At 36.8% G+C, this 72089-nt stretch overlaps 2 protein-coding genes across 2 annotated transcripts; one reads left to right on the top strand and one right to left on the bottom strand.

Moving 5' to 3' along the window:
• Positions 1-3670: 3670 nt before the first annotated feature.
• On the top strand, positions 3671-6312 carry LOC115923239. The gene is made up of 4 exons (XM_030983637.1): positions 3671-3935; positions 5043-5192; positions 5547-5711; positions 6056-6312. The coding sequence occupies exons 1-4, from the start codon at positions 3671-3673 to the stop codon at positions 6310-6312; spliced, it is 837 nt and encodes a 278-aa protein (XP_030839497.1).
• Positions 6313-19806: 13494 nt separating this feature from the next.
• On the bottom strand, positions 19807-40611 carry LOC105443006 (NXPE family member 3). Its single transcript, XM_030983636.1, has 7 exons — positions 40555-40611; positions 39791-39871; positions 38573-38803; positions 38071-38271; positions 24540-24715; positions 23351-23412; positions 19807-21435 (listed from the first exon to the last, which is right to left on the bottom strand). Exons 1-7 carry the CDS (start codon positions 40609-40611, stop codon positions 20624-20626), a joined length of 1620 nt encoding a protein of 539 aa, XP_030839496.1. The 3' UTR covers positions 19807-20623.
• Positions 40612-72089: the final 31478 nt, after the last annotated feature.

The raw sequence follows: 72089 nt of genomic DNA, 5'->3' as shown, positions 1-72089 counted from the left end.
TGCGGGTGCACCATGAGAGATAGGGAGGATTGAGGAGTCCTGAAAAGGAGGAATGATAGTAATGATAATGATAATAAAAACAGTTATGTTAAAAATACATGTAGTATTAATTTATTTAGGGTAGCGACATCAATTAACTATACTGTTCTCCCTGCATGAAGACCAAAGTTGCTTCAATTACTACTCTGACTTCAATAACAGGATATTGTAAAAATGAATTCATTGTTTATACTTTATTGGCTTTCAGCAACAGCAAACTCAACCAATAACTGAACATTAATTCTGAAGTTGTATATTTTCCTGAGCCAATTTTGTCATAAAAAGATCTCCCAATATTGCCCACATATTTTAGGTGCACCCTTAGGTGCATTGCCGACTTACAGACCTATGTTTATCAAAGTGATTTGATTTCGAAGTACCTAAATAGATTAAAGGATATCATACAAAATAATCAGTTTGAATATACTATATGATATCTAGAGTTATCGAACTACTCATGTTATAGAAATACATTCAAATATTTGACCTGCATACATGTTCTTTTTAAGATTCATGCATTGCGCTGCACCAGACAAACTTACTAAACTTTTTGCTGCGCGCGCATCCTTACCATTGTTGACGTAGAGAGGCAAGCGCGCACCATGATTAACAATGCGCATGCGTGTATCTCTGGTAACCACTAGTACTGCCCCTACAATTTTATGACAATCGAGATTAATTTCTCTTGTGCACATAGCTTTCAGAGAGTTATTGAGAGATTTTCGCAAATTATTTCGAAACTTTTGGCAATTTTCAAAATGGGCTCTGCTAAATCCAGACCCCGATCTTTGTCTTTCGAGGAGGAAGATGAAGATCATTCTGAGACCCCTAAAACCTGCTGTTGGGCAGGAATCAGAAAATTGTTCTCCGAGAGCAAGAGGGTAAGGGAAGATAATCTGGAATTCTCTTCCAGCCTCCATTCGTTGCATCTCTGATATTACTTTGTTTAGATCAAAATTAAAAACCTACCTAATGGAAAATGCATATTTAACCTAGTTCTTAAATCGTTACCTTACCTTGTTATCTTATGTTTCATAATTTCACTTTAAATATGTTCTCTTATCATTACTCTGTTTAGTTTTAATTGTATCAATATTGTAAAGCGCTTTGATATAAATGTCTTATGAAAAGCGCCATATAAGTAAAAGTTATTATTATTATAATCTTTTCAGAGTCCCAGTTGTTAGTTTCATACACAATCTGCAGTGGCATATCCAACATAAGATGGGGCCGGTGGGCTTATGAAGGTCCAGAAAAATGTAAAGCCCGTTCGCCATTCCCCCTTCATTTCTTGGCAGCATTTGCCCCAAGTGAATCGAAGATTTTATTGATCTATAGATACACCACTTTTAATTGATATGCCATGTCCTTCAACAAAGGTGTATTTAATTCATGGATGAATTCAATCTGTAACTAGGTGACAGTCGAAGAAAACACATATTTAACAGAAAAATAATGCGACTGGCGATACATAATATATAATTATTCAAAAATTGTTGGAAGTTTAGAGGATGAAGTTTCAATTATATACAAAGTCTTTTAATTATACATGTTACCTATTTCAGCCATGTAGTGTGAAACTGTTTATTATAGTCTTATGGACATAATAGTCTGTCGTAAATAACATTATTTAGGGGATTTAGACCAGATTAATTCGAGAGGTAGCTATTACTTAAATTGAGCTTTATTATGGCAGGCTTTTAGGCTTTTACAAGATTCTTAGGATCAGAATTGACCAAGTGATAATGTCAGATCAATTTTATGAAATTTAAAAGGATGGTTCCAACAATTTAAAAATAATCAAAGTACTTTCAATCTATAATTTGTTTAACTAATGTATTATAATTGTACGTAGTGGGTATGAACAGTGATGGCAAGTGTTCTTTACATGTACAGGATAGACCCATTTCTACAGCACAAAATAATCCGTAAGCTAATTCCGCATAGCAAGCTTTAATTTGAATTGAATTGAATTGAATAGATAAGGCTATTATTGATAAAAATCCAAAGCCACAGCTATAAGCCGACACATCTTGAACTTACAAATCAAACTGCAACATTTAACATACATGTACATCAAAATAGTACAATTTAGAATACCCAAATTAAGACATGCAGTAATTAAATTGATATGATAAAAGGAATAAAAAGAAAAGAAGAAGAAGAAGAGAAAGGAGAACATTAAGGAAGAGAAAACAAAACATAAAGAAAGAGAGAGAAAAAAAAACAACGAAAATATGGTTGACAGTAAATTACGAGTAAACAATAAACGTTTATAAAACCAGTAATAAAATTGAGATTGCAATTAGAAATTCAGTATTGAAACTGTTTCTGACCAGTTTTGTTAATAACTTGTTTATTAATGCAATAGCCTTGCATTGCCAATAACAAAATTAAAAGGTATTCCTATTTACGTAGTATAAAGAGACAGGCTGCTATATTACAATTATAAATAAACAATATTGTTAAGAATATGTTATTGTTCGATTGCAAATATATTAGATTGATATGATAATAAAAACTTGGTTGACTGTAAGAAAGAAGTTAAGAAGTGCGTACAGTATAACAGTTTATACTTAGAAGGTTCAGTAAAAAATAACAAATAAAAAATCTTGGCAAGGTAATAGATATTCATTTTAAGCTCTCAAAATATTTTAAATCATGGTTTGACCAAGCAAACAGAGACCAAAAGTTAATACAATCTGTAAAGCTGATTCCATCAATTAAAAGGAATCGAACTAGCTCTAATCTCAAAATCAATATACATGTACAGATATATCATGCTGCAATATGCCATATCATATAATATATTTGTTTATGGTAAAGCTACAGTCCCATATACGTCCCGGACCATCCCGGACCATCCCGGACCCCATCCGGGGTGATCCGGGATTCGGTCCGTGTTGACACCGTGTTGGCACCGGGGTGGTCCTGGATGGTCCTGGATGGTCCTGGATATTTCTGGATGGTCCTGGGCGGTCCGGGAGTCGACCCCGGATGTTTTTGACGGTCAAAAACTGCCGGGGTGGTCCGGGACGGTCCGGGACAATAGTTTGATCCGGGGTGATCCGTGTAGCCACCGTGCTGGGTCCGGGGTCATCCGTAGTGGCGCCGGGGCGGTCCGTGTTGATCCGTGGCAGTCCGGGAGTGAGTTATTGACCCCGGATCACCCCGGCGCCCCTACGGATGATCCCGGACCCAGCACGGTGGCGACACGGATCACCCTGGATGATCCGGGGCTCTGCCGGGGCGATCCGTGTTGGCACCGGGGCGTTCCGGGATGATCCGTGTTGGCACCGGGATGGTCCGGTGTCATCCGTGTTGGCACCGTGTTGGCACCGGGGTGGTCCGGGACGGTCCGTGGCGGCTCCGTGCTGGGTCTGGAATGATCTGTACTGCTGCCGGGGCTATGCCCGGACGGTCCGGGGCGGTCCGTAGTGGTACCGTGTTGGGTCCGGGGAGACGGTCGGCGGTTGCGATTTTTTGAACAAAACATCCCGGACCATCCCGGATCACCCCAGACCATGGTCCGGGAAGGTCCGGAGTGGTCCGTGCTCGTCCGTGCTGGTCCGGCTTTATATGGGACTGGGGCTTTAAGCCAAAACAGCCAAATTCGATTGCATTGCAAGTGATGGAGGGCGATATGGACAGTGATGACGACAGCGATGACGTTATCCTTGTCAACGACTCCAGCAAGTCATCTGCTACTTCGATCCACTCAGCCACTGGTGTCGAGCCATGGGCACTTCAGACATCCTGGTCTGCCCCTGCTGTACTTGGCCAAGATCACCACCAGGCCATGATGCCAGCAGCACCGAGCAAGGTCGAGGACGAGCTGCCCTCTACGTCCTATCCGAAGGACGTGAGGGTTTCCTCTCAGTACTGCCTGTCCTACCGTAAGTTGCGCGGTCGTTTCTTTGCAAGTGTCAAAAATTGCTCGTGATGGCTTTGAAGGTTTTTTTTTTTTTTTTTTTTTTTTTTTTTTATTTTTTTTAAACAACACTCTATTGGTTGTCATACAAGACTAGTCTTAGATGCTGCTGGTAAGTATCGGCTTGCATGGTGATGTAGATATACAGTAGGCTTGCGGGTGCACCATGTGAGAGAGAGAGGGACGATTGAGGAGTCCTGAAAAGCTCACGCACGCCAGCTATTCTCCACTCCTAAAGATAACCAACAGTCTTTTTCAAGACTACACCAACAGTCCTTTTCATAACTACACACCCTCAAGTAAGATTCCCGAGAGTCCTTTTCAGGACTCCTCAATCTTCCCTATCTCTCATGGTGCACACGCAAGCCTACTGTATTGGGGGGAAAACCCATGGTATTGACAATGTGTGAATGAAGACAAACTCTTTTTTCGTGAGGAATATTATGGATTTTCATTATGCATGCATTTTACTGTTTTTGCATAATAAAATATGAGACAAAACTTACATTCTGAACAATTAAGTTTAGTATATATTTCAGACATACTTTATGATATTACGTTTCGGAAAATGTTAAATGAATGAGAAGCAGAAAAAAGGAGGTAGAAGAAATGATAAAGAAGGGATGAGAACTTCTTAAAGGGAAAGACCAGTATCGGAAACGCCCCAATTAAAAAAAAAATGAAATGGAAGCTCTTTATTACCAATCATGTGAAAGAATATGTTTTGACTAATACATGATGATAACAATTTTGTCGGGAAACCGCCTACTGATTGATATATTTGGTATATTAGTTTATCTATTGGACTGTGAGAGATAAACGCACGTGTCGCGCACGTGTGCGTATAGTCCCATATACATCTTCTTATCATCTTGATGATTCCAGAACCTTGCAGTACACACCACTACCAATATGCTAGATGATCAACCTTTTCTGATCGATTTCACAACGTTTCTTTCACAATGCAATCGCATGACCATAACTGGTCTTAATCTTTAACCTTTGAGAGGAGAAAACAGATCCACGAATTAGAAATAGATATGTTCAGTTTTGCTCACGTCCGTCATGATAGATCGGTTCATCAACGATGAGGAGAACGATGACGAGTCGGTGACATCCGATGTCGAGTACGGGAACGAAGATGCTGACAATGCCGATGCCGAATCCAACGCTGATGACGACACAACACCAGTCCGTGGACTTGTGTATTCTGAGGATGAATGTAAGCAAACGAGAATAATCAGCTTATGTTGAGTTAGAAAATAAAATAAAGGAGAAATTGTTTTCGTGAGGTATTCGGAATTAGGACATGCACGGAATAAATAGCCCAAAGAAAGAGAGGATCAGAAATACATTCTGATACATAATATATATTTTTAGATGGAGATTTACAAAGAAAGAGAGAGAGAGAGAGTGAGGGGGGGGGGGGGGGGTTGAGGTTGGAGAAATACTAATTTGTTGCCTGGGAGTCTTATTATAAATCCTCTTTCTTGATGAGCTATAACAATATCTTTAAAACAACTTTACAGGGCTCGTTGTCAAATTCATGGTTTTCTTAATTATTTTCCATCTCAAGACACCGACGACGATTGTAGTGTTGATCAGGAGGTCGAGCGTGCCATCAAGGATGCAATCGAAGAGTCCAGTGAGGATGAGACCAGCTCACAGACTGACCAGACTTTGATGGTCAAGAAGTGTGACATTGTCCACATCACCAAGGTCAAGAGCTTGGACCAGACAGGTATAAGCTTTTTTTCTTGTTTTGTCTTTATATTTCAATTTTACAAATACGTGTATAATTCCTAAATTATTTTTAGTATAAATCATAACATAATATTACTTTGAGGTTCATCCGATGACTCACCTGTCAATGTGATGATTTGTATGCTCCTAATTTCTCCCCTCCCCCCCCCCCTCTCTCTCTCTCTCTCTCTCTCTCTCTCTTTTCTCTCTCTCTCTCCCTACCCCTCTTCCTCTCTATCTCTCTCTCACACACAACATCATTTTGATTATTGTTACAAGTTTTGAGATTTTCACCGTGCAAGTTCCGCCCTTTAATAAATATTATATCACTTACTAAAACAGAGGAGGACAGCAGCAGCTACCTGTCTAGCGGCCCCTCAGGTAATGACGTCACTAGTGACGATGAGACAACGTCACAGGTTGGTGAAGTTTGTGTTGATGAGATCGAGACCATGTTTTTGATCTCCCTGATCTGGACCTTGATCCGCAACCCCTTATATGGCGTCTTCCAGGCCGGGCTCCAGTTCGTTCAAGATATCGTGAAAGGGAAGGAGGATGAAATGGACGTCGACGAGAAGAAAGCCGTGGTCGTCCATTGAGAGACAAGATATCGTATCCCCAAGGTTTGTCAATGATAAATTAGATAATGATAATGATAATAATAAAAAAAATAATGAAAATAATAAGTAGAATAATGATAATAATAATGATAATAGTATTAATAATAATACCATTAATAATAACAATAATAATAAAAATTACAATATCAACGATTATCAATAAAAGTATACTCCTTTCCTAAAGCTACCATTTCATTCATTCAATGATTTCAAATTTACTTTCTCAATCAGGCAACCCAGAAAGATATCCTGACTTCACATTTAATATTTTCACTGATGCATTTCCATATGCATTCAATTTTATATTTTCTGTTTTGTTTTTGCCCGATATATTATATATATATATATATATATATATAGATATACATATATTAATTTGGACTACTCAATAGACCTGTTTAATTTTGTAGTTTACGTAGTTTTTGTATGAATATTTTGTTCCCGTATTTTGCATGTCTATGAATTTGTGTTCTGTCTTTCCATTCTTTTCTGTCAACAATGATGAATACCTTAACTGTGTTGCACAAGTAAACAAAATACGTATAACTTACGATGATTTAAATGACATGAGTGAAGATGTAAGATTAAACGATTCTATTCCAATTCTTGATTCTGACTTTGATCAACAATATGTAAATGATTGCAAATATTATTTGGAAGATGAATTCAAAGAGTCTATAGATCCAAATTTAGTACAATTTAGTGCTATACACTTTAACTCGAGGAGTATGGCCAAAAACTTCGATCAAATTTCTGCCTACCTTAGCAACCTTTCTTTAAATTTTACGGCTATTGGTATTACAGAGACGTGGCTGAATTCAGAAAACGAAAATTGTTACATGTTGGATGGATATAACTTTATTAATAATAACAGAAAAGTTGGTAGAGGAGGAGGCGTGGGAATATTTTTAGATGAAAAGTTGTGTTATCGATTACGGGATGACTTGAATCCCACGTGTTCTTCATGTGAAACTGTATTTGTTGAAATTAATATACCTCGATTAAAAAGTATAGTAATTGGTGTAATCTACAGACCCCCGAAGTCCAATTTATATAAATATATGACATATTTTGATAAACTATTGCAAGAACTCTCCAAGGAAAATAAACAAATCTATCTCCTTGGAGACTATAATATTGATTTATTGAAAATTACTTCAAATAGTATTATTACTCTAATGAACATAATTGCGTCACACGGCTTTTACATTCAAATTAACCTTCCAACCCGTGTAACCAACTCATCCCTTTCTATTATTGATAACATATTAACGAATGACAATGATGTTACTCCAGGTATTTTTTATTCCTCAATTACTGATCATATGCCAATTTCTGCTATAAGAGAGGTGTTTATAAAAATGTTTCAGAACAGTCCTATACTTACAGGAAAATCAATGATTTAACGATTAATACTTTTTTTGTTGAATTAAGTAACATTGATTGGGGTGACGTACTAAGGTGTATGGATGCTGATAAAGCTTATACTTTATTTATGAATATATTCCTCAAATTGTATGATAAACATTTTCCTCTTACATCAACAAAAAAGAGAAGAAAAAATAGGAAACCGTGGGTTACCAATAAAATATTGAAATTGATTAAGAAAAAAAATAAAAGTTTTAAAACATTTTGTCAAACAAGACGTACAAGTGATGAGAGAAAATTTAAAAAAATTAGAAATAAAGTTATTAATGCCCTTCGTAGAGCTCGTCAAGAATATTATAAGAACTTGTTACAATTGAATCGAAATAGTATTAAAAAGACCTGGAAAACAATTAATGAATTATTGGGCAAAAAGAAAAGTCAAATTCCAAAAACATTTCAATGTAACGGAAAATTATTTACTGAGCCTATTGAAATAACAAATCAATTCAATAATTATTTTATTAACATTGGAAAAACTGTTAGTGACGCGGTACCACAATCTATTCATTCTTCTCATTTTTATTGTCGAACAAGTGTTGTTGATTCAATCTTTTTATCACCTGTACATACGAGTGAATTAATTGATGTCAGTAAATACCTTAGAAGTAATGCAAGTTGTGGAATCGATAATGTAAGCTGTAAAGTTGTTAAGCGGGTTATCCATGCCATTGTATTGCCGTTAGTTCATGTATTTAATCTTTCCATTGTATCTGGTAAAGTACCCTTAAAACTTAAAGAATCTAAAGTAATCCCTGTTTTTAAGAAAGACGATCCCGGCAAATTTGTAAACTATAGACCCATATCCCTCTTACCATGTTTTTCTAAATTACTTGAACGACTAATCTATAATCGGTTATATAAATTTTTAAATATCAACGATATTTTAAGTGACACTCAATATGGATTTAGACCCAGCTATTCCTGTGAACATGTTCTTTTAAAAGTGCAACAAAAAATATTAGATTCGTTTCAAGCTAACGAACATATAATAGGGATTTTCTTAGACTTATCTAAGGCATTCGATTCTATGGATCACTCGATACTTTTATTTAAACTACAACAATGTGGAATACGAGGGATTGCATTAGACTGGTTTAGGGACTATCTTTTAAACAGAGTTCAACATACTTTTGTCCACGGTGTTTTGTCTTCTTCGTTAAATGTCTTTATTGGGGTACCTCAGGGATCAATACTGGGTCCCCTGCTATTTCTTTTATACATAAATGATCTTTGTAAATCATCTAACTTATTAACCTTCTATCAATTTGCTGATGACACTAGTATATTTTTTTCATCTAAAGATTTGAATAATACTGTCCGCGTTCTAAATAATGAGCTTAAGAATATATCTGACTGGTTAAAAGCAAATAAATTGTCCCTGAATGTTGACAAAACTAAATGTGTTTATTTTCGAAAAACTAAATATAATATAGGATCTAAAATTTCCAAAATTTCCGATATAGCTAGCAATAACGGTCCTTTAATTAATAACGATAATATTCCCATTTACATTAATAATAAACTTATTCAATTAAGTAATTCCGTTAACTTCTTGGGTGTCGTATTAGATAATTGCTTGGGATTTAAGGACCATATCACAAATGTTTTACATAAGATCAGCAGAAATGCTGGCTTGATAAATAAGCTAAAATATAGTTTGTTACCCGAAAATTTGATAACTTTATATCATTCCATTATTTTCCCTTACTTGAAATATTGTAATATTGTATGGGCCACTAATGCAACACAAACTGAATTAGACTCACTATTTAAAGTTCAAAAGAAATGTTTAAGAATAGCTACCAATTCTCATTATCTAGCACCATCAGCACCTTTGTTTAAGAAGCTTTCGTTATTAAATATATATGATATAAATAAGCAAGAAATCGCAACGTTCATGTACAAATATAAAAACAAGTTGTTACCTGCCCCCTTTTCAGACCTCTTTCAATATAATAGTCAAATTTATAATTATAATACACGGCTTTCCAACAAATTTCATTTATGGTCTGTTAAGTCTAGTTATGAAGCTAAATCAATGAGTTATCTAGGTCCTAAACAGTGGAATATGATTCCCCAAGTAATAACGAAATCACAATTCATATCTTCCTTTAGAAAACAATATAAAATCTTACTACTAAATAATTACTAATCAGCTCAGTTGTTGATTTTTTTTAATTCTAAATTGTATATCTGAACCCTCTTTCATTGTTATCTTGTTTTCCTTTCCTTTCTTTTCCCCCTTTATATAATGTTTTTCTTCTCTCTATTTTAATTTCTCTTGTCTTATAGATAGTTGAAGTGTTTGTACTTTGCTTATTTTACTTAATTTATTGTTGTGTGCTTATAATATGTTATATTTCTTTTTGTATTTGTTTTTCATTCTTTAATGGGCGATCCAACTTCACAGGTTTTCGCAACCTTCATGGAAAGCCCCGCATATAACCTTTGTAAACATAGTTAAAATTTACTGTTACTTTGTATATTTTGATTTTTATATTGCGAAATAAAATTGAATTGAATTGAATTGAATTGAATATCTGGGCTTATATTCACAACGCTTGCGACAGCGTCTTCAAGACCGAGCCTCAGTTCGTCCAGAATATCGGGATTGGGGAGGATGAGGGTGAGATGGACGCCGCCCATGAGGAGTGCACCATCGTCGGTAGTGAGGAAACAGGAGATCGCACTTCCCTTAGGTTGGTAGAAAGCAGTGGCGTAATGATAAAAAAAAATTGTTGGGGGCAGAAAGAAAAGCAATGTGTTATAATTTACAAAAAAGTAAAGAAAAACCCGGAAAATCGTGTCATTTCAATAACATTTGTTAATCTTTATTTATTTATTTATTTATTTTTATTTTATTTTATTTATTTTTTTTTTTTGGGGGGGGGCAACTCATTCCCACCCCCCCCCCCCCCCATCAGTACACCAGTGCTAGTATGAATCAGAAGCAGAAATAAATAAAATTGAAGGGTGTATTTATCAGTGGTCGAATAAAGAAAGATGCGTTATGTATTACAAAATAAAGCGAACAGTCAAAGGAACGAATAAAAAACATCAATCAAAGAACGAACAATAACAACAACAAATCAAAAAATAACCCCCCCAAAAAAATTCCTATAAATTTAGGGCAGAAAAAAAAATGATATGACTTTTGTTATACAAATAATCAGATATGACACATGTATGTAAATAATAGATTCATCGAGCCGATGAAAATTTCAAAGATTTATTTTATCATACCTTCAGGTAGTCAATGATTTCATTTTTTTTAAATCGGGTTGCCCTGAGAGACAGTCAGAATCTACATCTTATTTCTGGGCCGTCATCAACAACATCTGCTCAAACGTTTCTCTGTTCATCTACGACACCATGAAGGAGGAGAAAGAGAAGGGAGAGGAGAATGAGGAGAAGAAAGAGGAGGTGGACGAATAGGAGGAGGAGGAAGAAGAGGAAGAGGAGGGGGAGGAAGAGGAGGAAGAGGAAGAGGGGGAGGAGGAGGAAGAGGTGGAGGAGGAGGAAGAGGAGGAGGAGGAGGAGGAAGAGGAGGAGGATGAGAGGAGGAGGAGGAAGCGGAGGAGGAGGAAGCGGAGGAGGAGGAAGAGGAGGAGGAGGAGGAGGAGGAGGAGGAAGAGGAGGAGGAGGAGGAAGAGGAGGAAGAGGAAGAGGAGGAGGAAGAGGAGGAAGAGGAGGAGGAGGAGAGGAGAAAGAGGAGGAGGAGGAAGAGGAGGAAGAGGAGGAGTAGGAGGAGGAGGAGGAGTATATTGTGGAAGAGATAGGCTTCGACGAGCATGGAGCAGTTACTGGGAAAACAGGAACGAGGATGAATGAGATGGAGATACATCTATTATCAAGGAGCTGATTTGTTGCTCTGGTAAAAAACAAAGATGTAAGCCAATCATCGTTTAGCATTACCCCTCCCCCCTCCCAAATTGATTGGTCATCATGATGGGTTTAAATAATTTCAGATGTTAATAGTTAATAAAGTGGTTGGCAACATCGACATTATCATAGACTTTGTTTTAACATGTTTTAAGTTAAGAACTTCCTTAGGCTGGTCTTTGCAGATTGTTCTTTTAGTTGTCAACACATTATTGTTCTAAATATTCTATAATCATTCCAATAAAGAAATAAAATGAAATATAACCAAAGTTAATCTCAATAATAATACTCTACATATTAGGCCTATATATAATTGTCAGCCTCACTGCTGCAACATTATGTGCATGGAGCACCGTCTTTTTTAGCATGCCAGGCCACACCTTAGAAAAACTACAAACATGATCACTGAAAACAAGTAGTGAACCCTACTCTGCATTTTCATGTCATTTAAACAGCAGCATATAAAGCGAGCCATCATCGCCAGCCGAGCATCCTGCAAATCGGCTACATGACAGCACTATGTAACATCCAAGCCTGGACAAATTGCATGAAAGAAATTGGATGCATCTCAAGTGTATTCCTTGGTAATAAACGCGGTTATTGGGATCATAATGATGGTGGTCTGTTGTATTGGCAGAATCTAGGTGAGGAAACCCTTTTTTTCATAGTAAGTATTTTCTAGCTCCTTCCTTAAAAAGTCCGAGAATAATGTAAACTATTCTTTAATGACTAACCTACTAATTATAACACACATGTGACATTTTAACCTTCGTATTATGATTATAAATTAAACAACACGATTTAACTTTGTGTATACATGTATATAAAGTAGTCATTTTTTTCTTTCTCAATTGTTTTACCATTACAGGAAACTAAAGCAACATCTGCAACATCCAGAATAAATTATCACCGCGTGCTTCTTATCAGTCTACCGTATTATCATGAGTACATCCAACAGTTAAAATAATTGTGCCATTACAGATTTAACCGAAAAGGTTTAGCACAGAGTTTGGATAAATGCAGTTGGCAAGAAAGTGAGGGAAACAGAAAACCTGCAAAACCTACAACAGATCGTGTCCAATGAACATGATGAGAGCCATCTTTCATTTCAGCCTCTCACGCAGGAGTTGATGGAGTCTTCTTATCAGCGGTCCGCTCAAATGTCGTGGACGGGTGGATACGTCGCCGGGCTGTCGATCACAAGGTCTGCGGTTCGAATCCCGCCGCGGCACTAATGTCCTTTGGCAAGACATCGATCTACATTTGCCACACTCCACCCAGGTGAAGTAAATGGGGACCGGTAGGAATGAATTCCTTGAATGCTGTGTGCACCTAAATAGGTAGCCTAGCAGAGCCGGGGTAATATTGGAGCGCTTTGAGCACCCTGCAGGGTGGATATGTGCGCTATATAAATATCCAATATTATTATTATTATTATTATCAGTTTAAAAAAATGAAGCCTAAACTCGAGATGACATCAGACAAACCTTGGTGTACCTCTAACATTTTACTCAGAAAGATAAACAATAAGGAAACAAATCGCGAAGGAAATGAAGCCGAGGTGATGGAGGAGATGCAAGGACCCTAACTTGAAATCAGGAAATAGTTTCCAGTGACAGAAATGAATCACAAGGCAATCTGCAGAGTACTTATATCAAGTATGAATCGCCCAAACTTTTGGTCATGTCTCATGGAAGAACGAATTTTCTTTTTATATAAAACGATCAAAACAGAATGACTAACAGTATGAATAAAGGAAAAGAAAACTTGTCATCAATATTACGATGAACCAAAACTGCATTATGAGACTGAGCCGATGGACAACATAACCGAATCCGTACTAAAATCAAAGAAAAGTCAGAAAAATATCTAGCGCCAAATCATTGAAAAATTATTGTGATTATAAACTTAAGACAAAAGCAATAAATTATGAAATACTTCAAAACATTATGTTTGATGTCGTTGTGTTTTGTGTTTGTCTATTTTCGAGTGATGAAAATTGTAATTGTAATCACTATCCGATTGAAGTTTAATACTCATGGTAAATGGATAGCTACATAGAATGATAAATCGATAGACAGAAATTCAGGTCACAGAGTCAGGGTCAAAGGTCATTTCAGGTTTACAAACTTAGACTCTGTTGTGGCATTATCATCAAAAACTTAACATGAGGTTAAGTTTTGGAAATTTTAATATCGTTTTAAAAATATAAGTTCTTATTCAATGAAACTTAGACTAAAGAGTTATCAAGTGTCCCCAATTATGTGAGTAGAATTTCAGTTTACTAAGTAAATGTCAAAGGTCATTTCAGGTCAACAAATTTAGACTATTTTGTGGCATAAGCCTGAGTCATTACGATTTTTGTGCTAAACGTTTAACAGTTAAATGTATACGGGCGGTTTCGTTTAACCGTTTTGAAAATACACATATTTTTTACATATGTGTAAATTCTCAAGCATTCAGTCATTTCGATGAAAACATAATTGTTTTTAGATCACCGTTTAGGGACAACAAAGTCTTGCCGATAATCATTGTTTTTAGATCTCCGTCGGGGCAACAAAGTCTTGCCGATAATTATTGTTTTTAGATCTCCGTCGGGGCAACAAAGTCTTGCCGATAATTATTGTTTTTAGATCTCCGTCGGGGCAACAAAGTCTTGCCGATAATTATTGTTTTTAGATCTCCGTAGGGGCAACAAAGTCTTGCCGATAATTATTGTTTTTAGATCTCCTTAGGGGCAACGAATTCTTGTCGATAATTATTTTGTTTAGATCACCGTAGGGGCAACAAATTCTTGCCGATAATTATTGTTTTTAATTCTCCGTCGGGGCAACAAAACCCTGCCGACTATTATTGTTTTTAGATCTCCGTCGGGGCAACAAAGCCTTGCCGATAATTATTGTTTTTAAATCTCCTTAGGGGCAACGAATTCTTGCCGATAATTATTGTTTTTAGATCTCCGTAGGGGCAACAAAGTCTTGCCGATAATTATTTTGTTTAGATATCCGTAGGGGCAACAAAGTCTTGCCGATAATTATAGTTTTTAGATCTCCGTCGGGGCAACAAAGTCTTGCCGATAATTATTGTTTTTAGATCTCCGTAGGGGCAACAAAGTCTTGCCGATAATTATTGTTTTTAGATCTCCGTAGGGGCAACAAAGTCTTGCCGATAATTATAGTTTTTAGATCTCCGTCGGGGCAACAAAGTCTTGCCGATAATTATAGTTTTTAGATCTCCGTCGGGGCAACGAAGTCTTGCCGATAATTATTGTTTTTAGATCTCCGTAGGGGCAACAAAGTCTTGCCGATAATTATTGTTTTTAGATCTCCTTAGGGACAACGAAGTCTTGCCGACAATGTGGCATCAACAATAATCAACATCAAAACTTAATCGAAGATTAAGATTTTGAATTTTTGTCATAATTTTGAAAGTATACATTCCTATTCTATGAAATTTAAACATAAGGGTTATCAAGTATCACCAATCATGTGCTTAGTCTTTTAGTTGACAAAGTCAAGGACGAATGTAATTTTAGGTCTGCAAGCTGAGACTTGGTTCTGGCATCAACTTAAATCTTTTTAATGTTTAGCATAATTTCAAAAGTATTTGTTCAAATTCCATGAAGGGTTATCAAGTATCACACATCACGTGACACAAATTCCTGGTCACATAGTCAAGGCCAGAGGTCATTTCAGGTCAATAGGCTTGGATTATATTTTCACAACTCAATATGAGAATAACTAAATTAATTTTGGTTATTTTTTCATATATTATTAAAGTTATCAATCTTGGTACAAATAATGGTAGGCCTGCTTGAACCAACCGGCCTATAAATAATGTCCCAACGTCAATTTTTCATCATATCAAATTGCGTGATGCAGGCGAGACCACAGAGAGCGTTTCCCTTGTTTTTGTATAGGCCTGCATTATAACATGCCATCTCAAATATTATGATCTTTTCATCTCTACACTGTGGCATATCTTACCTTTACTTAACATATATTTTATACATTGTGAGTTGCATTTCTATTAAAAAAAGACGTATTCTTACATATACGTATCAATATTGTTATTTATTTGATTAAAATGGAATATTGTGTTCTAATCAGTGAAGATGCCCATATAACTTTTCCAAGATACATGAATTCCATAAGATATACATAATTATACAGTGTACTGTCTAAGATTGTTATCAATTATTTAAATGCATAACTCTGTAACCCACCAGGGTAAACAATATTTTAAAAACCTTTTAAAAAGCCCATGGAAGCCATACAAATCCTATCTTTTCATCACAACATCTTAAAACCCTTTCCTCCTTTCGTTCTTTTATATTATTAACAATTTCTCTCTCTATCTATCTCTTTATCTCTCTTTCTCTGATTTTCCCACTTTCTCTATCATTCATTTTCCCACTGTCTCGCTCTCTCTCTCTCTCTCTCATTTTCCCAATGTCTTTGTTTCTGTCTCTCATTTTCCCACTGTCTTTGTCTCCCTCTCATTTTCCCTCTCTCCCTCTCATTCATTTCCCTCTGTCTGTCTGTCTCTTTCTCGCATTCCTTTTCCCCACTATCCGTCTCTCTCTCTCTCTCTTTCTCTCTCTCATTCATTTTCCCATTGTCTATCTCTCATTTTCCTCACTGTATGTCTCGCTCATTTTCCCCACAGTGTTTCTCTCTCTCTCTCTCTCTCTCACTCTCATTTACCCCCCCCCCCTTTAGTCGCTCTCCTTCTCTCATTAGAGGGTTTTCGTTTTGCATGACGAGAACGTGGACCGCCACGTGTGACATTCTTTTAAGGTAATGTGACGTCCTTTTAAGGCACTGCCGGGCACGGCCCAGTGCCTTAACACAATGTCACACGCGGCAGTCCACACTCTCGTCGTGTAAAACGAAAACCCCCTATTCTCGCTTCTTTTTCGACACCCCGCTTTACTTATAATGATTGAGCAACCTTTAATGGAAGAAGTACGAACAACTGCAGTCTAATGTACATTGTAAGGTACATGTACAATGTACTTACATATTTATTTCTGACCCAGTACAAGTAATGTTAACTTTTCTATATCACAATAATTGCCTCTTGACTGCTTACTGAATACATTCTATAGTTAGATTTGGATTTCACTATGGTTATCGAAGTTCTTCCTCCAGTTCAACCCAAGATGCTTAACTTGATTGAACCTCCTATCTATATTGAAGAAGAAGTCTGCTATGAATCAATAAAATTGTTTAGATATGTTTCATCAATTTATTACTTGGCTTCAAGTATGTATTGACATTCTATCTGTGTTTTTAAAGACGCTACACTATCACAAATAACATCAACTAATACAACACTGAACTAAAAGTATCAAGATTAATCTAAAATCACTAAAAATCACAATAAGTGGCAAACATTCTACTTTCTGGGTGAAATCTGTGGATCACTTTTTTACGGCCACGAAAAGGCGCTATAACAAATCATATTCTACAGATTCCATGCAAAAGTTACCATGACTGTCCTCTTAAAGGTATTACAAAGTTTTGGTATGGGGTCATGAATTTGGTTCAAATTAACATATTGGAAGCATATGCGTTCCTACAATATTCATTGATCGTTGTCCCGGTTGAAATCGAGTCTAAAGTTATGAAATTATAACTAATAAACTCTTTATGTTGTATAGCTCCCTCTCAAGGTCAAGATATCAATTTAGCTATGAAACAATGTTTCTTGACTAAAATCGACCGATTAGCTATTCCCGTTTGGAAATTATATATCACAACTACATATTCTGAGATTTTCATGGTCGCAGCTACCATTGTACGGCCGTAGGCGCTATTTAAAATTTATAGAAATTTACCGGGAGCACCGGTAAATTTTTATATTCAATTTTTATCGAAAACAGAAGTGTTTTAGGGGTTAATTTGTTTAGTGCTTATAATACATCCACTGAGGCATCCAAATATATCAAAATTGTAAAGATTCACTATCCACCCAATTTTCAAAATTTCCCAAAACTTTGTATTACCTTTAAAGGCTAAGTCCACTCCAAAAATATTTTGCAGAAAAAAGAGAAACAAGGCAAAACAAATTTTAGTAAAATCAGATAACTAATAAGGAAGTAATGTTGTGAATTTTTGAAAAAGTGTGAAAAACTATGGAACAGCGGAAATCACTACTGATTTGGTTATTAGTTTGTGACGTCATTTCCTCACTAATTATCAATTACTTTATATTGTTTTATCCCATTAATTTCCCTTTTTATCCCTTTATAAAAAAATTATATTTGTATTATTATTTTTAGGCCTATTATTATCAATATTATTATTACTATTACTCTCCTCTTCCTCTTCCGTCTTCTTCATGTGCTTCAACACATTATTGAAAAGGCTCATGCAAATTTCAAGAAAGTAGTGTGTTCATGAATAACCACCGTAGAGATAAAACGATAGTCTTACGCGTGTGTCGAAAAGATATAATAAACGATAACCCCTAAATGACACTATACGACACCATTGTGATCCAAATTTTCGAAGATATTGCAATAAAATCGAAAGTTACACGGGAAATTATCTTCCTAACTGCAGTTCAGAATACTAACTGAATATTAATCTATCTACACACTTGTGTGTATATAATACACAACACGATCGGTATTGAAGTCTTTCGAAAAATAAATAAAGGCTATCGAAATTGCCTTCATAGATTGATCTTCAAAATTGTATATATCTTATCAAGGTGAAAAAAAGGGAATGTATGTAATCGACGTAGACACATGCATTTTACATTTCTTTTGATTCCCTGAAACATTATCACTAATGTTTTTTGGACATTCATATTAATGCAATTTAAAAAAACCTCGCCCGTCACTTATTGACATAAGTGCACTCTAAACAATGAAAAATGGTTTCTATACCATATAATTATGATAGAATATTGAAATTGTCCTTGCTTTGCATATAGCTCCGTTTAGTCTCGTTTGAGAACGCCCCTATCGGCAGAGCCCAGCAGCCTAACATGTACGTTAGCCTATGGACTTTTACCCAAAACAAAAATCGTTAAAAATTCATTTTTTGTTTATACGAAAAGCACATCTACTCCGACGACGCAATCACTACTTCTTTCATTGGAACCCTCTCATATCCCATTGACTTTTGAAAGGTCACCCACCGTAATTTGATCAAAATAGGTCGCAAGCTCGTCATTGCCTATATAACACATGTACAACAAGTCGAACTTTGGACTCAATTTACCAAGCGATTGTAAGGTTATAAGTCAAGCACACGAAGGATAAGAAGCATGAATTATCATAGATCAGTTCTGATTTGTTTATTATGTCCATTTCATCCAACCCCCCACCGTAACTTTTCCATTTAGTATAGGCAAGCATTTTGCCGAGGTAAGCAAAACATGCATGCACACTATGGACTATTCGATTATTAACAGAGGGGTCCAATTGTGCACCACATCAAACTCCCCTACTTTCAGTCAAGTATTTCATTGTATTATGTAGTTTGGTAGTTTGGTAGGTTTATTTTACCAACTGTTTAATTATCAGATATCAATGATAGTTTAAAGATATGGAAAAAATTCTTGTATTTTATATTTAGCAAAGCAATCTCACATACAGAATTACTATCAAGTGTCGTCTGATCCGCCGATTGCCGTCTGCTATATACGCGAACAAGCTACGTTTGTGCTACAACCGGAGCAATATGATGTGTTGAAAGTCTTCAATAGCGCGCAATTTTCACATTCATTTTAATTTCATGATCATTCATCGCCGTTGACGGCCATCGAATTAATGTTGTTCCAAGTTTGTTTGTTTGTTTTTCTTTAAAAAGAGTGAAATAAATAACAGCAGTTTCATCCACAGTAATTGACTTTCCTCCTTCCCTTAAACCTTTACCTTCTGCCAGTCAGGACCGATATAGAATTTCCACCATCGCAACAACAACAACAAAAAAAGATATATATTTGTATAGCATTTTAAAAATTATAATTATAATCGAACTATCTACACGTGTCTCCACGCGTAAACCACGTAAAAAAAATTGTTGCTGTTGCGTGTAAATGAAATGAAACTGCATGCAACAAAGGATTTGCGCCTATTCAATGAGCTCTGTGTATATATGATACAGATATGTGAAGCGTACGTTTACGTCCTCATAATACATTTAAAAAAACGCCGCCATTTTGCCGCACCTCTGAACGAGCCTTGATGGGAATGATTTTTCCCTATTGCGACAAGACATGGTGGCATAATTATGCTGAGTAGGCGCCCCTTTGGCTGGGCCAATAGAGTCAATCTTTAGTTTGCTTTTGTGGTGAAGCGGAAAGTTGATTTTGATTCTGTTTGGATGCGCGTTAGACAAACGGAATATCATCAGTCATCAGAATTTAGATATGTACAATTATCTACATCTAGTGGCATTTCTAATGAAATAACTTCGGAACCGCCCTTTCACTTAGTTGTATGAAATATATTTGAAAGACAATATCTGTAATATTGCGTTTGAAACACTGTAAAAACTTCTTTTATTAACAAATACATCCATACCCATTATTAACCAACTTTTACAAGAATAGAAAAGTAAGATTAAAGAAACTAGGAAAAAGAGATAAAATAAAAAATTCAGGAGTAAAAAGTGACAGAAAGAGTTTGTTTTTTTTAATAAAAAAAAAACGTTGTATTTTATTACCTATAGATGGCTAGTTGTGAAATGCGCACGCGTGTGCGTTCAAAGTAATTTTTTAAAAAGATTCAAGTAGTTCCCTCCCACATAAAATATGGTACGGAAATAAATAAATCAAATCAAATCAAATCAAATTTAATATTCAGACGATAAGATTTTGACCTTTGAACAGAGCGGTGTGCTCGTGACACAACTTTATCCTCTACTAGCTATGATTGTTTCAAGTCAAATATTTCAAGTCAAATAAAGTACAAAATGGTACAACACTCTTATTATACCTCAATATACACAAAATGACAATGTTATTCTTTAGGGCACATGTAAGACAGTAATGTACGCATTCCAGTAGATATAATCCCCTGGCCTGGATGAATGGCATCCACATTCGAAAATCCTACCACCATCGACCACTGGTCTATGAATCCAATTTTCTTATCGTAGCTCTTGAATATTTCCCGAAGCTTCATGTCCAGTTCTCGCGCGTACCAATCGCTTACCGTTACAGACGATCCCGCGCTCCCGTGCGAACGGGTATTCGCGCTTTTGATGACGACAAGCGTCTCGGGACTTCGGCGATGCAATCTTTCCACCGCGGCCTTTATCCTCCTCACTCGATGCTCATAGAAACTCATGTTTAAGGTGGTTAGATGCGCCCATATTGTAAACACGTAGACTGTATCCGGTGTCGCTTGTAGCTCATCAAGAGCTTCCTCAATGTACTTCACTTCGGATGCATCCGTCCAGTTATTCCGGATCGGGTATCCGTGATGGCGATAGTGAACCGTAAAGTTGTTTACTTTGTCTTCGGCGATAGAAGGGCCAACTTTCCAATTAGATTGTAAAGTAGGCGGATTCGGTTTAAGGGAACTCTTAAGACTCATCACGAGGTATTCGTAATACTGTCTCGTGGTGGAGTCACCGTGGAAATACAGGGTTTTATTGGTAAGGCATTCTAAGGAACTGCTAGGGATTACAAAGCTACGAAGACGGCAGTAATTGGAATACCAGTGTCCTTTTAAGAAGTAGCCCGCTGCCATGGGGTTAGAAAGACTTTGGGAACCTACGGTGCAAGGGGGTAACCTCTCGTTAGAGCAATGAGCTGGACTCGATATATCTGAAAGACAAAACAAAAATTATCACTATCTAATTTAAACATGATGGATTTCAATTAAACGAATGAAGGAAAAGAACGTACAGTACTTTCTAATACCTATGTGATATATAAGGCCATTAAAAAAATATACATGTTTAGCGTCCCCGCCCACTTCCTTTTGGGGGGGCCGCCTCCCATTTGTTGTTGTTTTTTTTTTTTTTGGGTTGATTTTTCTGAAAATGTTTATTAAAAAGAAAAAAAAACATGAAAACACTTCTAAAATGGATCTATTTCTGATTTAAAAAAAAAAATTGTCGGCGGCCATCTTGAATGGCCGACTGTCAGGGAAATGTACCGAGCGGCCATTTTGAGCGGCCATTTTGAAAGGGGAAAAAAAAAGGGCCTCCTCCTTCCTATTTTACCAAAAAAAACGGACGCTAAACATGTTTTTTTTTTCTTCATTGGTCTAAATATCATTGAAATGAATTCGTTGTCGAATGGTTTAATAAGCACTTGACTTGAAATGCAAAACTCGTTGGTTCGTTGATTAATCTACACTTGCCACTCCATACCCAGGAGATAAATGGGGACCTGATGGTAGGATGACGTAAGCCTTTGTGTTATTGCGAAATGTACTCGCGGTGACCATCATATGAATTTGCTACATGTGTTCTCCTGTTACCGCCCTGTTAACGTGTTTTCCAGATAACGAACGAAGCGAAAAGGGCAGTTTTTTCTTCTTTTTTTTTTCTTTTCGCGTGGGTTTCTTCGCAGTGAGTATGGGCTGCATAAATTCTGAACCAACTATTCATTGATTCAAATGTTTCTGTTTTCCTATGTTTATCTGTATTAATATTCAGATTCATTCAGATTAAGTTTATGAATGCTAATTTATGTATGTTAGTTACGAATGAACGTCCTTCTGGTTACATTACGCGTTAATTCTTACCCTTTTCTGTGAATTGAACATGCATCCCAGTCCTTTAATGGTCGAGTGTACAGCAATATAATAATAATAATAATAATAATAAACTTTTTATATAGCCCTTATTACGATCACTAAGCGTTTCCAAGTTTGGAAATTATTACCCCGGCTTTAGCTGTGCTGCCATATACGGCGCTCTAGCATTTCAAAGAATTAATTCCTGCCAGGTACCCATTAACATCACCTGGGTTGAGAGTGGCAAATGTAGATCAATGTCTTGGGGTCAAATTTGCCGAAGTTACAGAGACGACATTACATGTGGACCTTATCGGTTCACCTATATAGCTGAGACGATGAGCCGTGCTTAATTAATGCAAAGTCATTGTGAATAAGCGTACTTCACATAAGATGATGTCATCAAGTCGATAGCAAGTTTTTAGGTCGTCAACTTCTGATTGTCAAAGCTTTAGATTTTGAGTTTTCAGAGAGCTGATACTCTTCTAACAGATACTAAAATATGGCATATAATTGAAATTAGTGTAATCTATGGCTTATAAGCTCTCTGTTGATATATAATTCATCCATTTTTTTCTTTCTTTTTTTTTCAATTCGGATATGGTCTTTACGGATAAATATGATCACATAGGCGATGAAAGGTTGATGACGGATTAACTCTGTTTCATGAACTAGTTGTGTTAAATACATCTGTAATAATCAAACTTAGGGTGTATACTGCAGTATAAATATTTTCTTTAGAGAGAATGACATTTTAAGAACTTTTCTCCTTTAGGGCAATCGGGAAAATCCCTTGAAAAGTACGACATGGAGTTGCCAATTAGCGTTTTATCTATGATGACTTTAATTATTTAGTTTCTAGAATCGTATCTGATTCTCCTCAAACCTTTATAATTGATCTGCTTCTTTGTTTTCTTTCTTTCTTTGTTTACAGTAAACGAAATTTCAAGGTGAACTTCCCTTCAAACAATGATCTGACTTATTGTTTACACTCACTTTTTTCTGGCTCAGTCACTGTTACAAAGTTGACTCCTCGCACTGGTATCGGTTGCTTTTGCCTGTGGAAATATAGAAATATATAACGTGGAAATACACTTAAATTGGCACCAATAAGTACAAATTACCTGAGTGCTGAATCAAACATGTTAAAGGGGCACGTTCCCGCCAGTGTAGTTATCGCTGCTCTAGTCATCGCCATCTTGGTTCAAAAGATCGAAGTACGCGCGTCCTGGCCTGCCTTCGCCAAGCCAGCTGATCGCTGCCGATTGTGACGTCATGAAAGTGGGCGGAAACAGCAGCCGAATCTTAGAGCCGAACTGCGATTGGTATTACTCCGGCACATGTATACGGTAATCGGCATTGTGCGGGCATTCGGAACATGCCTTCTTCGTAAGAGCCGTATTCTGTTGGTGTCAATAGGCAGCTAGCACCGTCCGCCAGCGGGTACGTATTTTGAACGCCCTCTGGAATACGGGGAACATGCCCCTTTAACATATTCTTGCCTCGAGAGTACAGTGGCTGGTAAATAATTAATCATATTAAATGACAACACCACAATTCTTTAAAACTACCCAGGACAAAAAAGTGAGTTATTGAGTAATCCAATGTAATGGATTGCGCGATGACATTTAAAGCCCCACTGTTCTACTTGTAGCTACTTGCTCCCTCTATATAGTGAACTTCCCAATCGGTGCCTGTTGGTCCCCCATTATCCTCTTTTTCTTATGTTAGTTGAGAGCTGAGTTAATGAGATTGTCACCTGTCAGTGACCTCGCTGTGTGGTCTAATCCCTTCTGGCCCAGTAGTATTGACGGTCTTTAAAAACTCTATATCCCTCCACTGCCGTCAGTCAAATATGAATTCTCTTAGCTTTTGTCCTAGCCCAGTGATCGCTCTAAATGACCGCTTTTTTATATGTGATAGTTTGATTATTGTGGGTATTACCCATGGCAAGCAAATGAATTTAAACAAAAAATCGTCAAGGGCATCCGGAGGTAAAAAATCTCCAAAACTGTTCAGGGAGGTGGATGGTCTATACAAATACACCCCCACCCAAACTTTTACCTTGAAAAGAGGGGTATATTTGTAACAGCCATTCTCTCTCCCTTCCCCCCCCCCCACCCCCCCCCCCCGAAAAAAAAAAGCAGGGAACTTCCCCTATCCTCCTGGATACGCCCACGCTTACCTTTGAAATAAACTCTCTTCATCCTTTGTCAGCATGGCAGATCGGTAAAGAGCCGCTGAGTATATCCTGTTGACACAAGTCCAAGCAAAGTCTGAACAAGTCAAATTGGTCTTGGTTGGCGCTGTGCAGAACCACGGCTCTGCTATCGCGTGTCTCGTTAAATCACATATGGTTGCCTGTTTGAGGGGAAGGAGGGGAGAGGAAAGAAGAGAGAAGGAGAGAATGGGAGAGAGTATGTGTGTGTGCGTGTGTGTGTGTGTGTGTGAGAGAGAGAGAGAGAAAGAGAGAGAGAGAGAGAGAGAGAGAGAGAGATGTTATGCTTACTGTTTTACCCGGAGATGGATTCCGTTTTGATCTAGTTAATGAAGAACAAGTTTTAAATGTTATTAAGAATTTAAAAGATAAGAAGGCCTGTAGTCCAGATAATGTACTAGCTGAATTTTGGGAAATTATAATGACTTATGTCCTCAAGCCTTTAACATATATCATAAATTTGTCTTTTGAGCAAGGTGTTGTCCTTCTACAATGGAAAATGTCTCGTGTTACTCCAGTTTTTAAATCGGGAAAAAAGTCTGATATGAACAATTATAGACCAATATCAATTCTTCCGGCGATAGCTAAAATTGTTGAAAAATTTGTATTTGATCAACTTTACGGTTATATGGATCGGAACGGAATTATAAGTTGCAATCAGTCAGGTTTTCGCCCGAAACACTCTACAATGACATCTCTATTGAACGTCACGGAAGACTGGCTTGATAGTTTAGATAAAGGTAATCTTGCAGGCGTGGTGACCCTTGACTTAAAAAAGGTCTTTGATACAGTAGACCAGGCGCGCAGGAAGCAGTTTTTGGACTGGGGGGGGGGGGGGGGGCAAACATTCTAGGGGCAGTGACGAAATGAGAAAAAAAGTTCGGAAGGGGGGGCAGACGAAAACTCTGCATCACCACCAGTCTTACATGTTACATGCAGGTCCCGCGGAACGTTTTTCAAAGTGGAGTATTATCGATCAGGTAGAGCGTAAATTTGCGTGGGGTCCAGGGCATGAGCCTCGGCAGGGGGTCAAGGGGCTGAGCCCCCGGAAGCTCAGGGGTTTTAGGTATTTAATTACGATTAGATGAGCATCCAGGGGCCCTCTGTAAGGCAATCGACGTGTTCCAAGAGGGGTAGAGCCCCCATAAGCTCAGAGGTTTTAATATTTAACTACGGTCAGATGAGCATTCAGGAGCCGTCTTAGCAGCGCCCAAAATACACAGGGGCGATGGGCGATTCGCCCCCGTGAGCTCCATAATCGCCCCCGTCAGGTTGCCCACGGTGGCGATTGCAAAATAAAAAATCGCCCCCCCCCCGGAATTATAAAAAAAAATGATCTTTTCTTATATAACTTTAACACAATATTGAGTATCAATTTTCAAACCTTATACCAATGAAAAGGAACTTAGATGGCGCTTTCCCTCCCATCTCTATGAGTGTTACCGATACAAACAACGGAAGCTCGCAGTGCACAGCTAATGCGGCCGTCATACTGCGCCGGTAGCGCATATTTTTTTTACACAACTGTTTAGCCATTTTCGCGAAAAAGTTCCAAGAAGTGCTCTGGTGAAAGAGTCTAAGTCGTCAGCGCACTATATGTGCAAGGGTCCAAGCACGTACACCCAGGGAAGGGAAACTGATAGAAAGGGAAAAACATTAAGGATAGTGGAGAGGATATGGAGAAGGAAAAACAAGGAAATAAGGAAAGAGAAGAGGATGAGCCAAAGAAAGAACGTAGAAATACATAATTGAAGAGCTAAGAGGATCATAGACTGTGGAAAAACAGGGACTAATACATAAAGAAGGATAAAGGAAATCTATCAGATTTAAACATAGATGACGAAAGAGAAAAGGATAGATTGGAGGAGAACAAAGAAATACATGACAAAAGAGAAGAGGGTAGATTAAAGGAGAACACAGAAATACATAAAGAAAGAGAAGAGAGGATAGATTTAACCCGAAACAAATTAACGAGTAGTGTTACACAGTGTACATAGAAGAAGAGTATACACTGTGTAACACTTGTGTGTGTGTATTTGGTTTTTACAGACGTGTATCAATCAGATATGAATATTTACGTCTGGGGACCGACCTTTAAACCTCACCATCCGAAAGACGTGACTCAGTTTCTAACCTGCGTCCTCGGCTGAATCAGTTTGTAACTTCCACTGTTAGCTGGATTACAGGCGCACAACGCCTTTAGGGTAATGCTAGACTCTGTCTCTAGTCGTTTGCACAGTATATTTGACTGAAGTGGCTAAACAGTTGTGTAAAAAAAATATGTACGTACCGGTGTGCACGCTGACGCCCAATATCTGCTGGAGCTGGAGACGATCACGCAAGGACTGAAACATGGAGAAGTTTTTCGTTGAGAAAAGTGTGAATCCTCTGAAATCTGGTTGTTCTAAAAGACCAGCAAATAATGTAACTCGACCAATAAATCAATATTGAGAAGAAGATCAGCAAAGATGTTGCAGGGGTGGATGTAGGCGGTTTAGGGGGTTTAATCCCCCGATCCCCCTTGGGCTGCCAAGTGAAAATGTGATGTGCATAGAAAAGTGCTATCATGTGTCCAGACCTACACAGTAGTAGTAGATTTCAGTAGATAACAGGAAAACATCACTAACAGGGGATCAAAATAGCACCAAAAAAATCGCCTCGCCGCTTCGCGGCTCGTGGACGATGCTCCACATCGTATTTGGTTTACGAAGCTTTGACGTTTCATTAAATCATTAGAGAAAGAAGGCGATTCGTTGCCCATTCTCGACTCATAAACTTCGTCTGAATTCAGTTTCCCCCTTCGAGCGCGATATGCAGAAGCTTTGACGTTCTATTGAATTATTAGAGAAATAAGACATTTCGTTATACCGTTCTCGAAAATAATACTCGTCTGAATTCATTTTAACCCCCCCCCCTCCCCGTCCGCGCGAAGCGCGGAAGCTTTGACGTTTCATTAAATCATTAGAGATAGAAGACGATTCGTTGTACCGTTCTCGACTCTTAATCCTTGTCTGAAGCCAGCCCACTCCCCCTCTTGCACGAAGCGCGGAAGCTTTGACGTTTTATTAAAGTATTAGAGAAGAAGACGATTCGTTGTACCATTCTCGATTCTTAATTCTTGTCTGAATTCGGTTCCACCACCCCCCCCCCCCGCTTCCGCGCGAAGCGCGAAAGCTTTGGGGTTTCATTAAAATTATTTAAGAAAGAAGACGATTCGCTGTACCGTTCTCGACTCGGCTCAAGGGTTTTAGGCACTAAATTACGGTCAGCTGAGTATCAAGGGGCCCGACTTAGGGCCCTCGGTTGGGTCCAGGGCCAGAGCCCCGGAAGCTCAGGGATTTTAGGCGTTTAATTACGGTTAATACCTTATTTTGTTGTGACACTGGCAGTTAACTATTTTTTCTTACTTACTCTCTTTCTTTCCATTTCTCTTTATATACTATTTCAAAAAAAGTGGAGGGGGGGGGACCTCAAGGCTCCCGATCCCCGCCGCCCCGCGGGCCCTGACGTGTAGGCCCCTAGGCATCTCAAGAAGCATATTTCTTGCCTGGCTGTAAATTTAGGAATGTGTCATTTTACAACAAACGCATAAAAAAGTATAAATTACTAAAAAATCTCGGAAAATAATGTCATTTCAGCATTATGTGTAAACCACTGTTATGAAATTAGAAATAAACCACGTTTAAATGTTATGTCCCCCGAGCCCCCTCCCTAATTAGTACGCCAGTGCCCCCCCCCCCTGATTTACACTTTGTTGGCAACTGATCTCCCCTACGTTTTTTCTTTCTCTTTTTTTTTTCTTTCCCTTTCTCTCCTCTTTCCCTTTCCTTTCCCTTCCTTCTCTCTCTCTTTTAGGTTTTCTATCTCCCCTTCTTTTCACCCTTTTTTTTTCTTCTTCCTCCCTTTTAGCTCTCCTTTTTTCATTTTCCTTCCTTCTCTCTTTTTTTTTTTAGCGGGGGCGGGGGGAGGCAAGGGCCTTTTGCCCCACCCCCATCCCGATACGCAACTTGTTGGCGGGAAAATTGCAACTAATATCCCCCTTCTTTTATTTACTTCTTTCTCAATTTGCCTTCCCTTTATTTCCTCTTTAGTGACTGGTCCCTCAGAAACTAGTGCGAAGCCAGTCACAGAGAATTCATGATTTCAACTGATGCCTGTCAGGGCATTGTAAATTTGATTTTTCTTCAAATTTCATTTAAAAAATCTTTTCATATTGAGAAATATGGTGCATTGGTGTATGTGCTATGGTTGGAGCGTTGGATGCGTTGAACAGCGTTGGTGTATTATGAGGATTTATCATATTCATATTTTGAATATTTTCAGCGAATTGAATAATATTGAAAAGGATGCAATTCATAGTTGTACTCGATAATTCTCACTTAACATATTCTCTCTCTCTCTCTCTCTCTTCCTGTCTTGCATAAAGAAAATACGAAAAAAATATTTTGCCTTGATTAAGAAAAATTGAAATTTTATCAGTATTAAACAGGGAGAAGGAAAGGGGAGGAAATTAATCAAAACAAACATTGAAGAATCCAATTCAGTGTTCTTTCGTGATTCATAAGAATGAAAGTACATTAAAAGGTGAAATAATAAATTGAAGAGCGATGATAAATCAATTCTTTGACGTTGATTGATTGAATAAAAAATAATGAAACAATATGGTCTGAAGGTCATATATCTTCGAATATTAGAAAGTTTCATCCACCATCGTGTTGTTGAACACTATTTGCAATTTAATTTTAATGCGGTGACTTGTCGGTTACGAGCAGAAGGTCATTTCAGGCTTCTATATTCTATAATACTATCAACAGATATCTGGATAGAGACACCTCGTCACATCAAGCTACGAGAAAGTATATCATCATCTCACAGAATTCTACTCGAACACCGCATCGAAATTCTTTTCACCTTTTTTTTTTTCTTCTTCCTCTTTTTTGGTCCCTTTTAGCTCTCCTTTTTTCCTTTTCCTTCCTTCTCTCTCTTTTTTTTTAGCGGGGGCGGGGGGAGGCAAAGGCCTTTTGCCCCACCCCCATCCCGATACGCAACTTGTTGGCGGGAAAATTGCAACTAATATCCCCCTTCTTTTATTTACTTCTTTCTCAATTTTCCTTCCCTTTATTTCCTCTTTAGTGACTGGTCCCTCAGAAACTAGCGCGAAGCCAGTCACAGAGAATTCATGATTTCAATTGATGCCTGTCAGTGCATTGTAAATTTGATTTTTCTTCAAATTTCATTTAAAAAATCTTTTCATATTGAGAAATATGGTGCATTGGCGTATGTGCTATGGTTGGAGCGTTGGATGCGTTGAACAGCGTTGGTGTATTATGAGGATTTATCATATTCATATTTTGAATATTTTCAGCGAATTGAATAATATTGAAAAGGATGCAATTCATAGTTGTACTCGATAATTCTCACTTAACATATTCTCTCTCTCTCTCTCTTCCTGTCTTGCATAAAGAAAATATGAAAATAATATTTTGCCTTGATTAAGAAAAATTGAAATGTTATCAGTATTAAACAGGGAGAAGGAAAGGGGAGGAAATTAATCAAAACAAACATTGAAGAATCCAATTCAGTGTTTTTTCGTGATTCATAAGAATGAAAGTACATTAAAAGGTGAAATAATAAATTGAAGAGAGATGACAAATCAATTCATTGACGTTGATTGATTGAATAAAAAATAATGAAACAATATGGTCTGAAGGTCATATATCTTCGAATATTAGAAAGTTTCATCCACCATCGTGTTGTTGAACACTACTTGCAATTTAATTTTAATGCGGTGACTTGTCGGTTACGAGCAGAAGGTCATTTCAGGCTTCTATATTCTATAATACTATCAACAGATATCTGGATAGAGACACCTCGTCACATCAAGCTACGAGAAAGTATATCATCATCTCACAGAATTCTACTCGAACACCGCATCGAAATTCTTTTCACCTTTTTTTTTTTCTTCTTCCTCTTTTTTGGTCCCTTTTAGCTCTCCTTTTTTCCTTTTCCTTCCTTCTCTCTCTTTTTTTTTAGCGGGGGCGGGGGGAGGCAAAGGCCTTTTGCCCCACCCCCATCCCGATACGCAACTTGTTGGCGGGAAAATTGCAACTAATATCCCCCTTCTTTTATTTACTTCTTTCTCAATTTTCCTTCCCTTTATTTCCTCTTTAGTGACTGGTCCCTCAGAAACTAGCGCGAAGCCAGTCACAGAGAATTCATGATTTCAATTGATGCCTGTCAGTGCATTGTAAATTTGATTTTTCTTCAAATTTCATTTAAAAAATCTTTTCATATTGAGAAATATGGTGCATCGGCGTATGTGCTATGGTTGGAGCGTTGGATGCGTTGAACAGCGTTGGTGTATTATGAGGATTTATCATATTCATATTTTGAATATTTTCAGCGAATTGAATAATATTGAAAAGGATGCAATTCATAGTTGTACTCGATAATTCTCACTTAACATATTCTCTCTCTCTCTCTCTTCCTGTCTTGCATAAAGAAAATATGAAAATAATATTTTGCCTTGATTAAGAAAAATTGAAATTTTATCAGTATTAAACAGGGAGAAGGAAAGGGGAGGAAATTAATCAAAACAAACATTGAAGAATCCAATTCAGTGTTTTTTCGTGATTCATAAGAATGAAAGTACATTAAAAGGTGAAATAATAAATTGAAGAGAGATGACAAATCAATTCTTTGACGTTGATTGATTGAATAAAAAATAATGAAACAATATGGTCTGAAGGTCATATATCTTCGAATATTAGAAAGTTTCATCCACCATCGTGTTGTTGAACACTACTTGCAATTTAATTTTAATGCGGTGACTTGTCGGTTACGAGCAGAAGGTCATTTCAGGCTTCTATATTCTATAATACTATCAACAGATATCTGGATAGAGACACCTCGTCACATCAAGCTACGAGAAAGTATATCATCATCTCACAGAATTCTACTCGAACACCGCATCGAAATTCTTTTCACCTTTTTTTTTTCTTCTTCCTCTTTTTTGGTCCCTTTTAGCTCTCCTTTTTTCCTTTTCCTTCCTTCTCTCTCTCTTTTTTAGCGGGTTGGGGGGAGGCAACAGCCTGGGAGGCAAGGCCCTTTCGCACCCCCCCCCCGATCTCCTTCTCCCCCCCTTTTCTTTTTTTCTTCCTCTTCTTTCTTTCCCTTTCTTTGCTCTTTCCCTTTCCCTTCTTTTCCTTCTCTCTCTCTCTCTCTCTCTCTCTCCCTCTCTCTCTCTTTTTTGCGGAAGGGGGGAGGGGGGCAAGGCCCGCTCACCCCCGCTGGATCTGCGCCTGCATCTACATTATATCTACTAACGTTAGACGCTAATAATGGATCTAGAAGATTGATTGACCTGGTCTCAGTGACGGGTAAACTTTTTTTTCTCAATTACTAGGTCTATAACCATGAAAACCGTCTAATTTTACTTTAGATTTTCAAACAGTAACAGTTGCGACCTAAATTAGGCCTAAGGCCAAGGGCTGTACTCTACATCTTAATAACAAGTTTAACGTTAACGTTAGACTTAACTTAAACTGTTGTTTCTCTGTGATACAAGTGGGATGGGAATATTTTTTTTCAACAGCAAAAAAAAAAAAATCTTTCCCCCTTTTTTTTCCTTCTTTTTTTCCCTTCTTCCCCCCCCCCTTTTTTCCCCCTGGATCCGCCACTGATCACGGGGAAAAAAGTATACAGCTATGTAACAAGTAAATTCCTAAGAGGGAAAATGCCGACTTAAATAAATGATAATGATAAAATACCAAGGAATTTAGGAGTTTCATGGGTACCAATTCAATGGAAATTTGTATTAAAATAAGAGCCCCCGTCAGCACTAAAAGAGCCCCCGTGAGAAGGCTCACGGGTCTCTTTTTGGGGGTGAAGAGCCCCCGTGGACAAAAAATTAATTTGAGTCCTGCGTCTTAGGGCCCTTGATGTGGTCCAGGGGGCAGAGCCCCCGGAAGCTCAGGGGTTTTAAGCATTTAATTTTTAAGCATTTTAAGCATTTAATTACGGTCAGATGAGCATTTTTTTATACTTTATTTGTGACATTAGCAGGTCACTTATCTTATTTTTTTCTCCGTCTTTCTTTTATTTCTTCTCTTTAACATACTTTTTCAAAAAGGAGGGGGGGGGGGGCTCGAGCCCAGCCACTTTGCAGAGAATGACACAAAGGCTTCTATAAATTAGCGTTTTTCGCCTGACTGTAATTTCGGAATTTCTTATTTTCAAACAAACGCATAAAAAGGTAAGACTTACAAAAAAAATGGAACAAAAATGCCGGAAAATTATGTCACAACATCAAAATTTGTAAATCACTTGTTTCGAATAAGAAATACATAACCCCCCCCCCTTCCCTCCATCAGTACGCCAGCGTTCAGAGGCTCATGTCTTCTCACCCCTATAACAAAAAACTTTCCCATTCTCGCACAATATGTCCACGATATGCGTGTATTGCTATTATATTATAGAGACCTCCATTGATAAATACCGTATAGGTGACATGCGCAATGTTTATGAAATTTAATTCCTGTGAACTTTCCTTTTCTTTGAATGGAATTGTATGATTGATTTAATTCAGGTTTTTATTATTGTTACGTTCTTTTGGATTAAAAATACAAACCATGTGTACTCCATTACTGTTTTTTTTTTTTTTTTTTAGGGGGGGGGGCGTTTTTTTTTTTTTTTTGGGGGGGGGGGCAAAAATGCGTTTTGCCCCCCCCCCCCACTTCCGGCGCCTATGCAGTAGACCACTCAATTCTTTTAAATAAGCTTAGGCTTATTGGCTTGAATGTAATGTCATTACAGAGGTTTAGTAGCTACTTAGCCAATCGCATGCAATACATTTGTGTAAATGGGGTTCATTCCAATTCACAAAAGATGCAATGTGGAATACCGCAGAGGTCAAATATTGGCCCATTGTTATTTATCCTGTTTATTATTCTGAAAACATGTAAAATATCTTTATATGCTGATGATATGTGTCTATATTACGCTAGTGCAAATCATCAAACTCTTACCGAATCATTAAATGCACACTTATTACTTATTGATATTTGGTTAAAAAGGAACATACTTGCTTTAAATGTGCCAAAATGTGAATTACCTTTTATTGAAACGAAGAAACGGCTAAAAAATATTGTAGTACCAGATGTTTACATACAAAATGTTCCTCTCAAACGTGTAACCCACCGTAAGTATCTTGGAATAGTTATTGATGAACATTTGGATTGGGGTAAACATATTTAATATTTAAGAAAGAAGGTATTAACAGATATAAATTTGTTGAAAAGACTTAGACCATATGTTACACAGCAAACTGCACTTATATTTTATAAATCAGTAATTCAATGTATATAAGTTTGATTACTGTAGTGCAATTTGGGGGAATGCCGGAAAAGGACGTTTAGACAGTTTGCAAAAGCTAGAGAATAAGACACTCCGGGTGGTACTTCAAGTTGAATGGAGGTTCCCAAGCCGAGATTTATTTCTTTGTCTGAAAACAGACAATCTATTAAAACGGAGAGATGAACATGTTCTATGTATTTTGTATAAAATAGTGCATGAAATGATATATTGTGGGTTTTAGAAAGTACTTTATTATTAAAGAATATCATTATGGCTTGAGAAATGCTTATAAAACCTTAGAACTGCCAAAACCCCATATGAATTTTAAAAAGGAGCTTATGTTATAGAGGCATTAAATCTTCGAATCAGCTACCTATGAACGTACAAAATATGTCTTTCTCTGTATTTAAATCAAGGGTAATATGAATATTAATTTTATATTTTGTTCGCTTAAATATCTATTTATATAACTATAACATCTAAAATAAACGCTGTCTGGAAAGAATAACAGCCGACGGGGGGGGGGGGGGGGGGCTTGGTAGTAGTATCTTGGTTTGTAAATTTTCATTTTTCTTTGTATAATTATGTTTTTTGCTTTTGCTTTTGTTTTTTTAATATTCCATATGCTATGATATGTGTTATCTTATAATTGTACATGTAATTTTTATATTGCGCACGGACCAACAGAAGAACAGCCTTTGGCTGAAGTTGGTGCCGTGCAAAAATAAAATCAACTGAACTGAAACTGAACTGAGTGAGAGAGAGAAGGGGTAGGAAAAGAGGGGAGAGAGGGGAAGGACAGAGACTTGCCGTAACCATGAAAACGATCATAATCACAAACCCTGCAATTAGTGTAGAATCAAATGTGTGACGTTACTTGCGCCCCCCCCCCACCCCCTATATTTTCCTTTATGAGTTATATAATTATTGCAAATATGTTTTTATACAACTTCTCACTCCTGTATGTAATATATATTCCGTCATAATTGACTAGTTTCAAGTTTATGAAATGTGTTGTACAGAGCAAATTGAAAAGGAGCTCTTATGATAAGTCACAGTTTTGCCAATTTGTCTTTAACTAATGACAACTTCAAATCTTCATGACCTTCCTATTTCTAATCGGATTTTGCTCGAACTTTCACTAATAGGTTTCACTCATTTTTATGGAACTTAACAAAAGGGTGGACTTCCCTTTTAAAAGGTGGAGTTTTATCACAGAGCGAAGGTAAACTCTAAAAACAATTGAATAAACAGCAGGTGCTGTGGTCTAGTGGTACATTAACTCGCACCAATAGGCGCCGGAAGAAGGGGGGAAGGGAAGGCGCCCCCCCCCCAACCAACAAAATGAGAGGGAAACGCATTCTCGCCCCCCCCCCCCTCCACAAGAAAAGCAGTAAAAGAGTACAGATTGTTTGTATTTTTTAACCAAAAAGAACATAACAAATAATAAAAACTGAATTGAACCACATATCAATTGATTGACTTCAGAAAAAAGGAAAGTTAACAGGAATTAAATTTCCTATACATTCAGCATGCCCCTAAATTTATCAATGGAGGTTTTTATAATAGCGATACGCGTATATCGTGGAAATATTGGGAGAGGATGGGAAAGCGTGTTTGTTTTTATTATAGGGGTGAGAAGAAATTAGCCCCTGAACACTGGCGTACTAATAGGGGGTTCTAATTCGATACCAGTGATTTACAAATGTTCCTCAAATGACATGATTTTCCGGTATTTTTTTCATTTTTTTTTGGTAAATCATACCTTTTCACCCATCGAGGGCCCTAAGGCGGGCCCCTCGATGCTCATCTGACTGTAACTACATATGTAGTGAATTTATGCTCCATTATAGTGTCAACGAACTTTATGTAATGTTTTGATATTGCCTTGTTGTGCCGACAACTTTTGAGAAATTTACGCTGATAATTTATGCAGTTTTCCTGCGACGTCGTATGTTTCACATTCTTGACACATTTTGGCACCTGCCTTCACATTTCTCGTCGCCATGGTTTGTTTTCGTAATGTGACCAATCACAGCTTCCGCTGGTCACGTTTTCGCCACGGAGCTGGGGTTTTTCGTTAGTTAGCCTGCATGATCTCGTAAGATCATCACGTATTGGATTGACTCACTTTTATAGCGATCTTCGCGATTTTTCATCCAGCAGCTACGGCGACATAGTGTAGCGTTTTCCGTTGGATTTTCACTAGTACACGCCTGTGATTTCTTCACGACAACTGTTAGTAGCGAACTGCTTGTTTTCCCTTCGCGACTCGACATTTCGTGACTTCAATTCTGACACTTATTTCACTTGGAATACGCGGTTTATTTACAACGCGCCAGTGGTTATTTTCGTGTACTTTCTTCCTGGGCTAGCATATTTTGATTTACGCTTGTGCTAGCCCGAGGTGTTTATATTTACGTTACTTCATTTTCGCCACAACTTTAGAAGAACGCGATCCGCTTCTCGTACTTTAGCCGAGGCCTCCGGTTATTAGATAGCGTTTATATTACCAACTCTTGCCACAACTAGACTTCACTTCTTCAGTCTTCAGTCTAGTATTTTGTATATAGTCGTCGGGGACAATTACTACGAACACTCCCTCTGTTCCCCAACATTTAGGAGTGTCAATTTCTACAATTCTTCTTCAACGTGTTACACTCGACATTGTATTTTGATCAACACACATCGCGATCGCCATTGTCATCTTCATACTACAGGATCACTCTCAAGTTTCTACACAACAAAAGACAGTGGTGAGTAAAAGTCTAGCTCGTACTCATTATAGACCTAGTCAGCATAGAATTTTTACACATACCTAAAACCCCTGAGCTTCCGGGGGCTCTTCCCCCTGGACCCAACCAAGTGCCCTTAGGCGGGCCCCTGGATGCTCATCTGACCGTAATTAAATAAATAAAACCTCTGAGGTTCCGGGGGCAAAGCCCTTGGACACCACGCCAATTTACGCTCCACTCGCTTCGCTCGCTACGCTCTACCTGTTCGTTACTACTCCACTTTTAAAAATGTCCCGTGGGGCCTGCATGTAAGAGTGGTGGTGATGCAGATTTTTCTTCTGCCCCCCCCCCCCCAAAAAAAAAAAACCGTCTCTGCTCATTACGCCACTGCCCCAGGAAGGTGAGCCAGCGTGGCCGGTGAAAAAAAAATATATTTAAGGTAGCAGCGAAAATTATGCTAAATCGCCAAATTTTATGCCCAACCCCCAGACATCGAATTTGTAAGGAAATATTTGGCGCCGACTCAGCAAGCCGCTGAATAAGCGGGAGTGGGGGAGGGGGGGGGTAGTAAGAAGCAATTTTTTAGGAAATATTTCGCGCCGACTGCGCCAGCCGCTGAATAAACGAGGGGGGGGGGTAGTAAGAAGCATTTAAGGGAGAAATATGTTGGAAAATGTATGCAAATTGTGCTAAAATGCTCAAATTATGCCAGAATTTTGCTAAAAACCGCCAAATTATGCCAGGCATAATGCCAGATACTAAAAGGGACAAAATTATGCCTGAAAGCATAATTATGCCAGATCTGGCAACTTGAGGTGAGCCCCCTGGAATGTTGCCCCCCCCCCCCCTAATCCGAAACTGCTTCCGGCGCGCCTGCTCGCACCTCATTCCTAGGATGAAGGGTTGACATCCCAGCCCGGCATTTGACAAGACATTAATCCGCATTTGCAACTCTCCACCAAGATGTAAATGGGAACCTAGCATTCGCTGGAGTAATAATTGCTGGGCCCTCAGAAAGACCAGTATTGATGCTGATGAAGCTTCCTTTGGTTAAAATTGAATATTATGCTCCTTCTTCTTCTTTTTCTCCTTCTTCGTTTTATTCATCTTCTTCTACTTCTCACCATCATCATCATTATCATCACCATCATCATCATCACCATTTTCACCATCATCATCATCACCATCATCATCATCATCATCATCATTTTCATCTTCAACAGTGGTGGTGGTGGAAGTAGTAGTAGTAGTAGTAGTAGTAGTAGGAGTAGTAGGAGTAGTATTAGTAGTATTAGTATTAGTAGTGGTGGTGCTGGTAGTAGTAGTAGTAGTAGTAGTAGTAGTAATAGTAGTAGTAGTAGAAATACATTTAGTACAAACAAAAGAAGGGTAAATTATTTCCTACTTACATTGGGTACGGGAGTAATTATGTTGCACACGGTGTCTTCTACAACAGATTTATTTCCAATCGTCCCGGTGAATCGTCCATTGTAGCCATATCTCGTTGGGCAAGTATCCCGTGCTCGTCTCAATACATTCACGGCCTCGGCTGGATGGACGAGAATTGCACGAACAAAGGTTTTCCCGACCCATCGTAATGTGAACGATGCCTAAATGTGGTGTCAGATGAGAGATAAAAGATGGCATATATCGTAATACATTTGTACAGAAGAAATACGATCGCATAAACTTTCGAAAAATTATTCCAAGGCAATTCCAATGACCTTACACGTCACCAATTAAAATGTGCTAATGTTAGTCCCTATTGGCGCTGAACATAATCTGTTCTTGATATGTCTCGGATATAGAATAATTGAAAGTACACCTGATTTGATTTCGATATGAGGAGATAGCGCGACAAGATTATTATAAGAAGAAGGGGGGGGGGGAGCCATCATTTTTTTTACGAACCTTGTACTTGCCATCTCCAAGATAAGCAACTTCTCCATCGGCAGATGCACCGGCTTTAAGGTCATTATTGTAGATCCTGACCCGGATATAATCTCCTCCGTTTACTTTTAATTGATTCTTACTGTCTCTGGCCTCGATGATGACATCCAGACGATCACATATTTGGTATTTCCTTGAGGCATCGATGATGTAAAACGTAGAACTCTTATCGCTCGTAACACCAGCGGTTTCCTTAAAGAAATAAATGAAAATAAAAGTATTTATTATGATAAACAATAATTGTAATATCAATAATGATAATGATAAGAATAATAATGATAATAACTATATCAAAAAATGATAATAATCATTATTACCTAGGGTTGGTCAATTCTGCTGGCCCTGCAATCATCATTACCCTAGCAATCGCCAGGTAGCTATTCAAACCTGAGTGCTATTTTTGGAAACGATCAAACAATTTTCCTAAAGAGTACTGCGTATAATGTTTTTGCAATTCAAATTAAATAATGACAGGGCCCATTTACAACACATTTGATGCATGAGACGGATAAAGGCGTAATCTTTAAATTTTGTCCATTTTGGGCCACTTTTCGAAGCCTTTCTTTCGCCCTTAGGACTACCTATTTCCTATTTCCACTATCACAGAAGCTACAGACTTCTTACAAATTGCTCTGGATAGTCCGAGAGAAGCTCTTTCGTTTGACACGTAGTAACATAGGCGTCATTGCACGCAAAACGCTTTGACACGATTGCATTTCTGGTTCTTAGAATTATTATTACTATTCTTCAATCTTATCCTTATTTTTATAGTTATCTTTTGTAATACGTCATATGCCCAGGTTTTACTACTGTACTTCATCAAAGATGTCTACCCAAAACTCTTAATTCGCTGCTAAAATATTATCAAGAGAAAAAAGGAAACATTGGAATAAATATTTGTTAAATAAAGTAATATCTAAAGAAGATCAAAATAAAGAATAAGGCGGAATATGAAATAGAAAAAAAAACATAAAGTAGAATATAGAACATATTAAAGATAAAGTTGAGTTCTGGTCATGCGATTGCATTGTGAAAGAAACGGTTGGGAATCGATCAGAAAAAGTTGATCATGTAGCATAAGTATTGGTGTGCACTGCAAGGTTTTGGAATAATCAAAATGAGGAGACATTGTCAATACATGTGTTTATCAAAATGACATGAAAATATTGGTTTACTCACGGGTCTCGAAATATTGAGGTGTGGAGTTGTTTGTTGGACGGTAGAAGCGTAATGTCCTCTAGTACTAGTACATCCAAAGACCTGTTGGAATATGATAACAGATATTAATTCTAACATTGAGAACTGGTCAAGCTTTACAAATGTGTCTCATTTATTAATTATAATTGTGATTAAGTTATGATAAAATATCAATAATTATTGGTTTCGTTTTTTCTAGGACGCACTGTTTATAATATATAGTTCGCTGATAACACCATTTTCGGCGGCTTGAATCAATAAGCCAGTTCGTAATTGCATAGTGCGCATGTGCCAAAATCTGGAACGAACTTTTCCAAATGTCACATGAACATATTAAGAGAGTTGAGAGAGCAAGCGCGTAACCAGGTGGGGGTTCTTGGGGTGTGCTATGTTAATAATTATTATTATAACTATTATTATTGTTGGTGGTTTTTGTGTTCTTGTAATTATCAAGATTATTATCGTTAATATTATTATTATAGTCATTATTATTTGTATTGTTTTCATTATGATGAAAATGAACGTGATGATTACGGTAATGATTAAAATTAGTAGTATTATTATAATTATTACTATATCATTAGTATCATCAGTATCATCAGCATAATCATCAATGGCGGTAGTGTGGTATAGTACATGTGAAAGTAGGCCTAGTAGTATAGTGGTATCATTCTGATCCGTATTATCCTGATTATCTCTTGCAATACAATTGACAATTTGTCATGAATCATTGTCCTGAAGCTTACCATTATATGCATCTGGCTCGAATTTTGCTTGGGTATTTGGTACTGGATGATTAACATGGTGAAACGAACTTGTGTCTTATTCATTCTAGTCTTATTTATTTGCATTATGTTTTAGTCATTCTACAGAGTGAGTCCGAAAAAATGTCTCACTTTTTAAAAGTTGTATTGTTTGAAGTATGAATAATGGTTTCATGATATGTCTTGAGTATTCCTCCCAGTACATTTAGGTACCATTTTCATTTGAATCTCTGCATGCATGACTGAACATCACACAATATTTATACAAGAGTGCCAGATCTCTTTTGCGCCAAGTTGCTGGGTGAGGAATAAAATATTGTTTTGAACAAAGACAGCCAGACAAACAAAAAAACACACACAGACGTGTGCGTGCGTGCGTGTATGTGTGTATGTGGCTGGCTTTGTTCAATCCACTGTTTTATTCCTCAGTATCTTTGCGCAAGTGAGATCTGGCAGTCTTGTATGATTGTCTGATGTTCAGTCATGCATGCAGAGATTCAAATGAGAATATACTGGGATGATAGTTCTATCAAGACATACCATGAAACACATGATTAAATATTCATACTTCAAACAATACAACTTTTAAAAAGTGGGACATTTTTTCTGACTCACTCTGTAGTTCAAATGTTTTCTGACTGTTTTCAAGACAATATCTTTTTAGTCGATCATCGTTGTATGTAGCTTGATATATCATGGTAATTTGGAGGGAAAGGCAATCCAATCAACGATTTCTGAATTGTTGCGACAATCGTTCGCCTTTGCTGCGCTCTAATACTGCTATGTCTATGCAAACATGCAGTATCACTTTTCCAGGACTCATGATAAATTCGTGTAACAGTTGATTTCTCGTTGGTTGATTCTTTTGTTTGGATTATTTGGCGGGGAGAGAATGAGGTGAACGGTTTCACGCTTAAAGATGAAGACCAGTTCTGGTCATGCGATTGCATTGTGAAAGAAACGTTGTGGAATCGATCAGAAAAGTTTGATCATCTAGCATAAGTATTGGTGTGTACTGCAAGGCTGGAATCATCAAAATGATAAGAAATTTGGCCCAGTATTGGTAAAGTTACAAGCACGAGGCCGCCATCCATCTCCAGCCTAACCGCTCACGATGGTGGTCTCCTGCGTTTCAAATTACCTCTCTAATTTATTGAAAATATTTCATCTTTCTTATGTTATTGTATGCTTCGTACATGTTTATCGAATGATATAATTGTACATGATTTTTCATTTAATTACTTTTGTAAACATTGTATTCATTGTATTTGTTATTGTTCGAAATTTTGTACTTTGACTTTGAATTTGTATATTTTTGAACGCAGAAATAAAATCAATCAAACAAACAAACAAACTGTACACAGAAAGATGTATATGGGACTACGCACAGGTGCGCGACAATTACGTTTTATCTATCACATCCCAATAGATAAACTAATTTACCAAATATATCAATTAGTAGGCGGTTTCCCGGCAAAAATGTTATCATGTATTAGTCAAAACATATTCTTTCACATGATTGGTAATAAGAGCTTTCATTTCATTTTTTTTTTAATGGGGCGTTTCCAATACTGGTCTTTACCTTTAACGACGTTCATATATTTTTATTCTTATTTGTTCATCGTCTCTACAAAGCTCTTTTAATGAAGTAATTAAAACAGCTTTTAGTGTTAGGCTTCTGAAAGAAGTTTCAATTGTTGAGATTTTTGGTTGCAACCTGTAGATTATGATGATGTGTTTGATCACGTTTTCAATTACAAAATCAAAACATGGTAATAGACAGGCGCGGATCCAGGGGGGCCGAGCGGTTCTTGCCCCCCCCCCCCCCCGCAAAAAAAAAAGGAGAGAGAGAGAAGGAAAGAAGGGAAAGGGAAAGAGGAGAGAAAGGGAAAAAAGAAGAGGAATTTTCTGAGGGGGATCGTCCCCCATGGATAATTTGAAAAAATGCACACCAACAAAATGTATAGCAAATACTGACTAAAGACTGCAACACGCTTTAAGGCTCTGGTGGGCCCAAGAGTACAGCGTTTAGACTAATAGAAATGCTAAAAAATCTTCTCGCTCGGTCGCTTCGCTCCTTCGCATAATATCCTAAAAATATACAAGTAAATATTGAAGAAAATATGTATTCTGATGGTATCACGTATGTACAAATTACACTGTATGTTAACAAGATTAAAAGTTATAGAAATAGATCAGTGTTCAAAAAATGAATATTCAGCTTGCTCTTTTAAGAAGTCCCTTCCTGCTCAGTCAAACTACAATTTACCTAGTAAATCTTTACAACCCTTCGGACTGCACACTAGATATCGGCAAAGTAAAAGTGAAGCGTGAAAAAAGTATATTGCTTGTTTTTATGCTGTAGTTTTGCTAAAGAATGTAATTTGTTAACACAACAAAACTTCAAAAACCTGTGAGGGGTTTACATATAAGACTTATCATACAGCTTTATGGGGGTAGTCCCTTCCGTCACCTCCGCCTCTTTCACTGGCGTACTGATGGGGGGGGGGGCAGTAAACCCCCCCCCCCAATACAATTCAAACATGGGTTATTTTTAATTTGATACCAGTGATTTATAAGTATTGCTAAAATGGCAGTATTTTTCCATGAACTCCCGGGGGCTCTACCCCCTGGAACCCACCAGGGGCCCTAAGGCGGGCCCTGTTTGCTCATCTGGCCGTAATTAAATGCCTAAAATCCTTGAGCTTTCGGGGGCTCTGCCCTCTGGACTCAACCAAGGGGCCTAAGGCGGGTCCCTAGATGCGTAATTTGGTGCCTAAAAGCCCTTCCGTTATGTATTTCTTATATATTTCTTTGTATTTCTTTCTCCATATCCTCTGCACTCTCCTTATGTAATTTTTTGTTTTCCCTTTTCTATTACCTTCTCTTCCCTGGGTATACGTGCTTGCACATGAACTATATATGGCTAAACAGTTTTGTAAAAAAAAATATGCGCGACCGGTCAAGGAGTAAGAAGAAGGCAAAAAGAGAACAAAGACGGCATCCATGGAAGCCATGTGAGAGTGTCCACTTTTTTCGCTTTTACTTTCACCCTTGCATTCATTCCTGAATCAGAGTTTTCTCACACCTTGTAGACTCGTGCAGGTTATGATCTTGTGTGTGTGTGTGTGCGTGTGTGTGTGTGTTTGTGCGTGTGTTTGTGTGTGTTCGTGTAACGAAAAAACGTGTACAATAGCTTGGCAATTCTCATGGTTATGAGATACAATGTGAAAGGAAATGAGAGAATAATGGTCGCGTAGCTTAAATCAAAGTTCCCCATTGCAGTCCTCTCTTTTTGGATATTTTTGCATTTTGTTTTTGTAAGAGGTGTAGCGCTAGAAGAAAGAAGAGGAAGAAAAAAAAAAAACGGGTGAAGAAGGAGATCGGGGGGGGGGCGAAAGGGCCTTGCCTCCCAGGCTGTTGCAGCCCCCCCCCCCTCCAATAAAAAAAATAAGAGAGAAGGAAGGAAAGGGAAAGGGTAAGAGGAAATAAAGGGAAGGAAAAAGAAGAAAAAATAGAAAGGGGATATCATTTGCAGTTTTCCCGCCGGTGGATCGAGGAGGGGCAAAAGGCCCTTACCTCCCCCGCCCCCGCTATAACAAAGAGAGAAAGAAGGAAAAGGGAAAGAGGAGAGCTAAAAGGGAACAAAAAAGAGGAAGAAGAAAAGAAAAGGGTGAAAAGAACGGGAGATCAGTTCCGGTTAATCCCGCCAACAACGTGTGGATCGGGGTGGGGGCCGAAAGGCCCTTGCCCCCCCCCCCCCCCCCCTCGGCAAACCTTAAGGAGGAGAGAAAGGGAAAGAAGAAAAAAGAGAAAGACAAAAAGGGGGGCACTGGCGTACTGATAGGGGGGGGGGGCTTGGGGGAATTCAAATTCAAACGTGGTTTATTTCAAATTCCATAACGGTGGCTTACCAATAATGCTGAAATCTTTTCGAGATTTTTCCTCAGTTTTTAGTAAATTATACTTTTGTATGCGTTTGTTGGAAAATGATAAATTCCTAAATTTACAGCCAGGCAAGAAATATGATTCTTGAGAAAAGTTAGGGCCCGGGGATCGGCTGTAATCGCAAGCCTCGAGCCCCCCCCCCCTCCACTTTTTTTTAAAAGGTAAAGTAAAGAGAAATAGAAATAAAGAGAGCAAGAAAGAAAGAATAGTTAACTAGCTGCTCATCTGAACGAAATTAAACGCCTAAAAACCCCTGAGCTTCCGGGGTTCCGTCCCTTGCACCCCGCCTAGGGCCCTAGACTCCCCTGGACGCTTATCTGACGGAAATGTAATGCCTAAAACCCCTGTTTTCTGGGGGCTTCGCCCGCTGGAACTCACGCCAATTAGTGTCCTACCAGTGTCACAAATAAGGTATAAAAATATGTTCATCTGACCGTAATCAAATGCCTAAAACCCCTGAGCTTCTCGGGTCGGACAAGGTATCAAAATTTGTTTATCTGACCGCAGGCGCGTAGCCAGGGGGGGGGGATAACAACAAAAAGAGAGGAGAGGAATAGAAGAGGACGTAGGGAGAAAAAGGAGCAGACAAAAAACATCTTTGAAATTCAGACAAGAATTAAGAGTATAGAGAACGGTACAACGAATCGTCTTCTATCTCTAATAATTTAATGAATCGTCAAAGCTTCCGCGCTTCGCGGAGGGGGGGGGGGGCTGAATTAAGACAAGGATTAAGAGTCGAGAACGGTACAACGAATCGTCTTCTATCTCTAATAATTTAATGAATCGTCAAAGCTTCCGCGCTTCGCGGCGGGGGGGGGGGGAATTGCATTCAAACGAGGATAATTTTCGAGAACGCTATAACGAATCGTCTTCTTTCAATAATAGTTTAATGAAACGTCAAAGCTTCCGCGCTGCGCGGAGGGGGGGGGGCTGAATTAAGAGAAGGATTAAGAGTCAAGAACGGTACAACGAATCGTCTTCTCTCTCTAATACTTTAATGAAACGTCATATATAGCTTCCGCGCTTTGCAGAGGAGGGAGGGGGGAAACTCGCCCCTCCCTACATCCCCCTGCATTACGTCACTGCTGGTCACCATAACGTACCAATATTTGGCTCGCATAATTTCAAATTTGGCCCCCCCCCCCCAAGAAATCCTGGATCCGCGCCTGGTAATAGACCAGTTTCATGGTTAGCACATGTCCCAAATGACCCCGAATATCCACAGATCTTCAAATCATGAAGAGGTCCCACTGTGTACATTTAGAAATAATCACTCCTACAGCGATGGAGGTGCTACATAAATATCCTTTGTTTCCCCTTTTCAAAGCATACTTCCACCTGTGTATCATGCATGGAGTGCACTGCTTGTGCATAAATGAATAATGATTACATAACTTTCATGAGCACGTATCCAGTATTTTGTCTCCGTGTATTTCACAGTTTGGTCTGCAATGACCTTTATCTGCTCAGACTGCAACTATGAACTGGCGTATAAGCGAGTTCGTAAACAGAGACTTTTAGATTGAGTGGACGAGAACACGACGAACTCCGACTGTTCATGCGTGTCAACGTACTTAACTGCCCATGTTGACTACAATTAGAAATCCTTTAGATTGCACTCGACGATATACATGCATGCAGGAAGTAACACTATGAACATCACGGACAAAGAAAGAGGACAAAATATACAGTTCCCCATTCTACCCTCAACAAAAGAACATCCCTTCACTGCTATTAATATGTAAAAATGTGAAGAACAGGTGTATATGCATGTGACACCTGTTCTACACATTTTTACATAGCAGGGAAGGGATGTTCCTTTGTCTACCTGAGGAACTGTATATTTTATGCGCACGCGGCATACTAGTACCTTGAGCATGTAAAGGCGCTATATAAATATCAATATGTATGTATGTGTATGTACTAGATTTAGGAAAATCAAGGTTGACGCATTCTCGATCGCCGACTGAGACGACATAACGCATGCACAGTGCCTTAAAATGACGTCACACGTTGCAGTCAAAGCTGTTGACGTGCAAATCTAAAAGTCCCTAATAGCTCTGGAACGCATGACCCCAAAATATCCACAGATCTTTTACACGTTGGATACGTCCCACGTGTGCATTTTAGAATAATCCCTGCCAAAGGGACGGAGGTGCTTCATGAATACTTTTTGTTTGCCTCTTGAGAAGAATACTTCCACCTGTGTATCAGATAAATGTACTGTTGGTGCATAAATGAATACCGATTACATAACTTTCATGAGCACGATCCGAGTATTCGTCTCAATGGTTTTACAATTTGGGTACGAATGACCTTTATCTGCCCATGTGCAAATCCTAATTACGAATTCGCTTATTATCATGGTCCTTCTAGGTCCATGGTATTATCAAGGAGCTTGGTATTATCTGCCCTTAATTTTTCTTCTCACATCATAAGGCCACGTGATATTGATTCCTCGTCTCTCGTCCGGATTTTCCGATATAATATTAGGGGTTAGTGGTCAGATAATCAAAGTTTGTGATACGGTAAGCGTAAGTTTTAAAGGGATATAGGGTGATTTAGCAAAATTTCGTCCCTTTTTTTTCACGAAGTGACGGTAGTGAATGAAAATCGCATACACTTCCTTTCCCGAATTTCGTGGGATACGGTTAGCGTAAGTTTTGGTGAAAGGGACATAGGCTGAATTAGCATAAATAAATTATCTAACTTCCTAGCCACGCACTCGGAATAATGCGAGCCAATAATCCAATAAATGGCACATTTCCGTCCTATTCACAATAAACCGCTTCCAATGTTAGGGTATTAAATTATCAGGCCTACTCATCTAAAATCCTCCTTAGTCCATAAAGTCATGGTCTTTTTACATTTCTGGTTTTTTGTGGACAAGATAACTTGAAAATGGCTCAATCAAATGACTTCAAATTTGGCACACATATGTATAGGCATATGTACAAAGCACTCATTTTTTTCAACTTTGACCTTCACTGATGACGTCATCTAGGCGCCATTTTGTAAAATTTTACGAAAATCAACTCATGATCATATCTTCATAACCAAAAGGTATTTCTCATTCATATTTATCATGATCAAGGTCAATATCCGTCCGGTCAATGGCAGGTCAAATAACGCGCGCATGCGCGTACGTCCGCGCGTCAACGCGCGCGTAAAATTTTGAAATGCTCAAAATCGTTTTAAAATCATTTTGCATACGTTTTAGGCCATTCTAAGCATTTTATAAAAAATCGCGCACACGCACATGCGTGCGCGTTTTCGTGCGTAAAACTATTGCAGAACATAGCATTGCCATTTTTTTTCTTCATAATATTCCACATATTTTTAAAAACAAATTGATAGCATGTTTATCTCTTTATGACTATTAATGACGGAATGATCGACCGTTAAACATAAATTTCTGTGCGCGCGAGCTCTTGTAATACAAAGCATATATGGGCAAAAACATGCCTATGCAAAATCCATTGTAGTTCTTCAGGATGCAAGGTGACCCCAATTTTTTTCATATTTTGATTGAGTATGAATTGGAGATATGATTTCATGTCTCATTTGACCCTCAATTAACTCATGACGTCATCATAATGGCCTCCAAACTCAAAATTTCAATTTGCATATTATGACGTCAGCATATTTTTGGAAAATTTATTGTATCTCTGTAAATATCAATCAATTTTCTTTCAAATTTTGATAAGTTCTAGCTGAGACAATTTCCTACAAATGCAGTTTTCACAATTTTTATTTTTGACAAAAGTATCATGGTGTATTTTTGCGATTAAAGGAGGCATGTTAATTTTTCACATTTTGCGTGTATTCTCTATGGGACATGACTTTTTCTCAAAACCGGATTCTACACTCCTGTCTTTCGCGAGCAAAATCTCCGTTGTTTTAGCTTCGTTTTCGCTGAGCTTCGGATATGTTGTAGCTGAGACAATGTGCTATCACAAGTGTGCCCTTTATTTTTCGATTAGATGCCGGGATCATGCTCATATTTCACTTGCAAAGTAGGATTTCAGAATTCCATTTCCCGTTTACGTGTAATCGCTATGGGAGATGTTTTGGTATATCGGTAACGCACTTGACTTCCAACCTCGAGATCCCTGGTTCGAGTCCGGGTGTCTCCAACAATTTTTTGCTTCACTTTTTTGTTCTTTTGACCTTCACTGTACCATCTCCTTTGATTATTTAAACACGTAGAATCGCAAATAATGTCATAAATAACCCTTTTTACTTTATTATTACACTATTTTCACTTAATCCATTACTTTTTGCGTGTAATCCCTATGGGAGATGACTTTTTCTCAAATCTGGAGTCTACATTCCTGTCTTTTGCGAGCAATATCGCCGTTATTTCTGCTTGGATTTTGTTGAGTTTTGAGTATGTTGTAGCTGAGACTATATGCTATCTAAATCAACCCTCGTTTTTTCAATAAGATATCAGGATCGCGCTCATGATCTTGCGCGCGTACGCGTTCGTGCGCGCAAAAATTTAAAATGCTCTAAATCGTCTTAAATTTTTTTTGCATACGTTTTAGGCCATTATAAGCATTTCATAAAAAATCGCGCAAAACGCGCATTTATGCTCGTTTTCGTTCGTCACGGCCGAACGAAAAATAATTATCCCTCAATTTTTTTTGACAGGATATTCCTCATATTTTTCTGAACAATTTGATACCATGTTTAGCTCTTTATCACTATTAAAAACGGAATGAGCGTCCGTTGAAAAAAAAAATATCTGCGCGTGCTAGCTCATGTATTACATTGCATATATGGGCAAAAACATGCCTATAAAAAGTACATCGGGATGAATAAGGACTGCCATTTTTTTCATATTTAGATAGAGTATGAGTCGGAGATATGATTTCATGTCTCATTTGGCCATTTAGTATATTTTTACATCATCATATTGACCTTGGAACTCAAAATACGAATTTGCATATTATGACGTCAACATATTTACGGAAAATGATTGTATCTCTGCAAATATTGATCAATTTTCTTGTAAATTGTGATATGTTGTAGCTTGGACAATTCTCCACAAGTTCATTACCAATATTTATCCATTTTGATGATGTCATTATGGTGAAAATTGCGATTAAAGGCGACATGTGTCAGATTTTGCTTAATATACGTGTTATGCCTTGTTCATTATGTTGCGTATGCAGTGCATCGAAATATCAGTTCAATGATTGGTAGGCTCTGCAATTAGGCGAAAATTTGAGCTTGTTTAGTAAATTAATAGTTTAATCATATAACAATTTTTCTATCGAATACCTGAAGGGGGCGCTATACCACTTTTAATCATGGCCATCGTCATTTAAAACCACAAAATCATCATCATCAATATCGTCATTATCGTATTAATGAATATTATCATTAGATCATCATCGACACACTTTCATGACACAAAAATAGCTTACGTATCACCTAATTCGTCAAAGTGACGAATTAAAGTATAGTTAGGTGATACGTAACGAAGTCTACGTATCACCTTTTGATTTCGTCAAGATTTTTATTATTCTTTTTCTTCCTATTATTCTTCCTCGATTTTGTTCGCAGGATATCTCAAGACTCAATAACGCCATCATCATAAAAATTTTAGTGATGATAGATCTTAGGCTAACTTAGAACTGCGTAACTTTTCAGAGACTCAAAATTATCGTGACGTCATCCAGGCGCCATTTTGTGAAAATCAACTTATGATCATATCTTCATAACGGAAAGTAATTTTTCATTCATATTTATCATGAATAAGATCAATATCCGTCCGGTCAATTTCAGGTCAAAAAATCCACGCAAAAATGCGCGTACGCTTTTGTCCGCGCGTTTACGCGCGTGAATTTTTTTTAAATACTCCAAATCATCCCAATTTTTTTTACCCTACGTTTCAGGCCATATGGAGCATTTGATAAACAAATTTCGCACACGCGCATGCACGCGCGTTTTCGCACGTACTGGCATTTTGCAACATAGAATCGCCGATTTTTTTCTGTCATCGTATTTGGTACATTTTTCCAAGCATTTTGATTATTTGTTCACCTTTTATTAACGCAATGAGCGTCCGTCAAAGTTGACAGCACGCGCGGATTTGCGTTATCTTTATCCACAATACATGGGCAAAAACATGTCTATATAAAATTCATTGTAACTCTTTAGAATAGATAGAAACTCCTAATATTTTTTCATATTTGGATAGATTATGAGTCGGAAATATGATTTCATGTCTCATTTGATCCTCAATTAACTCATGACGTCATCATAATGGCCTCCAAACTCAAAATTTCAATTTGCATATTATGACGTCAGCATATTTTTGGAAAATTTATTGTATCTCTGTAAATATTGATCAATTTTCTTTCAAATTTTGATATGTTGTAGCTGGGACAATTTTCCACAAATGCAGTATTCACAATTTTTATTTCTGACAAAAGTATCGCGGTTTATTTTTGCGATTAAAGGAGGCATGTCAATTTTTCACATTTTGCGTGTATTCTCTATGGGACATGACTTTTTCTCAAAACTGGATTCTACACTCCTGTCTTTCGCGAGCAAAATCTCCGTTGTTTTAGCTTCGTTTTCGCTGAGCTTCGGATATATTGTAGCTGAGACAATGAGCTATCACAAGTGTGCCCTTTATTCTTCGATTAGATGCCGGGATCATGCTCATGTTTCACTTGCAAAGTAGGATTTCAGAATTCCATTTCCCGTTTTCGTGTAATCGCTATGGGAGATGTTTTGGTATATCGGTAACGCACTTGACTTCCAACCTCGAGATCCCTGGTTCGAGTACGGGTGTCTCCAACAATTTTTTGCTTCACTTTTTTTCCTTTTGACCTTCACTGTACCATCTCTTTTGATTATTTAAACACTTCGAATCGCAAATAATGTCATAAATAACCCCTTTTACTTTATTATGACCCTATTTTCCCTTAATCCATTACTTTTTGCGTGTAATCCCTATGGGAGATGACTTTTTCTCAAATCTGGAGTCTACATTCCTGTCTTTTGCGAGCAATATCGCCGTTATTTCTGCTTGGATTTTGTTGATTTTTGAGTATGTTGTAGCTGAGACTATATGCTATCTATATCAAGCCTCGTTTTTTCAATAAGATGTCATGATCGCGCTCATGATCATGATCATGATCATCATGATCATCATCATAATGATGATAATCGTTTATCAATTACATTTTCATTTCTTTGAATAAGATAAAATCGTCAAAAGGTGTTCTTCATGATGTAAATTAGAGTCAAATGTGTAACTGGTTGCTGCACAGGGTCAAAGGTCATATATTGTTTCAATCTATCTTCCCTAGATCCATGATGATCAAGGAGACACAATTTAATCTTGACATATGAATAGATCATAATGGGAGAAGCATATAAATGGGAGAAGCATTTTACAAAATAATATTTCGTGTAATGCATTATTCGTTATGTAAACCATTATCATACGTATCACCTAAATCGTCTGACGAATTAAAGTCTAGTTAGGTGATACGTAACGAAGTCTACGTATCACCTTTTGATTTCGTCAAGATTTTTATTTATTTAGGTGATACGTAACGAAGTCTACGTATCACCTTTTGATTTCGTCAAGATTTTTATTATTTATTTATTTATTTATTAGGTGATACGTACGCAGACGTATCACCTTTTGATTTCGTCAAGATTTTTAGGTGGTCTGTCAACGACAGATCACCTATTGTTTTCGTCAGAATTTTCTTTCTTCTTATTAGGTGGTCTGTTGAAAACAGATCACCTATTGTTTTCGTCAGAATTTTCTTTCTTTATTAGGTGGTCTGTTGAAAACAGATCACCTATTGTTTTCGTCAGAATTTTCTTTATTTATTATTCTTTATCAGGTGGGCTGTATATTGTACAGACCACCTTATAATTTCGTTAGAATTGCCTTTATTTATTTATTATCAGGTGGGCTGTATCTAATACAGACCACCTTATATTTTTGTTAAAATCGCCTTTATTATTTGTATTTATTTATCAGGTGGGCTGTATAACGTACAGACCACCTTATAATTTCGTTAGAATTGCCTTTATTTATTTATTATCAGGTGGGCTGTATCTAATACAGACCACCTTATATTTTTGTTAAAATCGCCTTTATTATTTTTATTTATTTATCAGGTGGGCTGTATAACGTACAGACCACCTTATAATTTCGTTAGAATTGCCTTTATTTATTTATCAGGTGGGCTGTATAACGTACAGACCACCTTATAATTTCGTTAGAATTGCCTTTATTTATTTATTTATTTATTATTATATATTTTTCTTATTTCTAACCACTTTTTTGTTGGCAAGATAACTTGGAAATGGCTCAATCAAATGCCTTGGAATTTAGCACACATATGTATAGGCATATGTACAAAGCACAATAACGTTTTCAACATTGACCTTTACTGATGACGTCATCTAGGCGCCATTTTGTAAAATTTTACGAAAATCAACTCATGATCATATCTTCTTAACCAAAAGGTATTTTTCATTCATATTTATCATGATCAAGGTCAATATCCGTCCGGTCAATTTCAGGTCAAATAACGCGCGCATGCGCGTACGTCCGCGCGTCAATGCGCGCCCAAAATTTTGAAAAGCTCAAAATCGTCTCAAAATCATTTTGCATACGTTTTAGGCCATTCTAAGCATTTTATAAAAAATCGCGCACACGCGCATACGTGCGCGTTTTCGCGCGTAAAACTATTGCACAACATAGAATCGCCATTTTATTTCTTTCATAATATTCCACATATATTTACAAACAAATTGATACCATGTTTGTCTCTTTATGACAATTAATAACAGAATGATCGACCGTTTAACAAAAATTTCCGTGCGCGCGAGCTCTTGTAATACATAGCATATATTGGCAAAAACATGCCTATACAAAATCCATCGTAGCTCTTTAGGATGCAAGGTGACCCCAATTTTGTTTCATATTTTAATAGAGTATGATTCAGAGATATTTTTTCATGTCTCATTTGACCCTCAATTAACTTCTGACGTCATCAAAATGGCCTCCGAACTCAAAATTTCAATTGGCATATTATGACGTCAGCATATTTATGGAAAATTTTGATATGTTTTAGCTGAGACAATTTTCTACAAATGCAGTTGCTATTATTCTTCATTTTGACAAAGGCATCATGGCTTTTTTGAGATTGAAGGAGGCATGTCAATTTTTCACATTTACCGTGTATTCTCTATGGGACATGACTTTTTCTCAAAACTCGATTCTACATTCCTGTCTTTCGCGAGCAATATCTTCGTCGTTTTAGCTTCATTTACGCTGAACTTTGAGTATGTTGTAGCTGAGACAAAAAGCTATCTCAAATGTACCCTTTATTTTGTCTCAATTTTTGTTGGATCAGCCCACCTATACTTGTTCGAAACAAGTATTACAAATCTAGTTTATTATATATTTTTCTTATTTCTAACCACTTTTTTGTTGGCAAGATAACTTGGAAATGGCTCAATCAAATGCCTTGAAATTTGGCATACATATGTATAGGCATATGTACAAAGCACAATAACGTTTTCAATATTGACCTTCACTGATGACGTCATCTAGGCGCCATTTTGTAAAATTTTACGAAAATCAACTCATGACCATATCTTCATAACCAAAGGTTATTTCATATTCATATTTATCATGATCAAGGTCAATATCCGTCCGGTCAATTGCAGGTCAAAAAACGCGCGCGTGCGCGTACCTCCGCGCGTCAATACGCGCGCAAAATATTAAAATGCTCAAAATCGTCTCAAAATCATTTTGCATACGTTTTAGGCTATTCTAAGCATTTTATAAAAAATCGCGCACACGCGCATGTGCGCGCGTTTTCGCGCGTACAACTATTACACAACATAGAATCGCAATTTTTTTATTTTCATAATATTCCACATATTTTTACAAACAATTTAATACCATGTTTGTCTCTTTATGACTATTAATAACGGAATGATTGACCTTTTAACATAATTTCTGTGCGTGCGAGCTCTTGTATTACATAGAATATATGGACAAAAACATGCCTACACAAAATCCATTGTAGCTCTTTAGGATGCAAGGTCACCCTAATTCTTTTTTCAAATTGTGATAGAATATAAATTGGAGATATGATTTCATGTCTTATTTTACCCTCAATTAACTCATGACGTCATCATAATGGCCTCCGAACTCAAAATTTCAATTTGCATATTATGTTGTCATCGTATTTTTGGAAAATTGATAGTATCTCTCTTAATATTGATCAATTTTCTTCCAAAATTGTATATGTTTTAGCTGAGACAATGTTCTACAAATGCAGTATTCACAATTGTTAATTTTGACAAAAGCATCATGGCGTAATTTTGCGATTAAAGGAGGAATGTCAATTTTTCACATTTTGCGTGTATTCTCTATGGGACATGAGTTTTTCTCAGAACTGGATTCTACATTTCCGTCTTTTGCGAGCAATATCTCCGTCGTTTTAGCTTCGTTTACGCTGAACTTCGAGTATGTTGTAGCTGAGACAATTAGCTATCTCAAATGTGCCATTCATTTTGTCTTAAGTTTTAGTTGGACCAGCCCACCTATACTTGTTCCAAACAAGTATTACAAATCTAGTTTATTTTTCTTATTTTGACCCACTTTTTTGTTAGCAAGATAACTTTGAAATGAATCAATCAAATGCTTTGATATTTGGCACACATATGTATAGGCATATGGACAAGACACGGTAAGGTTTTCAACCTTGACCTTGACTGATGACGTCATCTAGGCGCCATTTTGTGAAATTTTCTGAAAATCATCTCATGATCATATCTTCATAACCAAAAGGTATTTATCATTCATATTTATCATGATCAAGGTCAATATCAGTCCGGTCAATTTCCGGTCAAAAAATGCGCGCGTGCGCGTACATCCGCGCGTCAGCACTCGCGCAAAAATTTTAAACGCTCAAAATCGTCTCAAATTAATTTTGCATACGTTTTAGGTCATTTTAAGCATTTTATAAAAAATCGCGTGTACGAGCATGCGCGCGCGTTTTCGCGCGTAACACCATTACACAACATAGAATCGCCATTTTTTTTTCTTTCATGATATTTCTCATATTTTTTCGAGGAATTTGATACCATGTTTATCTCCTTATGACCATTAATAACAAGATGAGCGTCAATTCAAGATAAATGTCCGTGCGCGCGAGCTCTTCTATTACATAGCATATATGGGCAAAAACATGCCTATACAAAATCCGTTATAGCTCTTTGGAATGCACCAAAATCCTCAATTTTTTTTTCATATTTAGATAGAGTATGAGTCGGAAATATGATTCCATGTCTCATTTGGCCATTAAGTGTATCGTGACATCATCACAATGGCCTTGGAACTCAAAATACGAATTTGCATATTATGACGTCAGCATATTTATGTAAAATTGATTGTATCTCTGTAAATATTGATCAATTTTCTTCAAAATTTCGATATGTTGTAGCTAAGACAATTCTCTACAAGCGCAGTAATAACAATTTTTTATTTTGATGACGTCATCATAGTGAAAATTTTGGTTAAAGGCCTCATGTCAAAAACTTCATAATTTGCGTGTTATGCCTATAGAAGGTGAAATTAGTTCACGTTATGAATCTACATGATATTGTGTTTTAAGAATTTGTAAGCAGTATGTCGCTTATTTTTGCTCTATTTTGTCTCAAATTTTAGTTGACCAGCCCACCTATACTTGTTCCAAACAAGTATTATATGTCTAGTCAGGTGGGCTGTATCTAATACAGACCACCTTATATTTTTGTTAAAATCGCCTTTATCAGGTGGGCTGTATCTAATACAGACCACCTTATATTTTTGTTAAAATCGCCTTTATTATTTATTTATTATTTATCAGATGGGCTGTATAACGTACAGACCACCTTATAATTTCGTTAGAATTGCCTTTATTATTTATTTATTTATTTATTTATTTATTAAATATTTTTCTTATTTCTAACCACTTTTTTGTTAGCAAGATAACGAGAAAATGGCTCGATAAAATGCCTTGAAATTTGGCACACATATGTATAGGCATATGTACAAAGCACACTAACGTTTTCAACATTGACCTTCAATGATGACGTCATCTAGGCGCCATTTTGTAAAATTTTACAAAAATCAACTCATGATCATATCTTAATAACCAAATGCTATTTCTCATTCATATTTATCATGATCAAGGTCAATATCCGTCCGGTCAACTTCAGGTCAAAAAACGCGCGCGTGCGCGTACGTCCGCGCGTTAATGCGCGCGCAAATTTTTTGAATGCTCAAAATCATCTCAAAATCATTTTACATACGTTTTAGGCCATTCTAAGCATTTTTAAAAAATCGCCCACACACACGCGCATGTGCGCGGCGCGCGCGTTTTCGCGCGTAATACTATTACACAACATAGAATCGCCATTCTTTTTCTTTCATAATATTCCACATATTTTTACAAACAAATTGATACCATGCTTGTCTCTTTATGACTATTAATAATGGAATGATCGACCGTTTAACATAAATTTCCGTGCGCGCGAGCTCTTGTAATACATAGCATATATGGGCAAAAACATGCCTATACAAGATCCATTGTAGCCCTTTAGGATGCAAGGTGACCCCAATTTTTGGGTCATATTTTGATACAGTATGAATTGGAGATATGATTTCATGTCTCATTTGACCCTCAATTAACTCATGACGTCATCGTAATGGCCTCCAAACTCAAAATTTCAATTTGCATATTATGACGTCAGCATATTTACGGAAAATTGATTGTTTCTCTGTAAATATTGATCGATTGTCTTCAACATTCTCTACAAATAAAATTGGTCAAATTTTCATTTTGACAAAGGCATCAGGGAGTATTTTCGCGATTAAAAAAGGCATGTCAATTTTTCACATTTTGCGTGTATTCTCTGTGGGACATGAGTTTTTCTCAAAACTGGATTCTTTCGCGAGCAATATCTCTGTCGTTTAGCTTCGTTTACGCTGAACTTCAAGTATGTTGTAGCTGAGACAATAAGCTATCTCAAATGTACCCTTTATTTTGTCTCAAATTTTAGTTCGACCAGCCCACCTATACTTGTTCCAAACAAGTATTACAAATCTAGTTTATTTTTCTTATTTCGACCCACTTTTTTGTTAGCATGATAACTTTGTAATGGTTCATTCAAATGCTTTGAAATTTAGCACACATATGTATAGGCATATGGACATAACACAGTAAGGTTTTCAACCTTGACCTTGACTGATGACGTCATCTAGGCGCCATTTTGTGAAATTTTCTGAAAATTTACTCATGATCATATCTTTATAACCAAAAGGTATTTCTCATTCATATTTATCATGATCAAGGTCAATATCAGTCCGGTCAATTTCATGTCCAAAAACGCGCGCGTGCGAGAACGTCTGCGCGTCAGTGCGCGCGCAAAAAATTTAAATGCTCAAAATCGTCTCAAATTTTTTTTGCATACGTTTCAGGTCATTTTAAGCATTTTATAAAAAATCGCGCACGCGCGCATGCGCGCGCGTTTTCGCGCGTAACACCATTACAAAACATAGAATCGCCATTTTTTTTCTTTTATGATATTTCTCATATTTTTTCGAGGAATTTGATACCATGTTTATCTCTTTATGACCTTTAATAACAAGATAAGCGTCAATTCAAGATAAATGTCTGTGCGCGCGAGCTCTTTTAATACATAGCATATATGGGCAAAAACATGCCTATACAAAATCCATTATAGCTCTTTGAAATGAACCGTGACCTTCAATTTGTTTTCATATTTAGATAGAGTATGAGTCGGAGATATGATTCCACGTCTCATTTGGCCATTAAGTGTATCGTGACATCATCATAATGGCCTTGGAACTCAAAATACGTATTTGCATATTATGACGTCAGCATATTTATGTAAAATTGACTGTATCTCTGTAAATATTGATCGATTTTCTTCCAAATTTTGAAATGTTGTAGCTAAGATAATTCTCTACAAGTTTAATTATAACCATTTTTCATTTTGATGACGTCATCAGAGTAAAAATTACGACTAAAGGGCACATATCAGAAATTTCTTAAGTTGCGTGTCATGACTATAGAAGGTGAATTTCGTTCACGTAATGAATCTACATGATATTGTTTTTTTTTTTAAATTAAGCAGTATCTCGCTTATTTTTGCTCTATTTTGTTTTCAAATTTTAGTTGACCAGCCCACCTATACTTGTTCCAAACAAGTATTATATGTCTAGTTATTAAATATTTTTCTTATTTCTAACCACTTTTTTGTTAGCAAGATAACTTCAAAATGGCACGATGAAATGCCTTGAAATTTGGCACACATATGTATAGGCATATGTTCAAAGCACAGAATTTTTTTCAACCTTGACCTTGACTGATGACGTCATCTAGGTGCCATTTTGTAAAATTTTACGAAAATCAATTCATGATCATATCTTCATAACCAAAAAGTATTTCTCATTTATATTTATCATGATAAAGGTCAATATCCTTCCGGTCAATTGCAGGTCAAATAACGCGCGCGTGCGCGTACGTCCGCGCGTCAATGCGCGCGTAAAATTTTAAAATGCTCAAAATCGTCTCAAAATCATTTTATATACATTTTAGGCCATTCTAAGCATTTTATAAAAAATCGCACACACGCACATGCGTGCGCGTTTTCGCGCGTAAAACAATTGCACAACATAGAATCGCCATTTTTTTCTTTCATAATATTCCACATATTTTTACAAACAAATTGATAGCATGTTTATCTCTTTATGACTATTAATGACGGAATGATCGACCGTTAAACATAAATTTCCGTGCGCGCGAGCTCTTGTAATACATAGCATATATGGGCAAAAACATGCCTATGCAAAATCCATTGTAGCTCTTTAGGATGCAAGGTGACCCCAATTATTTTTTCATATTTTGATTGAGTATGAATCGGAGATATGATTTCATGTCTCATTTGACCCTCAATTAACTCATGACGTCATCATAATGGCCTCCGAACTCAAAATTTCAATTTGCATATTATGACGTCAGCATATTTTTGGAAAGTTGATTGTATCTTTGTAAAAATTGATCGATTTTCTTCAAAATTTTGATATGTTCTAGCTGAGACAATTTTCTACAAATCCATTTGCCACAATTTTTCATTTTGACAAAGGCATCATGGCGTATTTTTGCGATTAAAGGAGGCATGTCAATTTTTCACATTTTGCGTGTATTCTCTATGGGACATGACTTTTTCTCAAAACTTGATTCTACATTCCCGTCTTTCGCGAGCAATATCTACGTCGTTTTAGCTTCATTTACGCTGAACTTCGAGTATGTTGTAGCTGAGACAAAAAGCTATCTCAAATGTACCCTTCATTTTGCCTCAATTTTTTGTTGGATCAGCCCACCTATACTTGTTCCAAACAAGTATTACAAATCTAGTTTATTATCAGGTGGGCTGTAAAACGTACAGACCACCTTATAATTTCGTTAGAATTGCCTTTATTATTTATTTATTTATTTATTTATTTATTAAATATTTTTCTTATTTCTAACCACTTTTTTGTTAGCAAGATAACTTAAAAATGCCTCGATCAAATGCCTTGAAATTTGGCACACATATGTAAAGGCATATGTACAAGGCACAATAACGTTTTCAACATTGTCCTTCACTGATGACGTCATCTAGGCGCCATTTTGTAAAATGTTACGAAAATTAACTCATGATCATATCTTCATAACCAAAAGCTATTTCTCTTTCATATTTATCATGATCGAGGTCAATATCCGTCCGGTCAATTTCAGGTCAAATAACGCGCGCGTGCGCGTACGTCCGCGCGTCAATGCGCGCGCAAAATTTTGAAATGCTCAAAATCGTCTCAAAATCATTTTGCATACGTTTTAGGCCATTCTAAGCATTTTATAAAAAATCGCGCACTTTATAAAAAGTCGCGCACACGCACATGCGTGCGCGTTTTCGCGCTTAAAACTTTTGCACAACATAGAATCGCCATTTTTTTTCTTTCATAATATTCCACATATTTTTACAAACAAATTGATACCATGTTTGTCTCTTTATGACTACTAATAACGGAATAATCGACCGTTTAACATTAATTTCAGTGCGCGCGAGCTCTTGTAATACATAGCATATATGGGCAAAAACATGCCTATACAAAATCCATTGTAGCTCTTTAGGATGCAAGGTGACCCCAATTTCTTTTCATCTTTTAATAGAGTATGAATTGGAGATACGATTTCATGTCTCATTTGACCCTTAATTAACTCATGACGTCATCATAATGGCCTCCAAACTCAAAATTTCAATTTGCATATTATGACGTCAGCATATTTACGGAAAATTGATTGTATCTCTGTAAATATCGATCGATTTACTTTCAAATTTTGATATGTTCTAGCTGAGACCATTTCCTACAAATGTTGTTGCTATTATTTTTCATTTTGACAAAGGCATCGTGGCGTATTTTTGCGATTAAAGGAGGCATGTCAATTTTTCACATTTTGCGTGTATTCTCTATGGAACATTACTTTTTCTCAAAACTGGGTTCTACATTTCCGTCTTTCGCGAGCAATATCTCCGTCGTTTTAGCTTCGTTTACGTTGAACTTCGAGTATGTTGTAGCTGAGACAATAAGATATTTCAAATATGCCCTTGATTTTTTCTCAAATTTTAGTTGGATCAGCCCACCTATACTTGTTCCAAACAAGTATTACAAATCTAGTTTATTTTTCTTATTTCGACCCACTTTTTGTTAGCAAGATATCTTTGAAATTATTCAATCAAATGCTTTGAAATTTGGCACACATATGTATAGGCATATGGACAAAACACAGTAAGGTTTTCAACCTTGACCTTGACTGATGACGTCATCTAGGCGCCATTTTGTGAAATTTTCTGAAAAAAAACTCATGATCATATCTTCATAACCAAAAGGTATTTCTCATTCATATTTATTATGATCAAGGTCAATATCAGTCCAGTCAATTTCAGGTCAAAAAACGCGCGCGTGCGCGTACGTCCGCGCGTCAATGCGCGCGCAAAATTTTTAAATGCTCAAAATCGTCTCAAATTTATTTTGCATACGTTTCAGGTCATTTTAAGCATTTTATAAAAAATCGCGCGTACGAGCATGCGCGCGCGTTTTCGCGCGTAACACCATTAAAAAACAGAGAATCGCCATTTTTTTTTCTTTCATGATATTTCTCATATTTTTTCAAGGAATTTGATTCCATGTTTATCTCTTTATGACCATTATTAACAAGATGAGCGTAAATTCAAGATAAATGTCAGTGCGCGCGAGGTCTTTTAATACATAGCATATATGGGCAAAAACATGCCTATACAAAATCCATTATAGCTCTTTGGAATGCACCGGGATCCTCAATTTTTTTTCATATTAAGATAGAGTATGAGTCGGAAATATGATTCCATGTCTCATTTGGCCATTAAGTGTATCGTGACATCATCACAATGGCCTTGGAACTCAAAATACGAATTTGCATATTATGACGTCAGCATATTTATGTAAAATTGATTGTATCTCTGTAAATATTGATCGATTTTTTTCCAAATTTCGATATGATGTAGCTGAGACAATTCTCTACAAGCTCAGTCAACACCATTTTTCATTTTGATGACGTCATTGTAGTAAAAATTTCGATTAAAGGCCTCATGTCAAAACTTTATAATTTGCGTGTTATGCATTTAGAAGGTGAATTTCGTTTACGTCTTGAATATACATGATATTGTTTATTTTAATATTTAAGCAGTATCTCGCTTATTTTTGCTCTATTTTGTCTCAAATTTAAGTTGACCAGCCCACCTATACTTGTTCAAAACAAGTATTATGTCTAGTTTATTTTTCTTATTTTGACCCACTTTTTTGTTAGCAAGATAACTTTGAAATGGTTCAATCAAATGCTTTGATATTTTGCACACATATGTATAGGCATATGGACAAGACACGGTAAGGTTTTCAACCTTGACCTTGACTGATGACGTCATCTAGGCGCCATTTTGTGAAATTTTCTGAAAATCATCTCATGATCATATCTTCATAACCAAAAGATATTTCTCATTCATATTTATCATGATCAAGGTCAATATCAGTCCGGTTAATTATAGGTCAAAAAACGCGCGCGTACGTCCGCGCGTCAGTGCGCGTGCAAAAATTTTAATGCTCAAAATCGTATCAAATTTTTTTTGCATACGTTTCAGGTCATTTTAAGCATTTTATAAAAAATCGCGCGTACGAGCATGCGCGCGCGTTTTCGCGCGTAACACCATTACACAACATAGAATCGCCATTTTTTTTTCTTTCATGATATTTCTCATATGTTTTCAAGGAATTTGATACCATGTTTATCTCTTTATGACCATTATTAACAAGAAGAGCGTCAATTCAAGATAAATGTCCGTGCGCTCGAGCTCTTTTATTACATAGCATATATGGTCAAAAACATGCCTATACAAAATCCATTATAGCTCTTTGGAATGAACCGTGACCTTCAATGTTTTTTCATATTTAGATAGAGTATGAGTCGGAAATATGATTCTATGTCTCATTTGGCCATTAAGTGTATCGTGACATCATCATAATGGCCTTGGAACTCAAAATACGAATTTGCATATTATGAAGTCAGCATATTTATGTAAAATTGATTGTATCTCTGTAAATATTGATCGATTTTCTTCAAAATTTCGATATGTTGTAGCTAAGATAATTCTCTACAAGTTCACGGACAATCATTTTTCATTTTGATGACGTCATCAGAGTAAAAATTTCGATTAAAGGCCTCATGTCAGAAATTTCACAATTTGCGTGTTATGACTATAGAAGGTGAATTTCGTTCACGTAATGAATCTACATGATATTGTTTATTAAGAACTTTTAAGGAGTTTGTCGCTTATTTTTGCTCTATTTTGTTTTAAATTTTAGTTGACCAGCCCACCTATACTTGTTCTAAACAAGTATTATGTCTAGTTTATTATTTATTTTTCTTATTTCGACCCACTTTTTGTTAGCAAAATAACTTGAAAATGGCTAAATCAAATAACTTGAAATTTGGCACACATATGTATAGGCATATGGAGAAAACACGGTAAGGTTTTAACTCTTTGTTTGCTTTGTTCGCCGATTTGCACGGACGTAGGCGTGCCAACTTCGCATTTTTGCACAGATGTATACGAGTCAATTAGACATTCATAATACCGCTCGCAGTGTGTAGCCACGCGTTGCGTTTACTATTGTTTACATTGTATACATCGCACACTTTCCGGTAAACTGTTTTTCTTCATAGTGTTACATTCGAAATTACCGTGTATTTAGCGGTTTTCTTTGGATTTTTTTTACTGATGTTACGATGGCACCTGCTGGAAAACGTCAACGTGTGTTTAGTGTAGAGGAGGCTCGAGATCTTGTTACTATGGAAGCATGGAGCATGGACTCTGATTCCGACGAATCGAGCAGTGACGAAGACTCTAGTGATAAAAGTGTTCCCTGAGAGTAGACTGATAGAATAAGAATGAATAAAAATTAATGAAAGAGCTAGAGATGACAGCAAGAAAGAGAGTAGACTGATAGAATAAGAATGAATAAAAAAAATGAAAGAAGGAGATAGAGATGACAGCAAGAAAGAGAGTAGACAGTGATAGAATAAGAATGAATAAAAATAATGAAAGAAAGAGATAGAGATGACAGCAAGAAAGAGAGTAGACTGATAGAATAAGAATGAATAAAAATTAATGAAAGAGCTAGAGATGACAGCAAGAAAGAGAGTAGACAGTGATAGAATAAGAATGAATAAAACTAATGAAAGAAAGATGTATCCTGTCTTGCCGTCATCTTTATATCTTTCTTTTATTATCTTTATTCATTCTTATGCTATCAGTGTTTACTCTCTTTCTTTCCGTCATCTCTATCTTATTATTATTATCATTTTCCTATCTATATGTACCCTATGTCTTGCCGTCATCTGTATATCTTTTTCTTATTATCTTTATTCATTATTATGCTATGAGTGTAATACTCTCTTTCTTGCCGTCATCTCTATCTCATTATTATTATCATTTTCCTATCTATATGTACCCTATGTCTTGCCGTCATCTCTATATCTTTCTCTTATTATCTTTATTCATTCTTATGCTATCAGTGTTTACTCTCTTTCTTTCCGTCATCTCTATCTTATTATTATTATCATTTTCCTATCTATAATTATGTACCCTATGTCTTGCCGTCATCTCTATATCTTTCTCTTATTATCTTTATTCATTCTTATGCTATCAGTGTTTACTCTCTTTCTTGCCGTCATCTCTATCTTATTATTATTATCATTTTCCTATCTATATGTACCCTATGTCTTGCCGTCATCTGTATATCTTTCTCTTATTATCTTTATTCATTCTTATGCTATCAGTGTTTACTCTCTTTCTTGCCGTCATCTCTATCTTATTATTATTATTATTTTCCTATCAATATGTATCCTATGTCTTGCCGTCATCTCTATATATTTCTCTTATTATCTTTATTCATTCTTGTGCTATCAGTGTTTACTCTCTTTCTTTCCGTCATCTCTATCTTTTTATTATTATCATTTTCCTATCTATATGTACCCTATGTCTTGCCGTCATCTCTATATCTTTCTCTTATTATCTTTATTCATTCTTATGCTATCAGTGTTTACTCTCTTTCTTTCCGTCATCTCTATCTTATTATTATTATCATTTTCCTATCTATATGTACCCTATGTCTTGCCGTCATCTCTATATCTTTCTCTTATTATCTTTATTCATTCTTATGCTATCAGTGTTTACTCTCTTTCTTTCCGTCATCTCTATCTCATTATTATTGTTATTTTCGTATCAATATGTATCCTGTCTTGCCGTCATCTTTATCTCTTTCTCTTATAATCTTTATTCACAGTAAAGTCCTTTCATTTCATATCACTATTTCTCTCTCATAATGTCTCTCACGTCCGTTCTCCATATTTTATTCATTGCATACTCCACTCGTCAATCATTTCTGATAATAAGCTCTCTCACAATAAAGTAAATGGAAAACAATGCAATATAGTTTATATTTTAAGATTGATTCATTCTTTCTTTGTATATCTATGGCTGTGATAAATGTACTTGAAATCAATTTTATTGAGGGGTAAAGAAGGTGAGAGAACAGATGCGGTGAACATTCATAATGAGACATTTCAATAAGATGCTGATTATGTCATGTATATCACATATAATATATTATGCCTATACCATTTTTACATGCTCATACCAGTGGGCAAAATCAATAACATTCTCTTATTTCTTATTGACTTATCATGGCACAACAAAGAAAAACATCCCCACGACGTCCCTTTTCATGCCCCGCTAAACCGGACATTGACAATAACCTGGGGTAATAGGGATTTCAATGGGCAGATTAGCCCATTGTCAAGGGTGGCTGAGCGGGGTACTTTCAAGTCTCTCCCTATTGAACTTCTTTTCTTCAACAACCTAAATACTAACCTTCTGAATTGTTAGAATACTTGAGCAAGGTATGTAAAGAAAGGTAAGAAGTCCACCTTTCTAATAGATTCGATTTGAAGATGTCTTATCATTGCTAAATAAGAAATTCTAGAGGGATAAAAAACTGCCGTAAATAAGAAAAATTAAACATTATATAATTATGATTATTATAAAAATGATAATTCAAAATATAACAAATGACGGTTCATCGAAAAGCACGTTTTCCGGTCTACAACTTTGCTGCACAATATTTTTCATCATGATCATCCAGTGAAGAGTTATAGCCTCTTGATTCAGCAGAGTCAATAAAGATTCCCTCGAAATGTGTGACCCTAAAAGAATGTGGCACAGGGGGTTTTTTAAGTGGCGCATAAAGAGTTAAACCTTGACCTTGACTGATGACGTCATCTAGGCGCCATTTTGTGAAATTTTCTGAAAATTTACTCATGATCATATTTTCATAACGGTAATTTATTTTTCATTCATATTTATCATGATCAAGGTCAATATCAGTCCGGTCAATTTCATGTCAAAAAGCGCGCGCCTGCGCGTACGTCCGCGCGTCAGTGCGCGCGCAAAAATTTAAAATGCTCAAAATCGTCTCAAATTTTTTTTGCATACGTTTCAGGTCATTTTAAGCATTTTATAAAAAAATCGCGCGTACGAGCATGCGCGCGCGTTTTCGCGCGTTACACCATTAAAAAACATAGAATCGCCATTTTTTTTTCTTTCATGATATTTCTCATATTTTTTCAAGGAATTTGATTCCATGTTTATCTCTTTATGACCATTATTAACAAGATGAGCGTAAATTCAAGATAAATGTCAGTGCGCGCGAGGTCTTTTGATACATAGCATATATGGGCAAAAACATGCCTATACAAAATCCGTTATAGCTCTTTGGAATGCACCGGGATCCTCAATTTTTTTTCATATTAAGATAGAGTATGAGTCGGAAATATGATTCCATGTCTCATTTGGCCATTAAGTGTATCGTGACATCATCACAATGGCCTTGGAACTCAAAATACGAATTTGCATATTATGACGTCAGCATATTTATGTAAAATTGATTGTATCTCTGTAAATATTGATCAATTTTCTTTAAAATTTCGATATGTTGTAGCTAAGACAATTCTCTACAAGCGCAGAAATAACCATTGTTCATTTTGATGACGTCATCATAGTGAAAATTTTGATTAAAGGCCTCATGTCAAAAACTTCATAATTTGCGTGTTATGCCTATAGAAGGTGAATTTAGTTCACGTTATGAATCTACATGATATTGTCTTTTAAGAATTTGTAAGCAGTATGTCGCTTATTTTTGCTCTATTTTGTTTCAAATGTTAGTTGACCAGCCCACCTATACTTGTTCCAAACAAGTATTATATGTCTAGTTTATTATATATTTTTCTTATTTCTAACCACTTTTTTGTTGGCAAGATAACTTGGAGATGGCTCAATCAAATAATTTGAAATTTGGCACACATATGTATAGGCATATGTACAAAGCACAATAACGTTTTCAACATTGACCTTCACTGATGACGTCATCTAGGCGCCATTTTGTAAAATTTTACGAAAATCAACTCCTGATCATATCTTCATAACCAAAAGGTATTTCTGATTCATATTTATCATGATCAGGGTCAATATCCGTCCGGTCAATTTCAGGTCCAATAACGCGCGCGTGCGCGTACGTCCGCGCGTCAATGCGCGCGCAAAATTTTGAAATGCTCAAAATCGTCTCAAAATCATTTTGCATACGTTTTAGGCCATTCTAAGCATTTTTTAAAAAATCGCGCACACGCGCATGCGCGCGCGTTTTCGCGCGTAAAACTATTAGACACCATAGAATCGCCATTTTTTTTCTTTCATAATATTCCACATATTCTTACAAACAAATTGATACCATGTTTGTCTCTTTATGACTATAAATAATTGAATAATCGACCGTTTAACATAAATTTCAATGCGCGCGAGCTCTTGTAATACATAGCATATATGGGCAAAAACATGCCTATGCAAAATCCATTATAGCTCTTTAGGATGCAAGGTGACCCCAATTTTTTTTTCATATTTTGAGCGAGTATGAATCAGAGATATGATTTCATGTCTCATTTGACCCTCAATTAACTCATGACGTCATCATAATGGCCTCCGAACTCAAAATTTCAATTTGCCTATTATGACGTCAGCATTTTTTTGGAAAATTGATTGTATCTTTCTAAAAATTGATTAATTTTCTTTAAAATTTTGATATGTTCTAGCTGAGACAATTCTCTACAAATCCAGTTGTCACAATTTTTCATTTTGACAAAGGCATCATGGCGTATTGTTGCGATTAAAGGAGGCATGTCAATTTTTCACTTTTTGTGTGTATTCTCTACGGGACATGACTTTTTCTCAAAACTGGATTCTACATTCCCGTCTTTCGCGAGCAATATCTCCGTCGTCTCAGCTTCGTTTTCGTTGAGCATCGAGTATGTTGTAGCTGAGACAATAAGCTATCACAAGTGCGCCATTAATTTCTCGATGAGATGCCGGGATCATGCTCATATTTCACTTGCAAAGTGGGATTTGAGAATTTCATTTTCCGTTTACGTGTAATCGCTATGGGAAATGTTTTGGTATATCGGTAACGCACTTGACTTCGGACCTCGAGATCCCTGGTTCGAGTCCGGGAGTCTCCAACAATTTTTTTTCTTCATTTTTTTTTCTTTTTTGACTTTTCAATGATCATAAAATTGAAAACAGACCACCTAATTCGTCCCCATGACGAATTAAATTTCTAGTTATTATTAGGTGATACGTACGTAGACGTATCACCTTTTGATTTCGTCAAGATTTTTATTATTTATTTATTTATTTATTAGGTGATACGTAACGAAGTCTACGTATCACCTATTGATTTCGTCAAGATTTTTATTATTTATTTATTTATTTATTATTAGGTGGTCTGTTATCAACAGACCACCTATTGTTTTCGTCAGAATTTTCTTTCTTTATTAGGTGGTCTGTTGAAAACAGATCACCTATTGTTTTCGTCAGAATTTTCTTTATTATTATTATTATTTATTTATTTATTCTTTATTTTTATTTATTTCCTACACTTTTTTGTTCATAGGATAACTCAAGATTGGTTGTGTTAATTTCTTTCAATTTTGACACAGTGATAGGTCATTGTCATGAGACATGACAGGAACATTTTCAAGGTTATCAAGTCATCATGACGTCATCCAGGCGCCATTTTGCGGAATCGCATTATCCATCATATCTTCATGATGCATTATCAAAGGTCATTCATATTAATATCATATATACTTAAGGTCAAGCGTCAACACGTCATGTCATCAAAGGTCACATAAAGGTCATGACGCGCACGTACGTGCGCGTCAAAATTTTAAAACGCTCAAAATCACTTAACTATTAAACGAGAGTACGAATCAGGTCATTTTAAGCATTTCAACATTTTCTGTCCGTACGTGTCAACGCACGCGTTGCGCGCGCTCACAACGCGCGGAAAAGGTCAAATTCATTTTTTTTTACATGATTTAGATTCCTCTTACCGTAAATGACAATTTACATTAATTTCAGTCACTCTTGACCTTTCATAAGGCTGTGAGCGCGCGTCAAAGTTCAAAATCCGCGCGTGCTGCTATGGGCAATATAATGCAAATTTGATCAAAAACATGCCATTTTAAAAATCAAAATAGCTCTTCAGATAGTCAATTGACCCCAACCTTTGTATCATGGTTGGAAAAAGCATGAGTTGGAGATATGATTTCATGTCTCATTAGACCCTCAATTAACTCATGACGTCATCATAATGGCCTCCGAACTCAAAATATCAATTTGCATATTATGACGTCAGCATATTTCTGGAAAATTGACTGTATCTCTGTAAATATTGATCGATTTTCTTCCAAATTTTGATATGTTCTACCTGAGAATATTCTCTACAAATGCCGACAACAAAACATCATTTTAACAATGGTATCATGACGTATTTTTGCGATTAAAGGAGGCATGTCAATTTTTCACATTTTGCGTGTATTCTCTATGGGACATGACTTTTTCTCAAAACTGGATTCTACATTCTCTACTTTCGCGAACAATATCTCCGTCGTTTTATCTTTGTTTACGCTGAGCTTTGAGTATGTTGTAGCTGAGACAATAAGCTATCATAAGTGTGCCCTTTATTTTTTGATCAGATGCCGCGATCTTGCTCATATTTCACTTACAAAGTGGGATTTGAGAATTTCATTTTCCGTTTACGTGTAATCGCTAAGGGAAACGTTTTGGTATATCGGTAACGCACTTGACTTCCGACCTCGAGGTCCCTGGTTCGAGTCCGGGCGTCTCCAACAATTTTTTTTCTTCATTTTTTTTAACTTTTTTAACTTTTTAATGATCATAAAATTGAAAACAGACCACCTAATTTGTCACCATGACGAATTAAATTTCTAGTTATTATTTCTTTTTATTCTTCCTCGAATTTGTTCGCAGGATATCTCAAGACTGAATAAAGCCATTGTCATGAATCTTTCAATGATGATAGATCTTAGTCTAACTTAGAACTGCGTGACTTTTCAAAGACTCAAAGTTATCGTGACGTCATCCAGGCGCCATTTTGTGAAAATCAACTAGTGATCATATCTTCATAACGGAAAGTTATTTTTTATTCATATTTATCATGAATAAGATCAATATCCGTCGGGTCAATTTGAGGTCAATAAATGCGCGCAAAAATGCGCGTACGCGTAGGCGCGCGCGTTAATGCGCGCGTAAAATTTTAAATTGCTCAAAATCGTCTTAAATTTTTTTTGCATACGTTTCAGGCCATTATAAGCATTTCATAAAAAATCACGCAAAACACGCATTTTTGGACGTTTTCGTTCGTCACGGCCGAACGAAAAATAATTTCTCCGCAAAAGCTTTTGACCGAATATTCCTCATATTTTTCCGGAAAATTTGATACCATGTTTAGCTCTTTATCACTATTAAAAACGGAATGAGCGTCCGTTTAAGATAACCGTCCGTACGCGCGATTTTTGTAATACATTGCATATATGGGCAAAAACATGCCTATAAAAAGTCCATTGGGATGAATAGGGATTGCCAATTTTTTTTTCATATTTAGATAGAGTATGAGTCGGAGGTATGATTTCATATCTCATTTGGCCATTAAGTACATCTTAACGTCATCATAATGGCCTTGGAAGTCAAAAATACAAAATTGCATATTATGACGTCATTGTATTTATGGAAAATGTATTGTATTTCTCTCAATATTCATCGATTCTCTTTGAAATGTCGATATGTTGTAGATAAGGCAATTCTCTACAAGATCACTTTTCACTAAGTTTCATTTTAATGAGGTCATCATAGTACAAAATTCAATTAAAGGCCACATGTCAGAATTTTCGTCATTTGCGTGTTATGTCTATGGAAGGTGAATTTCGTTCACATCATGAATCTACATGGCATTCATCTATGAGCACTATCTATCTTATGTGTGCTCTCTTTTCTCCCAAATTGGGGTATGTTATAGCTGAGACCATGGGCTATAAAAACGGTGTACTTTGTTTTTTCATCGGATGTTGGGATCATGTCGGAATTTTCAATCGAAAGTTGAAATTGCAAATTTTGACGGAATCATTAGGTGATACGTAACGAAGTCTACGTATCACCTTTTGATTTCGTCAAGATTTTCTTTATTAGGTGATACGTAACGAAGTCTACGTATCACCTATTGATTTCGTCAAGATTTTTATTTATTTTTTTTATTTATTATTCTTCCTCGAATTTGTTCGCAGGATATCTCAAGACTGAATGAAGGCATTGTTATGAATCTTTCAATGATGATAGATCTTAGTCTAACTTAGAACTGCGTGACTTTTCAAAGACTCAAAGTCATCGTGACGTCATCCAGGCGCCATTTTGTGAAAATCAACTAATGATCATATCTTCATAACAGATAGTAATTTTTCATT

This window comes from Strongylocentrotus purpuratus, unplaced genomic scaffold (genome assembly GCF_000002235.5).
Source record: "Strongylocentrotus purpuratus isolate Spur 01 unplaced genomic scaffold, Spur_5.0 spur5_scaffold_13, whole genome shotgun sequence".
NCBI classification, from domain to species: domain Eukaryota; kingdom Metazoa; phylum Echinodermata; class Echinoidea; order Camarodonta; family Strongylocentrotidae; genus Strongylocentrotus; species Strongylocentrotus purpuratus.
This window is presented reverse-complemented; position numbering and strand designations above follow the sequence as displayed.

Coding starts and splice junctions, on each gene's coding strand:
- LOC115923239 (XM_030983637.1), top strand. CDS start 3,671: ATGGAGGGCGATATGGACAGTGATGACGACAGCGATGACGTTATCCTT. Junction 3,936..5,042: donor TCAGTACTGCCTGTCCTACC/GTAAGTTGCGCG, acceptor CCGTCATGATAG/ATCGGTTCATCAACGATGAG. Junction 5,712..6,055: donor CAAGAGCTTGGACCAGACAG/GTATAAGCTTTT, acceptor TTACTAAAACAG/AGGAGGACAGCAGCAGCTAC.
- LOC105443006 (XM_030983636.1), bottom strand. CDS start 40,611: ATGTTAATCATCCAGTACCAAATACCCAAGCAAAATTCGAGCCAGATG. Junction 39,872..40,554: donor CGAGCCAGATGCATATAATG/GTAAGCTTCAGG, acceptor ATATTCCAACAG/GTCTTTGGATGTACTAGTAC. Junction 21,436..23,350: donor AGTGACTGAGCCAGAAAAAA/GTGAGTGTAAAC, acceptor TTTGTCTTTCAG/ATATATCGAGTCCAGCTCAT.